Source organism: Peromyscus maniculatus, chromosome 3 (assembly GCF_049852395.1).
Source record: "Peromyscus maniculatus bairdii isolate BWxNUB_F1_BW_parent chromosome 3, HU_Pman_BW_mat_3.1, whole genome shotgun sequence".
Taxonomy (NCBI): Eukaryota; Metazoa; Chordata; class Mammalia; order Rodentia; family Cricetidae; genus Peromyscus; species Peromyscus maniculatus.
The window spans coordinates 71399226-71465409 of record NC_134854.1 but is presented as its reverse complement, the minus strand read 5'-3'; the positions used below and the strand labels follow the sequence as shown (position 1 = coordinate 71465409).

At 45.2% G+C, this 66184-nt stretch overlaps 2 protein-coding genes, 1 long non-coding RNA gene and 1 other non-coding gene across 4 annotated transcripts in view; 2 read left to right on the top strand and 2 right to left on the bottom strand.

Annotated features, from left to right (window-relative positions):
- Positions 1-6000: 6000 nt before the first annotated feature.
- On the top strand, positions 6001-22440 carry LOC102914066 (ferroportin-like). Its single transcript, XM_076566096.1, has 7 exons — positions 6001-6130; positions 9980-10047; positions 15068-15227; positions 16913-17025; positions 17446-17587; positions 19220-19459; positions 21173-22440. Exons 1-7 carry the CDS (start codon positions 6001-6003, stop codon positions 21541-21543), a joined length of 1224 nt encoding a protein of 407 aa, XP_076422211.1. The 3' UTR covers positions 21544-22440.
- Positions 22441-37995: 15555 nt separating this feature from the next.
- LOC102913845 (uncharacterized) lies at positions 37996-41623 on the bottom strand. The gene is made up of 4 exons (XR_443037.4): positions 41547-41623; positions 39916-39954; positions 39368-39410; positions 37996-38321 (listed from the first exon to the last, which is right to left on the bottom strand). It is a non-coding gene; the product is annotated as an uncharacterized LOC102913845 (long non-coding RNA).
- Positions 39798-39868, bottom strand: LOC121828432 (small nucleolar RNA SNORD93). The gene has a single exon (XR_006070902.2). It is a non-coding gene; the product is annotated as a small nucleolar RNA SNORD93 (small nucleolar RNA).
- Positions 41624-65636: 24013 nt separating the features above from the next.
- The window catches only part of Tomm7 (translocase of outer mitochondrial membrane 7), a 6343-nt gene continuing 5795 nt past the window's right edge, over positions 65637-66184 (top strand). Inside the window, exon 1 of the mRNA XM_006988925.4 lies at positions 65637-65827. Within this exon, the coding sequence (XP_006988987.1) occupies positions 65725-65827 (103 nt within the window). The 5' untranslated portion in view covers positions 65637-65724. The remainder of the gene's footprint in view (positions 65828-66184) is intronic.

The following is a 66184-nucleotide window of genomic DNA, read 5'->3' as shown; positions in this document are numbered from 1 at the left end:
ACTGTTGTCAACACAGCTGAGGGATGTTATCCAAATACCCCAATAGTACAGGGGAAGTTGTGCCCAGTGAATCATCAGCCACACTGTTAGAAGTTCTTGGGAAAAGAATCAAATGGGAAAGCTACAACAGCACACAAGAAATTCACTGCAGGAAACAGCTAAGACATTCAGAAGCCAATATCACCAATGCTCCTTGAGTCTTGGCTTTATCCTCTACAAGAGCCCTGGCTCTTCCAGGTATTAGCTTTGCTGATATCAGCTGAATCCTACTTCATATTTCTGTGGCTCACAGCAAGAAAACAGAATGCGATGCAAACTGGAAAGTATAGGACTTTGGTTCCCCCACAGTCTAATCCGAATCCCACTGCTTCCTCCTTGAGCTCCATCAAGCCTTTTAATTCAGTTTCCACTAGCCCTGGGTTTCTCAGTCAACTGCATCATTCTATCAGTCAATGTGTAGAGGGAGGGGAATCTTAACTGGAGAGTAAAAGCCTGTCTACTGTCACATACAAGCCTCACATTTTTAGCTTTCTGAGAAACCTCCTCACTGATTTCCACAGTGGATGCACTAATTTACACTCTCACTAACAGCAGAAAAGGATTTCCCTTTTCCCACATTTTCCCCAGTATTTTGTTGTCATTTTTCTTTTGTAAAACTAGATTGATTGATTGATTGATTGATTGATTGATTTTTTGAGACAGGGTTTCTCTGTGTAGCTTTTGTGCCTGTCCTGGATCTCACTCTGTAGACCAGGCTGGCCTCAACTCATAGAGATCCACCTGCCTCTGCCTCCCGAGTGCTGGGATTAAAGGCGTGTGTCACCACCACCCGGCCAGATTTATTTATTTTTAATTCAAATATAATTAGACCAGTTCCCCATTTCCCTTTCCTGCCTCCAGCCCCTTCCATGTCTCCCCCCCAAACCCTCCCATGCCCCCACTCTTAAATTGATAGCCTTTTCTTTATTATTGTTATACATGTATATCTATGCATATGTGTGTATATATACATACATATTCAGAATTTTTTTTTTCTTTTGGTTTTTCGAGACAGGGTTTCTCTGTGTAGCTTTGCGCCTTTCCTGGGACTCACTTGGTAGCCCAGGCTCGCCTTGAACTCGCAGAGATCCGCCTGGCTTTGCCTCCCTAGTGCTGGGATTAAAGGCGTGTGCCACCACTACCCGGCCATATTCAGAATTTTATTTTATTTTTTTTACAACTGAATAAATTTCATTGTGTACACGTGGCACATTTTCATTATCCAATAATCTGTTGGCAGGTATCTAGGCTAGACCCATTTCCTAGATGTTATAAACATGGATGTGCTGTAATAGAATATGGAATCCATTGGGTATATGCCCAGACATGAACATTCTGTTTTTAGCTTTCTGAGAAACCTCCTCACTGATTTACATATTTACATACGTGTGTGTGTGTGTGTGTGTGTGTGTGTACATATACCTGATGTTGATAATAGGAGAGGTGGATTCTCAAAGCAGTTTTAATTTGTATTTTTCTGATGGCTAATTATGTTAAACCCATTTTAAAATGTTTATTGGCCAGCCAGGCAGTGGTGGCACACATTTTTAATTCCAGCACTCAGGAGACAGAGGCAGGTGGGTTCCTGTGAGTTCAAGACTAGCCTGGTCTATAGAGCGAGTTCTGGGACAGCCAGGGCTACACAGAGAGACCCTGTCTTAAAAAACAAAAACAAACAAACAAAAAATGTTTATTGGCCATTTGTACTTTTTTTCTTTTATAAACTGTTTTTTTTTTTTTTCCTGACTTCTGCCTAATTCTGCATGGGAAACCCCTGTCACCCCAATGTTACTCTATTATCTCCATATTCTTTGACAGTGTTTTCCTGGATGGAGCAATTCTACTCCCTTTTTCCTTCCGTGTGATGGAACATATGTGTTCCTCAAAGATGAAACTGGGACATGTTCTATTCCTTCTTAGTTACTCCCCCAAGTCACTCTTAAGAAACACAACAAACGGGGACCCTTGCACTAATGTCTGTTCTATGACCACCTTTGGCTGAGGCCCAAGTCGGGAAGATGACCTAGTGACTAAGAGCACCACCCTGGTGGGAGTTGTGCAGCCCCCCGGGGCACCCCCCCCCCCCCGCGCCCCCCATGCCAGCCTGCAAGACTCTCCGCTCCATTCCGCTGAGCTCCCTCCCAGTCACCTGGACCGCAGCCTTCTAATCATGCTACCTGCTTCTAAAAATAAAACCATCTATGTTAGACAGAAATGTTTGCAGCAACAGTAAAATACTTTTGCAAATCTTATTTATTTGTAAAAACATTTATGATCTGAAGACTTGGTTATTTTAGATTTCTCGGCTAACTCTCCATTAACTGCAAACAAGACGTACAGAGCAAGCCCTCCTGAGGCCGTCTTGGGAATGTGCACTTGCATGAAGGGAGTATCTTAGGCAGTGATTGAAGATGGTCAAAGCGTTCTGTTACTCGGCACTGAATGTCTGGGACAGTAAAGACATGTTCACTGGGCCACAGCTGCCGCTCAGTACTACCCATTGTCTTAGGACCCAAAGACCTGCAGACAGCGCTGTGGTTTGGATCTAAAATGCCCCCAGGCCTGGGTTTGGACTGCTTTTCCCTGCTGGTGGTGCTCTTTTGGAAGCCCAGGCAGGGAACCTTCAGGAGGCACAGATGGTGGGAAGAGGTACAAAAGGCAGGCCTCTGAAGGGTCTGCCACCCCCGCTTCAGGTCTCCTCCTCTGCTTCCTGACTCCCTGTGCTGTGAACAGCCTCTGCCACACACTCTGATACCCTTGTCTGCGTCTTCCCACCCACTTCCTCGCCGTGTTGGACTAAAACCCCCTGAAACTATGACCCAAACAAATGTCCTCCCTAAGTCGTTTTTGTCAGGTCACAGCAATGTTATACAGTAATGTATCAGAGAACTAATATGTTCTCTAGTCCTGCTGTTTTCCCAAAATACTGTGATTTTTTTTTAAAGGGCTCCTGAAATTCCAACTTGACACAGCAAGTCTTTAGGTTAGGTGGGACTACTCTTGAAGGCCACTCCTCATGGAGGATCAGCTAGCCTGTGACTAGTACTGACTTGTAGAGGAATTCCTTTGCCCAGGCCTGGTCCGTGTAGTTGACTTAGGGATGTGTCACAGCATTTGAGAGTCTGCCTTTTCAGAAGGGGGTGAGGGAGAGGGCGCTGGGTGACCTCGTTCTGGGAAGCTGTAGCCCTTGGAGGGGTGCGGCCGTCACTAAGCATGTAGAGATCTTGTGACATGTTGCCCTCTTGACTCTAAGGACCAGCTATTTGCTTCTAAGCCATTTCTGATGTATTTCAAAGTACCACAGACTTTTTTTTTTTCCCTTTAAGAATCTTAATGGATGTTACAGAATGTGTTGGGCTTTTGTATGACAAGAACGTTTGAGCATATCCTTGTCCGGGTCTGCAGGAATGGCTGAGCTCCACGCACCCCCCTAGTGCACTATAGGCCCAGAAGGGCCCCTGCCAGAGCATATTGTGCTGGTCGGTGCGCGGTAGCAAGACCCGTGTGTGGTCCAGAAGCTGTTGGACTGGGCTGCTCTGTCCTTGCACTTGGCCTTCCGGCGAGAGACCCCAACCCTATTGCTGTCTGTGTTTGGTAAGCAAAATGATTAAGTTTGGGAGAATGCATCAGTTTCCACCCTACTTAGAAATAAAATAGTCATTAGCTGAAATAAGAATTTTCTTCTTGTGGATAAATGTTAAGGGAAAAGAAGCTTTATTTATACCTTCCATTAGTTATGCCTTGCCAGCCTTAATAAATTGACCCTACTGGAAATTCAAAGTTGGGAAAAATAACATGTTGAAGAAGGATAAATTGCATCCACTGTGAATCCTGAGTTGAATGGTAACAGAGAGGACTTGGTCAGAACCTATATTTAACCTTCGTTGTGTGTGTATGATTAATCTCTCGAGACTCTCATTACAGCTGGATGAATGTTTCCCCAAATAATTGGTTTTGAGCATTAATAATAGGCCTGTATATGTTGATGACTACTGTTATGACTTTGTTCGTGTGCAATAAAGCCCTTATAATGGATCACACAGTTAACTCGCTACAGTGACATGAGGGTGATATTAATTAGTGTAACAGAATCCAGTCGGAATGAAGTTGATTAAGCATGTTGGAATGTACTTCTTGTTTGAAACCTGTTTCCTCTTAGCATCTAATTATGGTGGGGAAATTGACTGATGTGGAAAATTCTGGAAAGGAGGAGAAACAGACTAAAGCCTCAGACAACAGGCACATAAAGAGAGAAGTGAGTGCTGTGGGTAAGTTCTGGCTAGCTGTGACTTCCATAAATTCTTCCTGAGAAGGTGGAGTGCCTTCATTCCTCTGAGAACATTGCTTCATTCACATCGGTCCAGGTTACAGTTGCTCTGAACACAGGAGCTGTGATTATGCAAAATGGAAGGCTAACGGAATAAGCAAAGACAATCAAATAACATTTGTTCTTTTAATACTGTTTTTGCAATACTTTGTAACACTGTTCTAGATAAGTCATAATTGATTTCACTAATTTAAATGTCATAACACAATTAGCTTTGTTTTCCCATCTCTTTCTTCCAAAGTTTGAGCTAAGTCTACATTTTAATTATACTCATAAACAGTGTTGACTAGTAGACACAATTAGCAGTATAATTACCCCAACACTGCATTAAAAACATCATCTCCTGGGACTTTTCTCATGTCCCTGTGTCAACTGTGGAGTGTGATCCCGTAGTCATCAGGAGGAAAGCCTGCCCTAGCTCTGCATTAGACATTCAAGATGCTTCCTACAGCTGTCTGGTGTGTCCTTCTGAGAAGAGCAGACATTTCCCAGGAGATCCGCTCCGCACACACACTTTCCCAAGTGAGAACTTCTTTTCACAGTGTGCGGAGGTGGTCAGTTACAGCCTTCACTCCCAGACTTTCTCATATTGTTGCGGGGGCTCTGTGGCCCTCATAAGTCATCCTGCACTGGAAGTGACTTTAACCTCAAGAGGGAGGAGTAGTGAACCTTCCTTTTTTGTTAAAAGAAAAAGTGAAAAATCCCAAGTCCTATGAGTCTCATTTAAATGACAACTCTCTCCAACCACAAAAACACAACAGAGGAAAGTGAATATGAGCAGGTTCTCTAATGGCAGCAAAGAACAAATATTATTTTAGGAAGAGATACACGCATTGTGGGTATGGAGGAAAGTGTTCTTTGTAGGAGACGAGTACTGAAGGAATAAAGCACCTACAACTTATTCCCCACCTTAAAATGCAAATGCAGTGTGTGAGAGGGCCCTTGTTGCCCAGGCCTTATAGCCTGAGTCCAATTGCCCACACCCGAGTAAAGACAGAGGGAAAGAGCTGGTCCTCCAGAGTTGTCCTCTGGCTTCCATATGCACTATAGGCACATAATATCCCTCCTGACATCTCTCTCTCCCTCCCTCCACAAATAATAATAATGATAATGATAATAATAATAATAATAATAGCTAAAATGCATACATACACCCAAACAAAGCAAATATAGAAAATATTAGCAATAGTTATATCTAGATGTTGGTTATATGGGCAGTCACTGAAATGGTAATTAAAGATCTGCACAGCAGTTGGGAGTGTTGTGGCTGCACATAGCACACAGCTGACAGTGGCTGAAACTGGAAGAACCCTTGTTCTTTGCAAACCAAGAATTTCAATAGTCAATTTGGGCATAGTGGTGCATGCATGTCTGTAATCCCAGCACACAGTGAGTTTAAATCCATCCGGGTTTACAAGGTGAGATCCTGACTCAGAAACAGAGAAGGAAGGCGGGAGGGAGGGAGGGAGGGAGGGAGGGAGGGAGGGAGGGAGGGAGGGAGAGAGGGAGGGAGGGAGGGACAGAGAGGCGGGAGGTTTGGTTGGTTCAGCAGCTCAGGGGTGCCATCCAGATCCCCAGCTGGTTCTGCCCATCTGTCTGGGTACCCTCAGCAGACTGGCTCTTGACTGTTAGTCATGACTGAATGGCAGCTGGTGCAGCTAGAGGCATTGGCCACAGTCAAGGACAGGGTGCGGGAGAAAGCAAAGAAAGCACTCCTCTTATATCTGAAAGCAAAACCTTCCCCCGGAATGCCCAGTCTGCCGGGTACTCAGTGACTAGAGCATTTGTCCGGCGCATCTCAGCTCAGCGGCAGACTGAAATCAGACACCCCCGTCATCATGGAGGAGGACTGACATCCATGGGGATTCAGTGCCTCCGCAGGGCTGCATTGCCAGTGCGGCACATACCCGGCCTCTGTTACACAGAACAAAAGGGAAAAGATGGCAATTTGTCGCTTCCCGGACTGAACAGGTGCCCCTTTCTTAGAAAGGAAATGGGGCTTGTTTCATTCGACACTGAGGTGGTGTTGTTAAATGAAACGAAAACCCAGACTCATTGTGCTCAGTGATCTGCTGATGTCTGATTGCAGACAACTGTCTCTCCAAAGGAGACTTTGGGTTTGCTAACTGCATGGTCTTTCGAACCCAACGAAATGGGAACTCACCCTCCACCAAAACTACCTTTATATCACTTCAGTTGGCTATGCATTTCAGTAGACGGTGAACTTTTAAAGGCTGTCAATCTGCTCATTCAGAATGGCCACCATTCCTGGTCTCATCTTTAGCCACAGTGGGCCAAGTGTCCTCTAAGTGCAAGGCACTGTAATAGATGGGAGCATGCGCCTTCATTTGTGCAAGAAGGGTGTTCCCGGCTGTTCCACAAAGCCCTAAACTAAATCCCAGTCACTTCTTTTCAAAGGAAAGAGAAAAGTGAAAGTTTCGATCATCATCCTAATCTCCCTTCCCCTCCGGCCCAAGTGAGCTTACAACTGGAAACTCGCCACCTGGACTCTTTTTAAAATGAATGATGTGTGTGTGTGTGTGTGTGTGTGTGTGTGTGTGTGTGTGTGTGTGCGCGCGCGTGCCCTTGGAAGCCCAAAGAGGATGTTGGATCCTCTGGAACTGGAGTTGCAGGCAGTTGTGAGCTGCCATGTGGGTGCTGGGAATTAAACCTAGGTCTTCTGCAAGAGAAGTCAGTACTCTTAACAGCTGAGCCAGCTCTCCCACCCCATTTGGGCTCTATTATTGACCATAACAAGAGTCACAACTAGGCTTTTCTGGAGCTGCTCAATGTCCCCTTCCCTTGACTTCCTTTGACAAAAGGTGCAATACACTCATTGTGCGGGTGTTGGGATGAAGTAATAAGCAGTAATGGCGCAGAACCATCGGGGAGGAGGCATGGCTCTGGATCTTGGGAGGGTGCAGTAGAGACATCTTGAGTGTGTAGATGGCTTTTGTCACCCAGCTTCTGTCTGATGATCTAGCAGGTGGGGCTCGCCCGAGGTCTGCCCTTGTCCACAGCTGAGCACTACTGTGAAGTGCTGCTCTCTCCTCTGGAAGCAGCACAGAGAAGCAGTAGTTGACAGGACTCCGGGATGCACATGCCTAGTGGCCATTTGTTGTCTGGGTTACATGTAAGAAACTTGGTAAACTGAGCCTGGTTGCATGAGTCTCGAGCCCACAAGGCCAGAGTAGTGTGTTAAAGTGCAGGCAAGTGAGTTCATCACGGAGAAACTAGAAAGGAGGGGCACATCCCAGCAAGGGACCAGAAGAAAGTGAGAACAGCCATGGAGGAGATGAGTTCAGAGCTAACCAGCTGAGAGCAGACTTAGGTCAGCACAGAGCATATAGGTTCTGTCCTAGTTTGTTCAAATTCCCCCTGAAGCATTCATTGGCCATGCACCAGAAGCTGTCCTGGGTGCTGGGGACGTGGCTGGGACCTCTTTTCCTTGTGGAGTTTACCTTCTAGCAGGAAGAACAAATTATAAATAAGACACAGAATTAAATTACATAGTATAGTATAGCATAGTATATAATATATATAGCATAGTATAGCATAGCATAGTATATATAGAATTATGTAGTATATTAGTGACAGATGGTAAGGAAATACTAACAAAGGAGGTGGGTAAGTGTGTAGGTGCTACAGTTAGAACATAAAAGTTACTAAACATCTGTGGCTGTATTTGAATCTGTTAAAATGAAAAATTCACGATGGTGGCGCATGCCTTTAATCTCAACACTTGAGAGGCAGGGGCAGGCGGATCTCTGAGTTCGAGGCCAGCCTGGTCTACAGATGAGTTCCAGGACAGCCAGGGATACACAGAGAAACCTTGTCTCAGGAAAAAAAGAAAAAAGAAAGAAAGAAATGAAAGAAAGGGAAGTATGAGACTGGTGAGGTCTCTGGTGGTGCAAAGGCACTTGCCCCGGAAGCCTGATGACCCGAGTTGGGTCTCTGGAATCCACAGAAAGTGGAAGGACAGAACTGACTCCACAGATTGACCTCTGGTCCCAACGTGAGCTCCGTGGCAAGTTCTCCCTTCAACAATGTAAAGTGAAAAGTTCAGGTCCTTATCACAAGTGCCTCATTTCCTGTTCTCAGTAGTCATGCACACTTTCCCAGCAGTCAGTGAGGCTACATTCCCACCATTCCAGAAAGTTCCACTGGTTGGTATTGATCTAGAAAATACTCTCCCTTCTTTTTCCTTCCCATGTTCCTTTCTCCCTTCCTCCCATCTTTCCTTCCTTCCTCCCCGCCTCTCCCCCCACCCCCTTTTTTTCTTTCTTGGGTCAGGTGTCCTTATTGCTCAGGCTGGTCTCAAACCGGTAGACTCAAATGATTCCTCTTGCTTTGGGCTCCCAAGTAGTCAGAAGCACAGCTGGGCCGCTCTGCCCAGCTCCAGCATACATTTTTCAGACTGGGTGGGTGGAGATGACCTACTGAGAAGAGGACTTTCAGGTAAGGAGACGAAGAGGTGAGAGGATGGTGCAGTCATGTACGTGGCCTGAAGAAGAACATTCCAGACAGAGGGAGCAGAAAGCAGAAGAGGCAAAGGCAAGAAAGAGCTTCCTGAAGCGGGGAGTCATCAAAGGGAGCAGTGTAGTGAACGATGAGGGAAGAGTCAGAAATGGCACATTTTGAGCTATTGGAAGGACTTGGGGTTTTCCTCTGAATAAGACGCGAATGTTAGAGGCGTTGAGCAGAGCTCTGTGCCCTGGCTTTCCACCGCCCTGGCTGCAATGCTGAAGAGAGACCAAAAGTGTGTTGAGATGAAGTGGGGATGAGTCAGGACCACTGTTCACATCCAAGAGAGAGACACGCTGCCCCCTTCTTCTCTCCATGTGTCTTTCTTCCTCATGGCAACCCTCCTGCCTCAGCCTCCTGGGTGAGGGAATTACAGAGCGAGTACCACACCAGTTCCTCATCACCCATAGTTTGCACTCCACGTCCTAACCTCTAGATTCTCTGTGCCTTCTCTCTTCCCCAGACCTTTGCACCGCTGTTCTCCGAACCCCAAAGGACGTTCCTAGCTCATGTCCTTCTGTGCTCCCTGATTTTGTCCAGGGGTAACGTCCGCGGAAGGTGCCTGTCCTACCCCTCCAGTCTGGGCTGGCTGAGACGGCTAGGTTTTCCCCGATCCAATGGGCCATTCCCTTTGAGTATGGAGTGCAGCGTCAGGCCTCGCTGTCTTCTCTCTGCACTTGAGGAAAGGAACATAGCTGAATATTCCCTCAGTGTCACTCAGAACAGTGAGAAACGACGACTTTAAGCCAATGCGGGGTGGTGGGTGGTGGGTGGGAGAATTCTGGGAATTCCCTAATTCGGATATATTCTATATAATTTTCTTTGGCCTGCATCTTTATTTAGCCTAGGCTATTTCCTGAATGCATATTCATGCTAAGCAACAGTTTACTTTCTCAAAGTTACTGGCAAATTTGCTTTGAATGTATGCTCACTTTGGAGCCTGTCCTGGAACTCACTTTGTAAACCAAGCTGGACTCGAACTCACAGAGATCCTCCTGGCTCTGTCTCCCGAGTGTTGGGATTAAAGGGGCAGACCACCACCGCCCAGTGGATTTAATAATCTTAATGATTTTTATATCTACGTTTTAGGACCAACTCTGATCTACCTCATGAGTCCAAGATTTTTGATTTATGTAAGCTGTGCCTTGTCAATATGGGTAAGACGAAATGTGAAATTAATGTTTTCACACTGTTAAGAAAACTTATACTAAAGATGTTGGAATGTCTCAAAATAATGGGTGCAAAATATATATTTGTTTAAAAGTGTTTTAAATAACCAACTGCAGAATGAATAGAGGAAATGCACAAAACATATGGATAAAGCCTGACTGTAAAAAAAAAAAATCATAAAGTGAGTAATGTGAAACCCCAGGGAACAGCTGGGGGGCAGCCAGCTCCAGAGCCATCTCCAGGGACCATTCCCAGCCACTCCCCTTCTCACCAGTGAGAAGCAGCTGCGAGTCTCATTTTATGGCATTGCTCTCTTGTTTTTTGTTTTGTTTTTTCCTTTTTTCCAGGGTAACTCTGGCGTAGACAACCCTCAATGATGTAGCTGTCTAGTCTTCAAAGTTTGCATAAATGAGATCCTACTGTGTGTATTCTATCTTCTCTTGTTTATTATCATGTTTCTGATACTTACATTGTCATAAGCAGCCCGGAAACTTCTCATTACTGAGTATATTTCCTTGCATATGGTAGCATAATTTACTTTATTAGTGTTAGTTATTTGGTGGCACTCTTACCCTGCGAGGAAACATCATGAAACACGACAGAATCCACTAACAAGAGTTTTATTAAGATAAGAGAGAGAGACAGGTGTGCTCAGGTCTGTTGGAAGGACTCGTGCATAAAGAGAGAAGCCGGGAATATGGCGCCGGCTTATAAAGGCTGGGCTGTGCCTGCGCACAGGCTCACGTGGCTACTCCATGCATGCACAGCATGCACGTAGATCACATGGTTGCACTGCGCTTTACACAACCATGCAAAGCCACGGGGTCCTGGTCACACGAGACGTTTTGACCCGGAAATGGCTATTTTGACCCAGAAATGGCTAGGCGGAAGTGTCTAGGTCCACCAGGCATGCCCAACCATGGGGGCATGTTGTGAATCTATCAATTAGTCTTTTCCAAAAGCCAACTTGGGGCTCTGTTGGTTTTTAAAATTAACTTATTTTTAATATTTTATTAATTCTTTGAGAATGTCACGTAGTGTTTTGATAATATTTGCCCTTAACTCCTTCTGGATCCTCTCCCCTCCCCCAGCTCCATATCCTCTCTTACGTGTGTTTTCCCTTTCTTTGGATTTGATCTCCCTCCTTCCCTCACCCCCTCTTCCCTTTCCTCTCCCCCTTTCTCTCCCCCCTTTCTCTCCTCCCCTTCCCCTCCCTCTTTCTTGCTGGATTGCTCTCTGTGTCTGAGACAGAAGCCAGTGTCCTGCTCTCTTAGGCAGCCTTTCTGCCACTGAGCAAGAGTCTCGTCCTCTACTCTGTTTCTTACCTTTATTTTAACCTTTCTTTTTCTTCCTTTGAGTTCATTTGTTGTTTATTTTCTCACTTTTTTTCCCCTTGTGGCAGGCTCTCAGCTCCCTCTGTGTAACTTAAGCCTCGGCCTCTTTAAAAAAAAAAAATGAGATTACAGGCATGGGACATCATGTCCTACCCATTTCTTTCTTTCTTTTTCTTTTTCTTTTTTTTTTTTGTTTTTGTTTTTTGTTTTTCGAGACAGGGTTTCTCTGGAGCTCACTTGGTAGCCCAGGCTGGCCTCGAACTCACAGAGATCTGCCTGGCTTTACCTCCCCAGTGCTGGGATGAAAGGCGTGCGCCACCACCGCCCAGATTGTCCCACCCATTTCTAACTTCTTTTTTTTTGAGCTGAGGATCGAACCCAGGGCCTTGCGCTTGTTAGGCAAGTGCTCTACCACTGAGCTAAATCTCCAACCCATTTCTAACTTCTAAACACACATAATTCACTTATTAAATTTTGCCTGTCCTTTCTAATAGAAACATGGAAGATCACAAATTTCTCTGATCATGGATGTGACAAGTTTTAATACCGTTTGTTAGAATATTTTATTATTTATTATTGGTTTGACCTATGGACTTATTAGAAACCAATCCATAAGCCTCTGAGAGTTTTCTGGCTTCTGTGAGTAATAGTTTTTTTCTTAATTGCTTCAAGGTCAGGGAACATCAAGATACACAGCCCCTCCCCCCATCATATGGCTAATTTCACAATATGCTGTGTGTGCTTTAGATGATGTGTATTCTGAATTTGTTGCAACATTCATGATATGACTTTCAGGCTGACCACACACAGACACACACTACACACATGTAATACATATTTATCTATTTTCTTATTCTATCAATTATGAAGAGCTAGATAGGGACTTAACAACACCAGCCATTGTCATTTTTCACTTTAATTTGGTATATCCTCAAGCCCTGTTCATAGATAACAGGGGAAACGGGCATTTGTATAGCTTTCTAATGAATCAAACTTTCATCAGTATAAAGCGATTCCTTTTGTTTCAGGTAAAGCTTTAAACTCTGGAGTAGGCTTTGCCTGATGTGAATTTAATGATGTGAGTTTCTGTGGGATAACATTTACATGCTAAGTCATTACTCATCCTTTACTTCTGTGGTTTCTTATTCTTCTTCTTCTTTTTTTTTTTTTTTAGAAATGCTTATCTTTAAACAGAATATAGTTATATTGTAAAGTTCCATTTGTCAACCTTAGCCTTTAACTGGCATTGTTAGTTCACCTTTACTAGTCAGTATGCTTACCCCAAAGATAGGAGAAAGATTACTGACCCAAATCATCATGGCCAAATTAATTAATGCAAGCAATTAATTAAAGCAAGATTTTTAAATTCATTTTTAAATTCACAGGGTGCCTTCCTCTAAGGTGGGATACAAGAGGTCAACATTGGATATGGAGATGATAAGGCTTTTATAGCTCAGGAATAGCAGTTTCCAAATGGGGATTTGACAGGCAAAATAGGCAGGGTTACAGGAGCAGAACATCATGACAAGTTAGTCCTAATGACCTCCTGAGACAAAGACATGGTTGCAAAGTAGACATAACAACAGGTAGTCATAACAAGGTAGTCATAAGTGATCATATAATCTTTTGAAACAGAGGTAGGGTTGCAAGATGTTTATAAACAACTTTTTGAAACAAAAACATGATTGCTATTTCTGGAACATGTAGTATAGAACCATTGGTAGTTAAGGTTATAGGTGAGGCATAGCCCAATCCTTAAGAAACAGAGATTTAATCATAATCAGGAACAAATCTAGTTTGTCTTTGCTATAAGATGGCTTTTAAGCCTAAAATGGAGGCAGGCTGGTTCTTCAGATAACTAAATGAGAGAGAGAGAGAGAGAGAGAGAGAGAGAGAGAGAGAGAGAGAGAGAGAGAGAATGACTGCTCCTAGGTGTGATGGAGAAGGTTTATTGTAGAAATGAGAGAAAGCATAGGCAGAGGCAGACATCTGGGCGAGACCAGAGTGAACATGCAACCCTAAGCCTTGTGAGACTGAGAGGGGGAGGGGAGAGGGGAAAGCCAGGAGACCAGGAGCTCAAGAGGCCAGGGGGGTAAAGGGTAAAAAGGTCTGCATTGCCATAATGGCTGGATTATATAGGGAAGAGCAGCTGGGGAAAGGAAGGGCAGCCCAGCCCCTGGGCAGGGGAGTTCATACCTTCCTAGGGGGTGTGTATTTTAGCCAAGAGTACTCTGTAACAGGCAGGGACTGAGGGATGCTGGGAGGACCTGGCAGCCAGGGTCTGCTTTGATATGTTAATATTATCTCAACCATTTGTCCCAGGTTTGAGACCTAACAGTAACTAATGCTCTATTTAAGTCTGTTATGTACTGTGTTTTCTTTCTACCTGGCCTTACTGTGTTCTCGTCTCCTTATCATTTTATCTTTCTGGGCTTCATTCTAAGTTGCTTCTTCAGATATATTAACAGTTAAACTGACTTGAATTCTATCTAATCTACTACCTTCCATCCTCCTGCCTCAGCCTCCTAAGAGCTAGGATTTGCAGCAGGTATACAGCACCGTATCCAGCTGCTAACAGTTGAGCTTTTAAGTTTAGCTTCTATTGTTCTATGACCAGCTCTAGAAGTTTTGTTTATTTATTTATTTGTTTGTTTGTTTTAAATGCTTTCTGACTCCCTGCTCAGATTGCCAGAGTTGGCATTGCTTTTGGTAGAATAACCACAATTTTACAGCCTGTGGCTGATCACCCAGCTCTGTGCGGCCTCCGTGGGCCTGTCTCTGCTATTACTCATTGTGGATTTCGTTTGCAGTGTTTCCCTTGCCTTCCCTGACTGGGTGTCTTTGACCACGTGCTAGACAGTCTGTTTAAAAATGACTGTAAGAGTGCTTTGGGGGCTGGAGACATGGCTCCGGGGTTAAGAGCACTGGCTGCTCCTCTAGAGGTCCTGAGTTCAATCCCTGGCACCTACATGGTGGCTTACAACCATCAGTAATGAGATCTGATGCCCTCTTCTGGTGTGCAGGTATGCATGCAGAACACTCATACATAAAATATAAATTTAAAAAAAAAAAAAAGAATACTTTGGAGCCTAAGGTATTTTCAAAAAGCCTACAGTTGTCTCTTCTCAGATGCATGGAGGGTGCTAACTGTTTATCCCTGACCTCAGGCCAAAATTGCTGATGGGAATGATAATGCTGGTGAGCGCTGATTAATTCAGGTCTAAGGAGAGATCTCCTGGACCCTGCAGATAAGGGACAGCTGGACTGAGAGCCCACATAAGGATTGCCTTGCTTTTCCTTCACCTGCCTTGCCCTGAGGGTGTGCTTCCAAGTGCTTCTTGCGGCTGATATTCTGAAGCAAACAGGCCTCCAGGGCTGGTTCACCTGTTGCTTTTGATCCACAGATGTTCTCAGGGTGTCCTGGTGGTGGTGATTTCCTGTTCTTCTAAGTGTTTGATATTTTCTCATTAGCTTATTTGTTCTTTTATTCTTTTGATTTAAAAAAAAATTTAAGGTCATAAATACAGTGCATAAATAAAGTCATAGTTGCTCTCCATCAAAGTATGCTTTTGCTATTCTGTTTTTAAGGTTGGCGTGCCCAACCTTATCTTCCTGGAGTTACTTTTCCTCCACCGTTCTCAGTGATTAAAGCTTTGCCTTTTCTGTCTTCCAGGGAGATGGAATGTGGCACTCTGCTAAGTCTGTGTTCCTGATAGAGCCCTACGGACACAATCTTCTCCTTACTGCAGTGTTTGGCTTAGGGGTGGCCGGCTCTGTGTTAATATTTGGGGTTTTAATTGGTGACTGGATTGACAGGAAACCAAGAAATAAAGGTAATACTTTTCTTTGGGATGCAGGTGACATGTGACAGGTTATGACCTCACCAGCTTCAGGACTTTACATCATGAAATAAAATCACCAAACTGTGCTGAACAGCAATGGGGCTTAACTGAAAAACTCCATGGAAAGAGTTGTTCAGCTTTGGGTCACATCTCAATGTCTCCATTTTAAACACATCGGTGTGATTTAGTTGGTGATTATTGTGCAGTGCTATGCATCAGGCTCAGAGCATCACACATGCTGGGCAAGCACTCTGTCACATACCTGAGTCCTTAAATGGGGATATATATATATATATTTGTTTATTTGCTTGCTTGTTTGTTTTGTTTGTTTCAGTTTCCTAGACAAGATTTCTCCGTGTAGCCCTGACTGTCCTGAAACCTGCTCTGTAGACCAGAGATCCACCTGCCTCTGCCTCCCTAGTGCTGGGATTAAAGGCGTGTGCCACTGCTGTGGGATGTCTTTCTGTATGCTGTGAATGTGTTGCTGTGATTGGTTAATAAAGAAGCTGCTCTGGCCTACGGTGAGTCAGGTTATAGCCAGGCAGGAAATCCAAGAGAGAGACAGGAAGAAGAAAGGCAGAGGCAGAAGAGATGCCAGCCTGCTGTCCAAGGAACAACATGCCAGCAGACCAGTAAGCCATGGAACACGGGGCAACACACAGATTAAGTTAAGATACAAGAGCTAGCTAGCAAGAGACCTGCCACAGACCATATAGTTTGTGAGTAATGTAAGCCTCTGCATGTTTACTTGGGTCCGAACAGCTGCGGGACTGGAGAGACCTTCTGACTACATGTCACCACCACCAGACTTAGGGTTTTAGTTCTTACCAAGTACAAGTTCTTAGTACTGAATTACTGGAAAGCATGTTTTCTCTCAATATTCTAGCGTTACCTATGCAGTCAGTACATATGTTTATTTTCAGTCAAGACGGTTGCTATGTGTAAAAGATCTCCCCTGTACCAGATACCTAGCCTCAGCATCAGGAGACTTATTTGCTCAAATTGAGATCTCCTTTAATGTTTAGTGATAGTATGTTCATAAAATCTCCCTTGTCCAGTAAAAACCTAGGCCTTGCTAAACTGTGCAGTTTTTTTTTTTTTTTTTTTTTTTTTTTTTTTTTTGATGACTAGTCAGCAAGGCTGTTTTTATCACACCCAGCAGATTTGGAGAGACAGATCATAGAAAAGCCAACTGCTTTAAGACCCGAGCATTACTCCTTAGGCCCCATTGATAAGCCTCCATTAGAGATTAAGTCCAGGCAAGTCCGAGGTAGCCATAGAATTTGGAGTTATTTAAATCAGCTGGAACTTGGTTTTGTGTTTTGTTGTCTTGTTTGGTTGGTTTTGCCTTTGACTGTTGTTTGTGCGTTTTGTTTTGTTTTTGTTTGGATCGTCTTTCTTGCCCAGCATGTCCCTTCCTTCACTTGCAAAGTTCAGCTCTGGTTTGTCCAGATTGTGTTGCAAAGGCTTTGGCGATCGATCGATGGCGGAGCCTGCCTTTTGAGTCCTACCTAAGCCTGGAGCCGCTGATGGAAATAATGAGCCTGGTGGGCACGAGCACGTGCTCAGACACAATGCTCTGCGTTGCGTGGTGACTATGGTGACTAGGTAGCCGTGATCGGCCTCTTAAAACCACCAGTAAATGGCCGGCCCTGTGTGTTTCCGTTTGCAGTCGCTCACGCCTCGCTCGCTCTTCATTCAGAATGCTTCCGTCGCTGCCTGCTGTGTGGTCCTGATGCTGGTGTTCTCCTACAGGAGGGAGATGGAGCACCTCCGGCATGGCTGGCTGGCTGGCTGTGAGTGTCTCCCCTCTGACACCTGCCTCACGAGAGTGCATGTTATCAACACCCCCAAGTGTCTGCTGGGAGGCGCTCTCTGCCGAGCTGCCCCACTGTGCCCCTTCATCAGTGCCCTCGTGGCCCCTGGTTTCTGAGTTGGAGCCCAAACCCCACAGCGAGCGAGAGTGCGTGGCAGTAGAGCCGCAGCGTCTGTCTGCAAGGTACAAATTAGCATCGCATCTGGTGCTGACGGGAGAGAGGAAGAACGTGCACTTGGCTTAGACTTAACACAGAGCCTTTTCCCCTCAAAGGTTTCATTTCCTCTCAGAGGGTTCATTTCTATGCTCCTCTCTCTGGCTGTCAGACAAATGACCGTCTTCCACCCTGGGCCGGAAGGTCTAGTCCTGGCCTCTTCTTCCCTCCTCTGGTAGGTGGTCTGCTATGCTGTGGTGATTACCCTAGCGGCTGTGGCAAACCTGGCTGGCACTGCACTTACTATCGCCATTCAGAGGGACTGGATTGTGAGCCTCACGGGGGACAACAGAGGCCAGCTGGCTTGTGAGCAGTGCCACCGTCACCAGCCCTCCGATGAGCAGAGAAGTAGAGTAGCGAGCCATTCAGGGCTCCAGGAGAGGCCATATCATAGCCTATAGAAGACAGGAATTTGGAACCAACCAGAGCTGGGATTGACTTCAGCTGAAACCCGCTATCTCTCTTACCAGCTGCGTGTCCTGGGGCAAGTTACTTAACCTCTCTGAACTCGACTTTCCTCATCTGCAGCATGGGGCAAATACACACACACACACACACACACACACACACACACACACACACACACACCACACACACACACACTTACATGCATGCATGTCCACATACACATTCATTCTCTCTGAGCTCACTTTGGGGAAGGAAGGAGTTCATGAAATCAGGATTTTGTAAGTGCTTAGCACAAATCTGCACAGAAGGAACACCCAAGAAATGACCATCACTGTTCTCACCTTACGCACAGGTAGATGGTGGGTCGGGAGGGCAGCTTCTCATTTACAGATGCTCTGGAGCCATTTTAGACCTAGACAGTAAGTGAATGAAAAGATCTCTAAATTCACATCAGTAATAACCTTCTGCCCCACCCCCAAATTATCCCAAGTGGGAACATTGATTACTGCTGATAGCGGAAGCCGGAATTCGTCTTCTAGTAAAGTAGTGGGAAGGAGCGGCCTGACATCTTGTCTTTTCCTCCCATTTACAAAGCATGCACAGCTCTCATTGCAGCGTGTTCTAATTGCCCACTTAGAGCTGAAGATCTCACAATACCCTATACTTGAGCAGTTGTAGTGCCTGAGTGTTGATGGCCAAGATAAAGGGCACTATTAAGGAGTCTAAAATACACTCCTTGAAGAGTCAAAGCCCTTATCATCATGTTTTCTTTTAAACTGCACTCACTTGGATGTACTGTGGCTTCTGTAACATCACCCAGAATAAGAGCTGTGTGAATAAAGGCCAGGTGATAGTTCAGTGCGTCCTCTGTCTTGGTGTCAGGAAAACTTTCCTGTTCTCTGTGCATTCATTTTAAAAGACATCAAGGCAAAGCAGACTTGGACTCAAGTCTATTACAAGTTTGAAGATGAACTTGTGAATATTTTCTTCAATGGTGGTAGAATCCATGAGCTTTGGAGTCAGACTGGCTGGATTTTGAGTCTCGGCTCCATAATGTTCTTTCTCTGCAATCCCGAGAAAAGAGTTTCCCCTCTGCGTGCCTCAGTTTTGTAACTTGTAAAATGGAAGTACCATTGCCTTCTTAGAACTGTGAGGACTCACAGAGATGAGTGTAGGTATAAGGTTTGAGACTGTATGGCGGGTACAACGTAAGAATTCAAGCCATTCTCCTCTACCCTCCTGTTACCTCCCTTCCCCCACCACTGTGCTGGTTATTAATTAGTGGTCATTACTATGATTAGCATAGTCAAGACCATGGGTAGCCTGGTCATTTTACTAATCTGTTCACATTCCACTACAGCTGGTCTTGCAGTTGTTTTCCAGGTTGAAAAGGCCATCGCTAATCTGCAGACAACCTGCCGTCATTGACTCTGGGTTGGCTGTCAAGAACAGCTGTCAAGTTCAGCAGAAGGAAGGAGGCATCCATCCACCGAGTCTCAGTGTCTCCTCCTCTCCCTTGCAGGGATGAATGCGCACTCCCAGCAGTGCAGTGGCTGGACCAGGTCATCAGTATATTCGCACCCCTGTCCGTGGGCCAGGTGATGATGTGGGCATCTCATGTGATTGGTTGTGGTTTCATTCTTGGATGGAACTTGGTTTCACTTCTTGTAGAGTTTCTATTTCTGTCCAGGGTTTATCAACTAGTTCCCCAGTTGGCTGTGAAACCCCAGCGGCACACAGCGGGCTGCTTCCTAGAGAGGCAGCAGGAAGCTGTGCACATCCAAGGTAAGGCGAACTCAGAGGGAGCTCTTGTTAGTGTTTCAATTATTCTTTCCAGACCATGTGTCTAACCACAGTCTTAATATTTTGTTTGCAGTTGTACCTAAGAACAGTAATAAACGAGAGGTCATGAAGTTCATATGACTTGACCACATTGGTGGGGCAGGGGCAGGGTTACTTTGTACAGCTAACTGGATTGTGTTTAACTTCAGGGACTCCACTGAGAGAAGGTCCAGTATAAGTAGCACCCCCCGTGGGAATTCAGGATACAACCTGCACAGTCTGTCCCAGCATCTTGGGAGACAAATAACTCCTTTCCATCTTGCTGATGAACACCTTTCCCAATGCTCCTAAACTTAAGAGATGCAAATGTGTCAAGGAGTATGGGCTACCCTTTGATCAAGATAATAGAGTGTATTACTGCAGTGTTTGTTTAAAATTAGAAATTTCTAAGTATATGGGGATGAACAGGAGCAGAGGCATGTCAGTAGATACGACCTCACTCTCCTCAAGTAAGAGCCATCTTCACCTACGACAAAGTCACCCATCTGCCTGGTTGACTCAGTTCTCTTACAGGTTTATGATTAGCACTCATTTTTCTCAAGTTAGCTTTTAGATAAAGACCACTAAATCAGATTCATGAATGAAATGCATGCATTTGGAGAGATAAATATATAGAGGTGATATTTAGATGATGAATGGATGGGTGGGTAGATACATAAGCGGTAGATCAATAGATGGGGTGCGTCCTTCCCATCTCCTCTGAGATGCCTGTCTGAGCTTTCAAGGTTACTTCATTTCATATTCTCTGCCTCTCTGCAAAGTAAGAACAATTACCAGAACTAATTTCACCAGGACACTGTGAGGATTAAGTAGGGTTGTCTATGCAAAGCCTAGTTTTATCCCCTCCCACACAGGAAGACTGAAGTCAGTGTCGGCTGTATTTCCATAGCTGTTGGTTTATTATCACCTTTGTTTCTAGTTACCTGGCAGTAAGTTCTCTTGTATGATGGAAAGCTCCCACCTCTTGTCCTGTTATTTGTTCCCCCAGCCCTCTCCTTCCTTCAGAGCCCTACGTGACTCCTCTAGACCTTTATAGGACTTGACTTCATTGTGCTGAATACTTCTCAAATAGTTGTGTATTTCTGATCTACCTCCTCAAGTATCTACCTCTTTAGAAAGAGTAACCAAGTAAGCACCCACAACAGCTTCCAGGAGCTCGTCCCCACACTTCCAGCATGTGACAGTCTGTCTTCCACTCCCTGAAGCAGCCTTTCACTTCCCCTGCCTGCCCTCTGGGTCTTAGCTTCGTTCTCTCCTGAGCACATCTCGAGACAAGACTCCAGGGTGACAAGTACTCTGTTTAGAATGTGATCCAGGAAGGAGGGAGAGTGAAGGGAAGTGAGACAGGAAAGGGCAGGGAGAAAAGCTCATACAGAGATGCTATGTAGGATGTACCTCAGGATCGTCCCACTAAAGGCCAAGAAGATGGGAGTGTTGGTCCAGCAACTTCTGTCACTCCTTGGTGAGATTTGTTCTCTAGAGAACTTAGAGAATACCACTCACATTCCAGCACCTGCAGCAAGTCCCAGGTGCCTGAGGAAGGGAAGCTGGGGGTATGCATAGGAAATGTCCAACGTGGAAGCAGAGGAGTCTGGGATGGACAACTAAGGGAGATTGTTGTGTATTGAGTTTAAGCTTGTCTGAATTTTATTTTAGGTGAAACAGAGTTTTTGGAAACAACGAACAGATCCATCAACACATCCAGAACTCTGGAAAAACCAAAGGACCACAATTTCATCCTTAAAGAACAAGCAGCCACAACCAAAGGGCTTCTTCACTGCCTGCAGGACACCCGCAGGCTGCTCCACACATGCCTGGAGGGATGGAAAATGTACTGCCGACAAACTGTCTTCCTGGCTGGCTTAGGTTTGGCTTTCCTCTACATGACAGTTCTGGGCATTGACTGCATCACCACAGGCTATGCCTACACCCAGGGCATTGGAGGCTCCCTCCTCAGCATCCTCACAGCCCTTTCAGCTGTCTGGCCTCATGGGAACAATTCTCTTTACCCGGCTCCGGAAGCATGATGGCTTGGTCACCACAGGGATCATTTCCAGTTGGCTCCATTTAGGTAGCCTAACACTCTGTGTGTTTTCTGTCTTTGCTCCTGGAAGTCCTTTTGATATGGCTACCTTCTCCCTCCCATTAAGCAAGAATTCTTCTTCAAATCATGAGATGCTAAAAGATGACCAGGCACATGTTTACACCTTTGAAAGAAATCTAAATCAACCCATCTTCCCCGACTGCTCTCCTATCCACTGGACCAATAGTACAGTCTTGTTTGATGGCCAGCAGGACCCTGAGCAGCCTGACTCTTACATCTCTATCATCTTGCTCTCCTCAGGTGTGATCCTGGCAAGAATCGGTGAGCACTGGGTCACATGGGGATGTGGGGTTCTAGAGCCCGTGGTATTGATAAGTAATCTTAGGAACATTAGTCTCCCCATTAACCCACTGTATATATCTTCAGCATCATTCATCAAAAACTTGTTATGTGTCAAGAACTGCCCTGGAGGGTGGGGATACAAGAGTGACTTGATCGGACAAAAGCCTTAGTCCCATGGTGTGATAGCCTGAGTGGAAGGCAGTAAGTAAACGGTAACAAATAGGGTGGCCAAGGGATCCAAATAGAGGAAGACAGGCTTGAGAACACAGAGGGAGATTCAGGTTGTGTCTCGGGAGCTAGGGAAACCTTCCTCTGGGAAGGCACGGCCAGAGATCTCCCAAGGACAAGCTAGACACATGTCATGGAGAGGGATGACTGCTTCAGACCGTAGACAGTGTGGGGAAGATGAGTTTGAAGATTTGGGGAAGTGGAAATGCTGCAGTTATGTCCTGGGAGTCTGGCATGGGCATGCTGCAGACAGTATCTGTGGGAAAGCTGAGCTTTCACTGAACCCCTTCTCTGTAGAACAGGGACGAAGTAGGAGGAGAGGTGGTCACTTCTTGGGGAAATGGGAGCAGAGCTACTCAGGAACCGACAACCTTCTTGTCCCTACACGGAAGTTAGCTGCACTTTGTCATCACACATGTCACTCATACCTCACCCTGAGAACATACCTGTTTTTGTTAGGGTGTTTCTTAAAATGAAAACAACTAAACGTTGGCCCTTTGATGCCTGACAACCTGAAAATGTCATCTTAGAACGATGACGGTGACAGAAACCAATGAGCAACACCCTGGCTCTCGTGATTAGACCTACAGCTTCCTAGCTGGAAAGAGTCTGGGCCATGGGTTCCTGAGGATGGCTTTCCAAGCAGGCAGCTTCATTTCTTTGACAAATTCAAAAGTTCCCAAATTTGGAGTCATTGTGTTCAAAGCCCAGACCAGCCCCTGTCAGGTCAGAAACTAGAGGGACAGGACGGATGCCAGTGAGTGGAAGATGTGAATCCAAACCAAGCTCCCCGTTCCTTTGCAGAGACCTCCCTGGGTACCACGTTTTTCAGTGGCTGGACTAAAAGCAAAGTCTCTGCCCTCTCGGGCCTCAGATCATCACATCATCTCTAGGGCCTTGGTATGGTAGGACCAGAGGGCTGGGATGTTTGCTGCTGACTTCTGTCTCCAATTCCAGGAACCTTTGCTCTAATACAGCTTGGGAACATTGAAAGAGAAGAAATGAGTTTTGCAGGTTGCTTCAAGAGGCTATACATTGGCTAGCTTTGGAATCTCATTTCTCTGATGTAATATATACGCAGGAGAAGGAAAGTATGCTTCTGCTTCTAAACAACTGATTTAGAAATCGGCTCTTGCCGGGCGGTGGTGGCGCACACCTTTAATCCCAGAACTCAGGAGGCAGAGGCAGGCAGATCTCTGTGAGTTCGAGGCCAGCCTGGTCTACAAAGCGAGTTCCAGGAAAGGCACAAAGTTACACAGAGAAACCCTGTCTCGAAAAACAACAACAACAAAAACAAAAAAGAAAAAAAAAATCAGCTCTTGCCGGGTATGGTGGTGTACACCTTTAACCCCAGCACTTGCATGGCAAAGACAGGCAGATTTTTGTGAGTTCAATGTCAGCCTGCTCTACATAGCAAGATTCAGGAGAGTTGGGGTTACACAGAGACTGTGTCTAAAACAATAACAATAAACCAGTTCTTCCATCCAGAGATTATCTGACCCTCAAGTATTTTGAGTGAGGTACCTGACAAGTGAATTATATTCGATTTAACTTCCATTTCTACCCATTCATCACACAGACTGAGATAAGACTGGCCAGGAAAGACTTATGTAATTCATAATATATTATGATAAGTATTTAGTTGAAAATAGAAAAACAAAAGCAAACAAACAAACAAAAAACATTGCCAGTGACTCTTGCGCACCAGGGATGACAGGGCTTAGCTGATGAAGAGGAAATGCTCACATGTATCTGGAAAGCACGAGAGCAGCACCTGCCATCTGGGAATGTGTTCAGTACTCCAGAACTTGACCCCCTCCCCTTCCTCTCTCCCCTCCCCTCCCCTCTCTTCTTCTTCCTCCTCTCTCTCTCTGTCTTCCTCCTCTCTCCTATTTCTCTCTTTCCTCTCTCCTCTTCTCTCTCTCTCTCTCTCTCTCTCTCTCTCTCTCTCTCTCTCTCTCTCTCTCTTCTCCCTCTCTCTGAGGCAAGGACATCTCTCTCACTGTATCTCAGATGAGGATTCCAGAGCTGTCTTGACTCTCGGGGGTGGGGTGGGGTTCCTAGACCTGGTTGTCCGGTGATGTTAGCAAGGCCCCTTAGTTACTGTTTGCCGATGTGTAGGTGGGACAGTGACAATGGTACTTCCCCATCAGGGAGGTCTTGAGGTAACTCCTGTAGACAATGTGGCCAGCACAGCATTTTCAATACTAGTTAACTGTCGGTTAACGCTTGTCTTGGTCGCCATCGTCATGACTGAATTTTAGCTATGACTTTAGTGTTTTCCCGAGTGCTGTGATATGAGGGTGGAGTGTGAGGTGGGCAGCAAGACAGAAGAACCGCAGGGCTGTGTGGTGACATCGAGGCTTCCTGACTCCTGCCCACCCAATACCATCAAGTACCATTTACATTCATTGCTGTTAGGGTGGCAGATAACCTTGGTGTTGATGGGTGGTGTGGTATTGGAACTATAGAATTAAAAAACCACTGTCCAGAAGATATATAGGCCTCTGTTAGTGTGGTCACTATGGTCAAACCTGGTAGCCAGGATGAGTGGTTCCCTTGCTGGGAGCACCACAAGGCCCATTTTAGGCATTTATTCAATAAGTGTTTCCACTCCAAAAGAAGTCAACTTACAAAATTATGCATATAGCCAGATTCAGTACATTTCTTTGCAGTGGTATATTAACTTGGTTTCTATTGCTGCAGTAAAGACCATGACTAAACATAGCTTAGAGGGGGAAAGGTTCATCTCACCTTACAGCTCACAGCCCATCACTGAAGGAAGCCAATGCAAGGAGTCAAGGCGGGAACCCGGATGCAGGAACCCGCATGCGGGGAACGGGAGCAGAGAACATGGAGGGAGGGGCACTGCTTACTGGCTTGCTCTCGTGACCTGCTTGCTCACTTTGCCTTACATAACCCAGGACCACCTGCCTAGCAAGGCCCTCCACTTCAGCCAGGAAATTACCCCACAGATTTAAAAGCCAATCTGATGGAGGCAGTTCCTCAATTGAGGCTTCCTTTTCCCAGATAACTCCAGCTTATGTCAAGTTGACAGAGAGAGATAGAGATAGAGAGAGAGAGAGAGAGAGAGAGAGAGAGAGAGAGAGAGAGAGAAAGGAAGGAAGGAAGGAAGGAAGGAAGGAAGGAAGGAAGGAAGGAAGGAAGGAAGGAAGAAAGAAAGAAAGAAAGAAAAAGAAAGAAAGAAAGAGAAAAAGGGGGAAAACCAGCATAAGTAGCTTCCCTTTTTAAAATCTAAGAACTGTGACTCTTTACGCCCTTGATTTAGAACGAATTCTCAGTGTATAATCAGCCCACACTTCACATTGTACCGCTGCAGCATCTTACAAATCCTTTCTATCTTTGTGAGCATTTCTGGCTGAGGGCCAGGGCAGGGGAATGGAGCTCTGGGCCGTAGCCCAGCACTGGGTGATGTCCTTGCCCAGCAAGCTGGGAGGGACCTACAGACCATGTGGTGTGATCAGGACAGCCCAAAGGGATGGGAAGAACATCAGAGCCTGTGGTGGGTGCCATAGCAACGTGACTAGGGCAGCCCAGCCCGGGAACACCTGCACGAGCAAAGGTCTGCAAAGGTAGACAACAGAAAGCATGTGGCATTGTGCCCATGTAATTTTTGAGTCCAGAGCTAAGTCTGGCAGTTGGAATAGAGGCAAATAGGAAGCCTCTGCAGAGTCAGTGTTGACTCTGAGTGTTGGGGAAGAATCCAGACGGTAGGTAGCTGTCTGGGAAACCCACCAGGCTGGCAGAAGCTGGATGTCGATTGATCTCCAAGGGGGAAGGGACCAGAACCCCTAGCAGGGCTGTGGCCGTTCAGGGACAGCAGCAGCCGCAGCACAGCACAGCTGGAGGCTTTGACTCTATTTGATGACTGAACATTGGGTCCCCAGGTTGCCTCTGAAGGATATTAAAATCTCTTGCTGGGCGGTGGTGGCGCACGCCTTCAGTCCCAGCATTTAGGAGGTGGAGGCAGAGCAATCTCTGTGAGTTGGAGGCCAGCCTGGTCTATAGAGCGAGTTCCAGGACAGCCAGGGATGTTACAGAGAGAAGCCCTGTCTCGGGGAGGTGTGTGTGTGTGTGTGTGTGTGTGTGTGTGTGTGTGAGAGAGAGAGAGAGAGAGAGAGAGAGAGAGAGAGAGAGAGAGAGAGAGAGAGAGATCCTTGTGGGGTTAAAATTGGGGAAGAGAAGCCCGACCGACCTTCTACCTCGGGGGAGAACAGGAAACGCTGCTCTCTGCTGTACAGGCCTTGCAATGCATCCGGGACGTAGAGAAACACATGCACCGCGAAGCTGCGGTGCATCTGATAGTGTTAGTTAGGAAGGTAAACCGAAAAGAAACTTTTGTGTAAAAGCCATTTTATTCTTTGAAAAATAATTGCGGATTAGGCATGGCAGTTCCTGTGTCCTGGCATGGGTAAACAACTATTTTGAAGGTGGGCCCCGGGCTCCAGGTCTATTAAGTCTAGCACTCGGGAGGCTGAGGCAGGCTTGTGAGTCTGAGGCCCTTCTGGCTACACAGTGAGACCCTGTCTGAAAACACTACCACCTGTAACTAATAACGATAACACCCCGGACTCTGACAGCACCTTCCAAGCACAGAAGGCAGGCAGTATGCCACACTTGACGATCTCATGGACCCCTCCAGTGGGTATTGTTTGAAATAGCTCCATCCCACAGATAAGGAAACCGAGCAGCAGAAAGCCCCATTTACGGGATGCAACAAGCCACAATCTTACTGAGGTCCTCTGACATCTCTTCACGTTTATTCTCTCCCTGTGTGACCGCCCTGTAGGCCTCTGGTCCTTCGACCTCACTGTGACTCAGCTTCTCCAGGAGAACATTCTGGAAGCGGAGCGAGGGGCTGTGAACCGCATGCAGAGCTCTCTGAACTACCTCATGGACCTCATTCACTTCGTCCTGGTCATGCTGGCCCCGAGGCCGCAGCAGTTTGGCATGTTGGTTTTCCTCTTCATGCTCTTTGTGACCACTGGGCACGTGCTCTATTTCTTTTATGCAAGAAGGAGTAAGACTAAGAAGGCCCACGTGATCAAGACATCCGGGAAGGGCTCGTGGACGCCCCCGACGTGAGTGGTAGGTGGCCCTCCTTAGCGGTCTGGGCAGCCGTGGGCGCATCTTCCCACCGAGTGAGTGTTCCAGCTGTTTTGTGTACCTCTTGCGTCTTGGTTCCAGCTGAGAGCAAACGTGTCACTTCCTGCCGACAGCATCCCCTTCTTCTGGCTCCTTTCCTGGTACTATCCTGAGGGTCAAGGGGGACAACCGGAAGGGCGCCCACTTAGCGGAATTCAGGAAGCTCTTCCTCTCAGCTCCTTCACGGGACTGGTTTTAGTTCCGCCAATACAAGAAAAAAATCCAGTGCCAGGGCTGGGGGTGTAGCTCCGTTAGCCGGGTGCTTGCCTAGCATTACATGGAACCCTGGGTTCAATCCCCAGCACCACTTAAAAGTTGGTGTGGCTGAGTGTGGTGGCACATGCCTTGAGGGAGGCAGAGGCAGGTGGATCTCTGTGAGTTCCACAACAGTCAGAGGTATGTAGAGTGACCCTGTCTCAATAAAAATTAAATAAAGATTGAGTGTGGTGGCACTTGCCTGCAATCCCAGTTCTTGGGAAGTAGAGGCAGGAGGACCAGAAATTCAAGGTCATCCTCAGCCACACATGAGCTCGGAGTCATATGAGGCTACTCGAGTCCTGCTTTAGTGGGGGTAGGGGGGTAAGGGGAGTAGGAGGTAGGGTGGGGGGTGGCTCGAGGTTTTCATATTTTATTATTCTTTGAAAGCTAAAATCAATCAGAATATTCTGTCCCACGTTCTAGCCAGACAAGGCACAGTCAGTGATGTTTGGCCTTGGCTGTTTGGATAAGAGTTTGCTGTTCCTGTTGGCTGGTGTGTCCTCTGTGGGGTGTTTACCCACCAACCCCACAGCTTCCCAGAGTTTTCTTGAGTGCGAGCAGCAGGAAATATTAGATAGAAGGATTTATAGCGGAGAATCTTGTGGAGATAAACAGATAGAAAATAAAGGATAGCCTCAAGAGGGCCTGGAACCTATTCCAATGGACCCCCCCCCCCCCCCGACTGTCTCTGCCCCAGGGTTTTTATAGAGACGCCAAGGGGTGGAGCAAAAGACCTCCTCCCCCAGCACAGCCAAGTACAGACCATCTCAGACACCTGCACTCAGGCCTGTGGTCCTGATCATCCTCTATTCAGACCTTCTGGGTAAAGCCACGAGGAACCCGAGAATGGGCTCCCACAGTCCTCTGGTTAAGTGGCCTCATGAAGTGACACTATTTGCTGAAGACAAACCAATCTTCACCTGGCTTATAGACCTTGGGCCAAGCCAGAGGTTGTGGTCTTGTTAGGGCCCAAGAATCTGAAATCACCCAAGCAGGCACCACAGTCCACACAAAACAAGATTTTTATTGAATTAGGCAGCAGGAAAATGAGGGAAAAGGAAAGACACTGAATGGTCAGGGGCAATAATAGCACAGACCAGGGATCTAACACATCCCCAAACATTCATTTCAGCAAGTTTTTAAGCACAAAACCCACAACCTTCTATGCCAAGTTATAGTTACAATTTTCCACCAAACAAAATTCAGGGATTAAGGACTTTCCTTACGTGGTTGATCTATGTCAAATGTACAACCAATCAAATTCATTTGTTCTTTGTGATTAGAAACAGCTATTATTTGTGGGGAATGGCAGAAAAACAACATTTTGCAGGCTATTTTTATTGTTTAATGAGGAAGCTGATCAGCTACTAGAAAGTCCCCAGCTCCCCCAGGGCCTGGGAACTTGAACTTGAACTTCACCTTGTGATGAAAATGGAGCCTGAAGCAAAATGGCAGTACTTAGGCTACGTTTCTTTTGTCTGTTCTCAACATCTCCGCCTTGTCTTGTGACTAATGAGATGAATTCCTCATCTTGGGTCTCAAACAAGGGGTTGTTGTAATGGGTTCTTAAAATCGTGAGCTTGACAGTTCCTGTGAGGTCCTGAACTAAGTGTGCAGAGGCAGATGTAACTCAGGGGCAAACAGCAGAACAAGGAGGAGGATCAGGGGACCTGTTAGACTGTGACGAGGGTTGTCAACCAGTTGAAAAGGGATTCAGACCCAGTTCTTTGTTTTCCTTCCTCCTCCCTAGTGCAGAGATCTTCTTTAACTTTCGTTAGAGCCTCTCTAATGATACCTGAATGGTTGGCATAAAAGCAATGTGTCTCTCTCCCCAAGCCACCCATAAACCTCCCTCCTCAAAGAACAGTGGGTCCAGCCCCTGGCGGTTCTGCAGGACCCCCTCAGCCAGGGAGTCAACTTGATTCTTCAGGAATGGAGGTGACATCTCCGTCAGTTTATTCACTCAGGATCTGTAGGTTGCGGTCCCCGGTGACTAAGACTGCCGTCCCAATGGCCGTTGACCCTGTGAGGGGGACAAGAATGGGAGGTGCTCTCTGGTGTGCAGCAAGCCTATGGTTCCCATGTGCGTCCTTCCCACTTCCCCCTCATAAAACAGGAAGGACCTGAGGCACAATATGAAGGAACACACAAAGCTTGGGTTGTTTTTTTTTTCTTTTCCGTGAAATGCCCTAGAGAGAGGCAGGGTGTTAAGCCAAAGGTCCAAGAAAACCAAGTTAGTGTAGGAGCAGCCCAAAGGGTGCTTTCATTTAGAGCGGCCCACTTGGTGCTAGGGAGAACATAGGTGTCTGAGTTGTTGCCAACCGACGGGTAGGGTGATGTTGCTGGAGGGTAGTTGGAAGAGTGAAAACAGGTTCCTTCTCCCCGGAGGTCCCCAGAGTCAGGGTGGAGGTCCAAGGACAAAAAGTTTGTGAGGATGCAAGAGAGACTGCTTATATGGTGGATGGGGGTGGTCAGAACTTTCCTTGAGGGCGATCCTGATGTAGTAGGGAGGTGTGGGGTCTAGACAAAGCCAGCAATCACCTGTGAGGTTAGGACGAGTGGCGTTCAAATAGGCATCAGTAACACTGACTATCCCAAATAAGGGCGGACCTGCAATTGAGAGGATCTGAAGGCAGAAAGGGGGTGTTCTTTGGCCTCCCCAGTTGGGGCTGACAGTGGTGGAGACCCCATCTGCCTGGTTTTTTTCTGTGGGGAGAGATGGTGGTTGATCCTTTATTTTGACCAGAGGTCCCAGGAGTCTAGGAGGACTAAGCAAAGATAGTTTCTGGATAGTGAACTCCATCCCTGTGTCTTTGCCTATCTGGTATACCCTGAGTCCCCTGGTTAGCTCTGTATCCCATCTAAAAGGGAGAAGCAAGACCTGTTGTTTAAGGTTTAGGCAATGGATTTAAGGATTGCACATCCTGGGGATGGCACAAGAAGATTTTTTTCCATCTGGCTATCTGTGTATTCATCCTATTATTTCCTCATCCTAGGGCCCAGGTCTCACACCCCCAGTGGTCACAATGGAATTAGCCTTCAGTGCTACAGGTGGACCCCTTTTCTGCTGGACAGACATAATACTGTTTGTCCCAGCGCTTTTTTCTTGCTTCTGTCTAATGGGCCTGCTACTCTCTCTGTTCTTGCGGGGTACATAGAGGATGACCCCTCCAGTAGGCCATAGGGTACAAAGGTCTAACTTAAATTTAGGGCCTGAGATGTATGTCTCCTGATGCATCTCTGAAATGATCTGTCCTGTTCAAGTATTTGACAGCCTCCAGATAAATATAGCTTGGGCTGATAGAGCCCTGGGTATTGCCCCCCTCCCAAATTGGATAGCAAAAGAGTTATTAGGAGGTCTAGGAGCTAAGTCTTAGCTTTAGAGGGTCCTCAGGATATCAGAAGACTTTTCCTGGTCAATTGTTGACCTCTCAGGCTCTTGATTGGAGGTGGATTTGACCTGGGAATGATGAATTCAGGGCTTGACACCATTGACCTTGACTGCAGTTGGGGTAGTCAGAATCACAATGTGAAGACCTTTCCAGTGAGGACCCAGAGGTTTTTTTTTTTTTATGATGTTTCACCCAGACTCCATGTCCTGGTTGGTAGTCATGTGGTTTGACAGGCGACAGGTCATACAGATGGCAGAGCAATGAGTAATCTGTCCTGAGTTCTTTGTAGTGCCTGTACTGACTAGAGTTAGGCAAAATTAGATATTTCAGCAATTAGATCAGACCAGAGTTTTGGGCAAATTGGAGGGAGCCTTCCAAATATTATCTCATAGACCCTCCCCTCCGTATAAGGGGTGTTTCTAGCCCAGAGTGGGGGGGGGTGGCAAAGGGAAGTAGTGCCATCTAGTCCTTGCCAGTCTCTGAGGATAATTTACTTAAAGGCTCTTTTTTGGGTCCAATTCATCCTTTCTATCTATCCTGAACTTTGGGGGTGATAAACACCACAAAGTTTCCAATTTACCCCCCAGGGCCTCAGTGACCCCTTGGACCACCTGAGATATAAAGGCAGGTCCATTGTCTGATCCTATGGCAGTTGGAACTCTGAATCTAGGAATAATTTCTTCAAGCAATTTCTTGACAACAACCTGAGCTGTTTCTCTTTTAATTGGGAAAGCCTCAGTCCATCCATAATGGTATCCACAAACACAAGTAAGTATTTGTACCCATAACATCCTGATCTTACCTCAGTGAAGTCAACCTCCCCCAAACCTCCAGGTGCCATACCTCTTTCCCTTTTTCCTTATTTCCAATCAGTCTGAGGTGCAGAATTTACAGCCAGGCAGGATACTTGGAAACAGTATCTTGGAGGATTGAGTTTAGGGAAGGAATAAGGTATTGCCTGCTTAAAGGAGAGGCTCACTTAGTCTTACCCAGGTGTGTACTTTCATGAAGTTGTTTAGCTAAAGTTTTTCCGAGGACTTGGGGAAGAATGATTCTGTCATCTGACATATCCCTCCCATCCTTTCTTGTGGGAGGTATTGGGAAGTTTTTGGAAAAAGTCATCGTCTTCAGCAGAGTATGTGGGGAACTCTGGTGGCTCTGGTGCTGAGAGGGCCACCAGTGCAATGGCTGGCAGACAACAGTCACTTCTTTGGCTGTCTCTGGTCAGCCTTCTGGTTGCCTTCTGCCTCTTACGAGTTTCCCTTCTGATATCCAAAGCAGTGAATCATGGAGGCCTGCTTGGCGTCCCATAGGGTTGACAGCAAGTCCAAACTCTCTGTTTTTAATGGTCTTACTCTCTGCTGTTGGGAGTCCCCTTTCCTTGTAAACAGCCCCATGCACGTGTATGGTTGCAAAGACATATTGGCTGTCAGTGTAAATGTTAACAGTCATTCCTTTCCCTAATCTGAGAGCCTGGGCCAGAGATATCAGTTCTGCTCTCGGAGTGGACATCCCAGCACCATGCCTGCCTGCACACGCTGTGTCTGGCCATGATGATAATGGACTGAACCTCTGCACTTTAAGCCACCCAATTAACTGTTTTCCTTTATAAGAGTTGCCAGGGTCATGATGTCTATTCACAGCAATATAAACCCTAAGTAAGACAGCTGGTTTAGCAAGAGAGTTTGGTAATGTTAACCTGGCATTTGTTGTCCATTGATCAGTGGACTTTTTAATAGGCTCTCTATTACATGGGGGGGGGGGGGGTGGTAATAATCAATTTCTGTCCCAGAGTCAGTTTGCCAGAGTCTTTAGTGAGTAGGGCAGTGGCTGCAATAATTCTCAAGCAGGCTGGCTACCCACCAGCCACTGGATCTCATTTCTTTGATAAGTAGACCACAAGACAATGTTGAGGCCCAAGTTTCTGGGTTAATACCCTTTTGTCTGTGGCCTTTTTCTCTTTCTTTCTTTCTTTCTTTCTTTCTTTCTTTCTTTCTTTCTTTCTTTCTTTCTTTCTTCTCTCTCTCTCTCTCTCTCTCTCTCTCTCTCTCTCTCTCTCTCTCTCTCTTTCTTTCTTTCTTTCCTTTTTTTAAATCTACACACTGGTGGAAAGACTTGGCAATATCGGGCAAGGTCAATGCCGGTGCCGGTGCAGAGCTTTATCTTCCGACTCAGTCTCTAGGGATTTACCCTCCAATCCTTTGTCACCTCATGCAGAGGTTTGGCAATTTCAGCAAATTCAGGAATCCAAAGTCTGCAGTACCCTGCTATCCCCAGGAACTCTTATTTGTCTCTGTTATTGGTATTGATAGAACCAAAATAGCCTGTTCCCGAGGCAGGGACAGAGACCTCTTACCTTCTTGGAGGTCAAACCCCAGGTCTCCAGCTTTCTAGGTGCAGAGTTATACCTTCTTTGCAGACACACAACATCCCAGTGTCTGCAGAGTTCTTAGCAGTCCCTCTGTAGAGTCTTTGTAGTTTGTTTCGTTTATGCTGCAATCCCCAAGTTACCCACATATTGCAGAAGTGTAGCCTGGGGAAACTGAGGCAGTACTCATCCAAATATGCATGTAAAGCCTTGTCATAAAGACTGGGAGAGTTTTTGAATCCTTGGGGTAAGCGAGTCCATGTCAATTGTCCATTGAAACCAGTCTCTAGGTCAGTCCATTCAAAGGCAAACAGAGGTTGGCTCTGAGGGACCAGGGGGATCCTGAAGAAGACATCCGTTAAGTCCATAACTGTATACACTCGTGTTTCTGATGAAAACATGCTGAGAAGGGTGTACCAAGAGATTGGTTATTATGGGGTGGATATCCTCTACCTTCCTGTTGACCTCCTTCAGGTCTTGGACTGTTCTAAAGTCTTTAGTCCCTGGCTTCTGTACAGGTAACAAGGAGTCATTCCATGGGGAACAGCTAGGAATTAGGATTCTCTCATCCCGTAGGTGGTTGGTGTGCACACTGATACCTGCCTGTACCTCTGAAGACATTGGATATTGCTTAACTCGGATGGGATCCACCCATGGTTTCAACTGGACAAGTACTAGGGTCTGGTGTTTGACCCACCCTGGTGTATTGCTCTCAGCCCATACCTGGAGAAACTTTCACTGAAATTCCAATAGTATAGGGGAGTTGGACACTAGGTCCTTTTCTGTAGGGTGAGGAGGTATTCTCCCAGGGACAGGGTCACAAATATGCCATGTGTTTGAATTTCAAATTCTTCTTCCTTAGGCAGCTTGACAGATATCCTCTTTACTTGTATGATAACCTGGGCCCGTAGTTTGTGTAACAAGTCACGACCAAGGAGAGGGTATGGGCATTCAGGGATGACCATAAAGGAGTGAGTTACACTACCTTTTCCTAGGTCCTGTTGTCATGCTGTAGTCCAGGGAGAAGGCTTGGTCCCGGTAGTTCCCTGAACAAAGGCTTGTCAGTCAGAGATCTTTCTGGAAGTGGCAAGACCGACAACTGAGCCCCAGTAACGACCAAGCAGTCAATTGGCTTTCCCTCTCCTTTGAAGTTATCCTGGGCTCTGAGAGGGACTCCATGTCCTCAACGCCCTCACTCCTCTACAAAGTGAAAGGCTCTTTTCTTGGCTTGGGCTTATCGTGTTTCCAATGGCCCACCTCTTTGCAACACACACATTGGTCTCTGAGGTGGTGGAAGGTCTTTCTTAAGTCCTAGAGGGCGTCTTAGATGAGGGAATTGGGGGCCCCCCCCCGAGGCCAGGATCTCTGTTCCTCTTAGAAAGTGGCCATTTTCATCCTTGCCTGTTTATCTTCCTGATTTTCTGTTATTATAGACCTTACTGGCCATTTCTATCAATTTGGAGAGGTTTTCTCCCTCAAATCCCTCCAGCCTCTAGTTCCTTTCTAATGTTGGGAGCCGATAGGGACACAAAGGCAGTGTTTGTGGCTCTCCTGTTTTCTCCGGCCTCAGAGTCAGGGGAAGAAGAAGTGCAGCAGGCCTCCATTAGCTCTTCTTAGAGGTTCATTCGCTCCCTGCAAACGTGACTCATTTTAGACAAATGGGTAGGGCACCTGGCGTCTGCCCGGACACCTCCCGTTAGAGTCTGGCGGCAGACTTTCAGGGACTCCTTACCTCCATCAGCGTTGGGATTCCAGTTGAGGCAGTGATGGGAAAACAGCCCCAATGACCACCAGAGTAGTGTTGGGCTGCCCGTCCTCATCAGAAACTAACTTCCCAGCTTCCCACAGAATTCATTCCCTCTCCTCCTCGTAAGTAGAGTAGGTAGATGGGTGGGGAGCGGCATTTTCTAAGACAGCATTTATCAACTTCTGCACTGTGACATTTTGGGTCAGACCATCCTTTGTGGTAGGGGCTGCCCTGGTAGGATGTCTTGTAGCACCTAGGGTTAAACTAGGTGCTCATCCCTCATCCAGTTATGAAAAATCCAGTGTCTCCAGATATTACCCAGTGTTTCCACAGTTAAGACCCCTTTTAATTAAATGTAAAAACCCAAGGAAGAATTCCCTCACTGTTAAGAGAATAACAAGCTGGGGCTGTAGCCCCATGGGAAATCACTTTGGGGCGGGGTCGGCAGTTTGAGACAGGGTTTCTCTGTGTAGCCCTGGCTGTCCTAAAACGAAAACTCTTTGTAGACTAGGCTGGCCTTAAACTCACAGATTCACCTGCCTCTTCCTCCAAGTGCTAGGATTAGAGATGTACCACCATGCCCAGCTAGAAAAGCATGCCTGAGGCCCTGGGGTTTAATCCCTACCATCTTGCAGAAGATAACAAAATGTCATTAGCAGCAAGAAAACTACAAAAGGGAATCTTCACAGGACTGCTTTTTGGAGTAGTTAAGTGAAAATGAGGGAAAGAGAATTTTGTGAAACATTTTGCTTAACATAAGGCCTCCCCCTCCCCCATAAGGCCTTTAAAAAAACAAAAACTTTCTACAAGTCCAGGTGATATTTATGCACCACCACCTCCCCCAATTTCTCTTCTGTAGAAATGCCTGGAAGGCATTACTACACACACACACACACACACACACACACACACACACACACACACACACACAGAAATGAAATGCCTGGAAGGCATTACTACACACACACACACACACACACACACACACACACACACACACAGGCATTACTACACACACACACACACACGCACACGCACACGCACACGCACAGAAATGAAGGAACCAGAATGGTTCTGCATCTGTTTCTCACTAGGAAAGCTTATTCTTTCATGCAGCATCATGCATTAAATGTTGATTTCCCTAGTGAGCACACAAATGTTTATGCAGACTGCGTGAGGACAAAAGACTGTTTAGCAAATACACTCAGGTCTTTTATTTCACACCTCCAGGACTACAAGCTGCAGGAGAGGATTTGTGCCAAGCAGCACTGGCTCCCTCGCCTCTCAAATTCTACCCTTGGAAAAGATAGCTGCTTCCCGGCAAATCCTGCATCTTAAGTGCTAATTACCATCTCGCCAGGTTCTGCACGGTAGAAGAGCAACATTAGTCTATTACACTGTGGGCCACCACTTATTTCCATGGCTTCCTCTTCTTTTGCTTTGTATCTTAGACCAGTGGTGTCCAATAGAAACACAATACATGTCATATTGACATAATTTCAAACTATGTTTCATTCAACCTAATGACAATCACTGTAAAACTGAAATCTTTCCTTTCCACACTCTTCACATCTGACTTCTAAAACACAGCACACACCAAATGTTCCAGCCATATTTCAGGTATTGAATAGTCACATGTGCACGGTAGCTGCCATGTCAGAATAGTTTCGAACTATGATTTCCCAAGTGCCATCGTGGGAGGCCAATAAATCATACCGTGGTGCTACTCTGCTATAGACTGTGGGAAACAGGCCAGGGGACTTGCTCACTATTAATGGTGTTATGCTTCATTCTGGTCCCAGAAACAAATCAAGGTGACATACACCCCAAACATTTCTGAGTTTGATCTCTTTGTTTCCAAAACAGACTGGAGTCCTGGAGATGTCAATCTCGGAGGGCCAGGACCTTTGGCTCCTTGAGGTTACAGTGAGCACCATCAGGAGGCTGTTGAACCCTGGTTGTATGATCTTTGAAAAAGCACAATCTATCAGGGTCCCGGGATCAGAACTCTTCGTATTATAAATACAAGGCCAATCCTGCAAAGGCAATCTTTCTGAAGACAGAATAAAACCCTTTAAGCACTGTGGGGCGTTTACCCACCACCCCCATAGCTTCCCAGAGTTTTCTTGAGTGCGATCAGCAGGAAATATTAGATAGAAGGATTTATAACGGAGAATCTTGTGGAGATAAACAGATAGAAAATAAAGGATAGCCTCGAGAGGGCCTGGAACCTATTCCAACGGGCCCCGACTGTCTCTGGCCCAGGGTTTTTATAGAGACGCCAAGGGGTGGAGCAAAAGACCTCCTCCCTCAGCACAGCCAAGTGCAGACCATCTCAGACACCTGCACTCAGGCCCATGGTCCTAATCATCCTCTATGCGGACCTGCTTGGTAAAGCCACGAGGAACCCGAGAACGGGCTTCCACAGGACATACAGAACATTCCATAGCACAATATAGTTGGAGAGATGGCTCAGCAGACAGGATCTCTTTGTTCTTCCAGAAGGCCCAGATTTGTTTCCTGGCAACCACCTGGTAACTACCAGCCTCTAACTCCAGTTCCAGGGTATCAATACCTTCTCTGACCTCTGAAGGTACTAGGCATATATATGCAGGCAAAATAGTCATACACGTTAAATCTCAATATGTATGTGTGTGCATCAATGTTTTATCTTTACATATGTGCACCCTGAGTATGCCTGGGCCCCCCACATCCAATCCCTTGGAACTTTTAAGTTGGCATAATGAAACCACAGAACAAGACCACACCAGAGACAGGAAAAGTTTATTGGAAATAAACTGCAGGGCTGCTAAGCATCTTGGCCAGGGAGAGCAGTAGATTAGGTTTTCTAGGGCCTTTGAAAGGTTAGGGCGGATTTCTCCCTTGTGGGCAGTGTTTTGTTTTGTTTTCTTTTACAGGCAAAACAGAAGCTCCAGCCAGGCCCCCAGGAGGGGGTCTGTGCCTGATGTAACCAGGCCACATTTATGATGTTCCCTTTCCAATGACAGTTGGCCATTTAGGCAGGAATAAGAAACAAAGTCTCCAAGTCTCAAGATTCTGGAGAAATCTATTTCCTAATGGCTATTTGCCCAGGTTAAGTTCAGGCAGCCATGTGACCATATCAGAGGGCTCCTTTGCAACAGTACATGATAAGAGAGAGAGTCTTTTCTAACTGAGCAGGGTTGGTGAGGGGTCAAAGCAGGTTAGGCTGGCAGCTGACGGTAGACTTACTCACCATCAGGTAATTTCACGGCCATTTCCTTGGGAAAAACAAAGAAACAAACCTTAGAAACAAGAACATTTATTATGAGATTAGAGACCAGCAGTGAGGAGGGGTAGGAACCAGGGCCCCAGATACAGATCCCTGCTCTGGAGTTGGCTAGTGTGGGGGCCTCTTTAAGTTCTTTTATACTCTTCTACTTGGCCAGACTCGTTTCTATAGTAACAGCATCTTTAAGAGGCACGTGTTTCTCTGTACTGCTGTCAGTAAATTGGGAGCCCTTTGGTTCTGGCCTATGATACTCAAGATACCTTGAGATAGGGGCAGACTGTGACCACCCCACCTCACCAGGCCCATAGGAGCCATTGAGGTTGCCACATTTATTCCAGTTATGTCTGGGAGAGCCAGCCACAGTGCTTTACACTGCATATGAGTGTAAAGTTCTCTGTGCATCTGTATCCAAGACTCTTAAAATTACGGGGTTTTCTGAAAAAATTTAACTCCCAATTTGCTTTTCCCTACAGGGTATTTGAGCATAATGTGGTATCTACCTGGTAGTGTAAATCACATAGGCTGTCTGCTCATTTCCACTATAGCTAATAAGAACACACATGGCAGGTACGAAGGCAGGACGCCAAATGGATCCCATCCAACACCTCACTCTCCTGGGGACACAATTCTGAGTCGCCAAAGTTTAGGGCTAGAGAGATGTTCAGCAGTTAAAGACCTAGCGGGCTGCTCTCCTAGAGAACCTAGTTTCAATTCCCAGCACCCACATAGCAGCTCACAAGTCTTAACTCCAGTATCAGAGTATCTGATGCCCTCCTCTGGTCTCTATGGGTACTGCAAGCACATGGTACGGACACATGTAGGCAAAATTAAAAAAAAATTTATAGATTAAAAATTACAAAGATCTTTTGTGTCAACATTGTGGCAATTTTCAGGCTAGGGCAGACACAATAAACTAAATAATGGAAATGAATTCTATAGGCACAATATTCTCATGTTTCTATATATGCAATTGGGCTGCCTCAAATTCATGTTTCCACTATGAAGGGGACCTTGATTCTATATACAATTGCATACCTTTTCTTCTTGAAGTTGTACCAGTTCATCTCAAGCCACCAAGCTGCAGGAGAAATAGCAGAGGCAATTAGTAAGGAACACACTGATGTCCAGACTATGCTGGCAATAACATCTTTTTGCATAAAGAATCCTCAATGTACTACCCCCGTACATTTGGTACATCTACTCAGTAATGTCTCAACACAATTTTAAATGCAAAGCCGTATCTTTCTCTTTAAGCATGAATTCACTTACCAACACTCCATTTATTAGTTTGTGTGTGCACATAGGCACCACAGCACATAATGAAGGTCCAAGGCTGTCTCCACCACAGAGGGCCCAGTAATCAAACTCAGAGGTAATCAGGCTTGGTACTAAGCCATCTCTCTACACACTCCCCCTCTCCCCTTCTACAAAGAGGAAGTGTGATCACATTAAATTCCTAGTAACTTGGCCTCAGGTAAATCCTTTAACCCATCAGAGCAGCGTATCCAATCAGGCTAGAGTTCTCATCCTTGGCCAAGAATTCTGTTGCGACAAGTCAATTTTTTTTTTCATTTAACCCATACCTTGTGTTCATTAACACCTTGGGCATAGCATCACAGCACCTGTTTTAAAAAAAGAAAAAAATGTCAACAATGTCACAAGTACCAGTCCATAGCATTTTTTTCCCCTTAAAAACACGTAAAAAGGAGCTGGAGAGATGGCTCAGTGGTTAAGAGCACTGACTGCTCTTCCAGAGGTCCTGAGTTCAATTCCCAGCAACCACATGGTGGCTCACAACCATCTGTAATGAGATCTGGTGCCCTCTTCTGGCCTGCTATCATACATGCTGTGTACATAATAAATCAAATCTTTAAAAAAAAAAAAAAACACGTAAAAAACCCTTTCTTGGGGCTACTAGGTGAAGTTCTGCCTCTGAACTGCACTCCTACACAAAGCTGTGATCTTCAAATTTCTGACAGCTGGGAGTTTATTTTATTCCATCTGTGCCACCATTACAACTGAATCCACCACATAATCACAAAATTTATCAAGTTTAGAAACAAAATGACTCGCTGCAGTATTTCTTTAGGGCAAGTTGAAGCACTTTCATTGATTTCAAAATCAGAAGCAGCATCACTCATGCTTGCTGAAGCTGAACAGGGAGAGGAAAGAAACCGTGGTCCTGGATCCTGCTGTGTCCAGTCCTCAGGCTGTGGCTCATCCTGCCTCAGACCTGTGGCAAACCGAATGGCTCAACAGAAACGTAACCCCTAAAAAAAACACATGGCTTGTTCCTTTGTTGCAGTACAAGGATCACTGGATAGTTGTTTACAACAGCCCACAAGATTTTCCCTCTAAAATGGACTTCACCAGGCAGTGGCTTCCTGTACTGCAGTACCCATAAATCCCAGCACTTAGGGTACCGGGGCAGAAAGATTCCCTAGGCCAGCATGAGAACCTGTCTAACACAAAGTTCGCCTCCCAGTGGAAAACTAAAAGACGCCTTCCATCGTTCACTCATGTCTAAATTTAGATCTTCACAAATGTTAAAGCAGTAGTGAGCAGGGCGACATTCCCGAGTGCTCCAAAGACACCTATGCCCGGTCTTAGGAACTCTTGGGCAAACAGTGTTTCTACATCATGGAGCACAGAAGTCAGGCATCTAATGCCCTGTACAAGTGTGGAACCAGCGGCTCAGATTTTTTTTCCCAGAACACAAAACCCAGGGAGGCCGGGTTTGTGTCCGAGGAAAGCTGGGCAGCATAAAGGGCTAGCTAGTCCAGGCACTGTGGCATCGGCTCAGGGAAGACAATCTCAAACCTTAAAAAAAAGTCTCTGTGCAAAGTGGCATTTGAAGGGCACTTATAGCGAGCACGCAGCTGCATGGGCGAAATTACCTGCGTTCCTTGCTAACACTGGAATTATCCTGCTACTCTCGGATCTCTGATCTCATCCGCTTCCTAAATAGGCAATGTCCCCGTCACCAGACTACTGGGTAAGCTGGAGCCCCGATTGTGCCAAGAACCCGGGAGCCGTCCTGACCCGGCGCCTCCACCCGGGAGGAGACAAATCCGGGCTGCGCGGAGGCCGAAGAGCCCCAGTGCCACACCGAAGGGACCGGCACCCGGCAGGGCCGGCGCGCGGGGCTAGCACCGTGGGCATCCCCGAGGCCACGTGGCAGGATCATGCCTTCCGCAGCACCGGCAGGACTTACCAGGAGCGCGCCGCGGCGGAAAAGGGAGGACGTCCGGTGGGACCAAGTTTAAAATGGGCGGGACAGCGAGCTCTTGTCGCAGCCAACCAGAGTGGCTCTCCCTGGAACAAGCAGCCCTCCCTGCCCGCCCCGTACCGGGTTCCCGCCCTATAGCAGCTCCCGGGCCCTCGCGCGCCCCCTGGCGGCCTCAGCGCCTCCTGGCCTGCCCCCAACCCAGGGTAGTTCCACTCACCGCCCTGATGGCAGAGTCGTTCAGCTGGCTGAAGGTTAGGGGAGGATCGTGGCGCCACTGCAGTGTAAGGATCTCCGCCTCCTTCTCAATCCCCCAACCCCAACCCGCCTTCTTAAAGCCATACATTGGATTTGGTACTATCCCACACCCGTTTATGCTTATTTTCATTTAAAGCCCCATGCCTAATTATGTAACAGAATTTGCTCCTGTTTACGAAGCTGCGACATCATGTGCACAGTGTGAATCCCAGGGCATTGGCAGTATTTGGCACTGCAACACGATCAGGGAGAGCCTATCCCCAGCTCCGGACTCAGCTAGATCATGCTCTGGAACTCTTGGTTAGCTGTTCCTCATCCCTTTTCGGAGGAAAGAATGTCAGTAAGATCCTGTGTTGATGTAAATGTTGAGGGGAATCTGAGGTAGTCCACAGCCCTCCGTTCTCTGTCTACCACGCTCTGAGTAGGAACCCGGTAAAGGTTCTCTTTTATGGGGGAGGCAGAAGGAGGGGTCTCTGAAAGCCACTGAAGAAGCAGTCAATCAGAAACAGGTATCAACTTTAAACTTTCATGCTTCTTTTGCTAGTACTAGCTGAAAGGAAGCTAGAGTTCCTAATTGATCATGTGCAATACCATAATCCTGCACTTAACTCGGTGTAAATGTTCAGTCCTCTCTCATAAAATGGCAGTTGACACCCATTGGTTCATCCTTCTTGAAGAAGATCCGAAATCAGTTTGGAGGCATGTGAGACCTCTCCCCGCCACTGCCCAGTGCAGTATTAAGTACTTGTAACCCTAACCCAGGTATGGGTGGGGCTGGGTGGGAGAGTCTCAGTTCTCAAGTCACAAGCTGAGCAGGTTCTGAATGAGAAACGGGAAGGGATTGTATTATTACCACCTTCCTGGATCCTACCAGTCTTGATCTTTGTCTCCAGGAGAATCTAAGAATCTCATGTCCTCAATGAACAAGCAGACACATGTGGGAATCTGCTTTTATAGATTAATGAACCCATTCATGTTATTGGGCAGTTTGCCATGTCAGGTCTGTTCCCAGACAGCTTGCCTGTTCTGAGCACCTGGAGGCTTGTTGGTGAGCCGAGAGAATGTCTGTCCTTGATGAGGCAGAACGGTTCCATCTGCCTAAGTCAGCCTGGATGACGGCCTTGGGCAGCTGGGGGATGCACAGGTGTGTGCATTGGGCACCTTGGGATATGATGCTCTTGTTTATGATCCCAGCAGGGCTACCAAAAGAATAAAGAATCCCCCCAGGTTTTTGCCTTACACATGGCAGCCTTGTTGTCCACAGTTCTTTAGGAAGTATGTGAAGAACTTCATAAAAATGAAGCTGCATATTTAATGCACAGATCCCCAGTGTAGATAAGAACGATCCAGACTGTGTTATTCAGACTGGAAGTCTTGACTGTGTCTGATTTTCTCTGTGTATGCTTGTGCCTGAAGAGGCCTGAATAGGGTGTCAACTTCCCAGGAGCTGTGAGCAACTGGAAGCAGATGCTGGGAACCAAATTCTGTAAGAGCACTACACTCTTTCAACTGTTGAGCCATCTTTCCAGCCATGGAAAAACAAAACCAACCAACCAAACCCCAAACCCCGCCATTTTAACTCCACATCCTGCCACAACTGATCTGCCTTTTATTTCTTTTTATAGCAACACCCCTCAAAAGAGTTGTCAACTATTCCTGCTCTTGGTGTGTTAAGCATCATAAGCCATCAAGGAACTGAAAACTGGAACACCACCATGATGTCAATTACACACTCAACAAAATGGCTAGGACCTAGAACTGACAATTCAAATGTGTGTGAGGATAAGGAGACCCATTCATTGCTTGTGGGAGTGCAACATGGAAGTATGCAGAAGACAGTGGGTAGCTCCTTACAATACTAACCACGCTTTCATAGTGAGATCCAACATGTCTGCTTCCTGGTATTTACCCAAGGGAGCTAAAAAAAAGTATGTGCACACAGAAAGCTATGCAGAAATGTTTATATCAGGTTTATTCATCATTGCAAAATCTGAGAACAGCCAAGCTGCTCCTCGGTTGGTGAATAAACTGTCCAGACAATGGAATATTATTAGCAGTAACCAGAAATGAGCTCTCAAGTCACTGAAGCTCGGTATATTACTAAGTGAAGGAAGTCCATCTAAAGAGGCTACATTTTATGTGAGCAAACAGGAACATTTAGAAAAGGGGAAAACTCATAGCAGAGGGAGGGTGAGTGAATAGAACAGTATTTTTTAGCACACAATAACTATTCTGCATATAAGGGTAGCCACGTGCCATTATGTCGTTGTCAAAATCCATACAGCACATGACGCAGTGAACTCTCAGTGTTGGTTTACTAATGGTACAAATGCACTCCTCGGGGCTGGAGAGGTGGCTCAGAGGTTAAGAGCATTGGCTGCTCTTCCAGAGGTCCTGAGTTCAATTCCCAGCAAACACATGGTGGCTCACAACCATCTGCAATGAGATCTGGTGCCCTCTTCTGGCCTGCAGGGATATGTGCAGAACACTGTATACATAATAAATAAAATCTTTAAAAAGGGGGGGGGGGGGCTGGGGATTCAGCTCAGTGGTAGAGGGCTTGCCTAGCAAGCACAAGGCCCTGGGTTCGGTCCTCAGCTCTGAGAAAAAAAAAGAAAGAAAGAAAGAAAAAACAAACAAACAAAAACAAAAAAAAATGCACTCCTCTCGTGTGGGCTGTTGATAACATGGAAGGCTGTGTGTACAGGGAAGGACTGATGTGAGAACTCCCTATCTCTGCTAAGTTTCACTGTGAATTTAAAACTGCTCGAAGGGGCTGGGCAGTGGTGGTGCACACCTTTAATCCTAGCACTTGGGAGGCAGAGGCAGGCGGATCATTGTGAGTTTGAGGCTAGCCTGGTCTACATAGTGAGACCCTATCTTTAAAAAAAAAAAAGTTCAGGCCAGGCAACGTCAGTGATGGAACCCTTTCTTCTTTAAGCTGCTCTTCCCAAAGCCTCCTTTGGTGATTCTATTTATATCTCTTTGGCTAGAACTGTGTCATATGCCTGCTTGTAGCTGCAAGTGATACTGTGGTGGAAGATGTTTACATGATTTGTTTATGTTGCAGAATATTACTTAACTATGTGAAGGTGTGTTACATTTGTCATGCTGCATTTGTTTAATGATGTAAGGATGCGTGTTTAATCATGCAAAGATGTGTTACATTTGTTTCACCTTGCCTACCTAAGGCCCTGATTGGTCTAAAAAAGAACGGAATGGCCAATAGCCAGGCAGGAGAGGGGTAGATGAGGTTGGTGGACAGAGAGAATATGTAGGAGGAGAGATGTAGGCTCTAAAGGAAGAGAAGAGGAGGAGAAAGAGAGGGACACACGTGAGGCCAGAAACCAGGCAGCTGCCAGACAGACAGATAGACAGACTCTGGAGGAAGCAGGAAAGTAACACATGCAGAAAAAATGATTAAAAGCCCCGAGGCAAAAATGTAGCTAAAGAGAAACAGATTAAAATAAGAGCTAAGATAAGGCTGAGCATTCATAACTAATAAAAAGTCTTTAGCCGGGCGGTGGTGGTGCACGCCTTTAATCCCAGCACTCGGGAAGCAGAGCCAGGCTGATCTCTGTGAGTTCGAGGCCAGCCTGGGCTACCAAGTGAGTTCCAGGAAAGGCGCAAAGCTACACAGAGAAACCCTATCTCGAAAAACCAAAAACCAAAAACCAAAAAAAAAAAAAAAAAAAAAAAAAAAAAAAAAAAAAAAGTCTCCGTGTCATGATTTGGGAGCTGGTTGGTGGCCCGAAAGAAAAATGTCCTCTCTATTCTGAATCGTTGGCTCCAATTTTCTCTAGTTCCAGATCTCTTTGGTTCCGTTTCTCTCTCATCTCTCAGGTCAGGAAGATCGAGCTGACTGGCCAGTGAGTAACGTTTGGCTGTACACGTAGCTCTGAGTTGGTCAGGGTCCCAGACAGAAAGTGACATTGAAATTCAGGACGTACCAATGAACAATTAGTTGGCTGAACCTTGGGGTTGGGAGTACAGGCAGAAGTCCATTACTGCAGAGGGTGTGTCTTAGTGATGTCAGCCTGGCTTTGGTTTAACAGACTTGGGAATTTGTCCTTGAATATTCTCTGCAGGGGCAGCTAGCTTGTTTTAAATTTGTTCTGAAGTCTAAAATTAGCTGTCTTTGTGACTGAAAATATTGTTACTTTCCTATGTCAGTTATGAAAAATATTCTAATACTATAAGAATTATACAGCTTAAGAAAGCCGGGAGTAGTGGCGCCGCCTTTAGTTCGAGGCCAGCCTGGTCTACAGAGCAAGATCCAGGACAGCCAAGTTTACACTGAGAAGAAACCCTGTCTCGAAAAACCAAAAACAAACAACAACAACAACAAAAATACTACCAATGGGCTATGGAAGGAACCCCACAGCTGTTCATTTTAGGGAGATATTGTGGTGGCACCTGAGAAAATTACAGACAGGAAACAACTGGTTTCCACAGCCAGTGGCCCCACAGCCTAACGGGCTCCCCATCAGAGCGTTATTCATCGGGCAGGTCGACTGCTGAACACTAGTTGTCACCTGCTGTGTACTCCCGCGGTCCTCCGCAGTTCTTTTTTTTTTTTTTTTTTCTTTTCACTCTTACTCTCTTGGGGGGCCCACCACCCAACTCCCAAATAAATCACACAGAGTCTTAATTCTTACTTGCCAGATTTTCTTCAATTATCCTATTTACCTTTTGCCTCTGGGCTTTTCCCTTATCTTGCTTTTACTCTTATTCCATGGCTGGCTGTGTGGCTGTGTGGCTGTGTGGCTGTGTGGCTGTGTGGCTGTGTGGCTGTGTGGCTGTGTGGCTGGCCCCTGAAGTCCTCCTCCTTCTTTTCCTGCTCCCCTCATCCTTCTTTTTCTCTTTCCATTTATCCTTTCTGCCTGCCAGCCCCTCCTATCCTTTCCCCTGCCTTGCTATTGGCCATTCCGCTCTTTATTAGACCAATCAGGTGTTTTAGACAGGCACAGTAACACAGCTTCACAGAGTTAAACAATTGCAACAAAACAAGACACACACACAACCATCCACTAACAAGTTGGCTAATAAGCTAGATGGACAGTCCTTAAGAGAATACGGGGCTGGAAGGAGGGCTACATTGGTACTCAGTGTCTGTTGCAGAAGCATTGGAACCTGAGTTCAGATCTTCAGCACCCATGTGAAAAGCTGGACTCGGCGACAGGCAAGAACACGAGGGAGAAGATGAAGGGGAGAAGGAGCAGGAAGAGGAAGATACACAGCTAATAAGTACTTAGCGTTTTTTTTAGCATTCTTAGTCATCAGGGAAATGAAAATTAAAGCTATTTTGAGATTCCATTTTACCCAAGTTAGAATAGCTATTACCAAGAAAACAAACAGTGAATGTTGGTGAGTGTGGGGAAAGAGGGGCCCTTATATAAGATATTGTTGGTGGTAATGTAAAATCATGTAGTCACTATAGCAGTTGTTATGGAAATGGAACTATGACATAACCCAGCTCTACCACTCTTGAGTATGTACCAGAAGGACTCTAAGTCAGTATCCCACAGAGACACTCCTTACATACTCACGGTATTGTGGCACTAGTCATAATATCTAGGAAATAGAGTCAACTTAGATATATATCAACAGATGAGTGAGCAAAGGGAATGGGGTATAGTTACACAATGATATTGTATTTAGCTATAACAAAAATGAAATTATGTTTACAGGAAAACAGACATACGTGGAAGCCATTATTGTTGGGAGCATAGCACAAAGGTCATTGTGTCCATAGATCTCCAGAGAAATGAGGAATGTTACACACAGAATTGTCTTTCTACTGGGGAAGATGTAAACAAACAAACAAAACAAAAACAAAAACAAACACAAAAACCCAAAAGTCAAAACCTGTCCTTCCATCCAGAGAGCTGAGACTTGGAAGTGATTGGCAGCCTGGTGACCTGTGTTATCTGCTGGGCTGGGCCATATCAAGCTTCTACAACCAGGACTGGAAGTGGCTAGTAATCTAAATGACCCTTACAGCCAGAGATTTCCCCAAGATCCCACAACCAGGACCAAAGTGATCTCTACACTATCCGTATGATGAGCCCAGGCCAGCGCCTTCCCTAGGACATGAAGCTGTACAGGCAGTCTATCTCTAGAACCCTCCTTCTTGGAAGAAATGACATGTACCTCAGTTGAGTTTTGATGTAATTACATTTCCTTGTGCATCAGGGATTGTATTACACTAGAAATTTTTTTTTCATAATTATTATAGTGGACTTAAATATACTGGTAATAAACTGCCTGATATTGGACTCTTTAGAAGTCTTAATCCAGGATGCTGAAGTCAGTCTGAACAGAGTTCTCATTCTCACCTCAAGGTTCGCTTTTCTGTCTGACACCTGCAGAGACCCTCACATTATGCTGAATGGAATAAACCAGAGTCAGAAAGATCAATACTGTTTCTCTCACATATGGAACCTGGAATATATATAGTGTGTGTATGTAGATCATAAAACTAGAAAAGGGATCTTGAGAGGTGAGGAAGAGATCTTTTTAAAAAGATTTATTTATTTTATTTATTTATCTATTTATTTATCTATCTATCTATCTATCTATCTATCTATCTACCTATTTATTATGTACACTGTTCTGCGTGCATACATGCCTACACACCAGAAGAGGGCACCAGATTTCATTACAGATGGTTGTGAGCCACCTTGTGGTTGCCAGAAATTGAACTCAGGACCTCTGGGAGAGCAGCCAGTGCTCTTAAACTCTGAGCCATCTCTCCAGCCTGAGGAAGAGATCTTGAGGCAGTAGTTCTCAACCTTCCTAATGGCTGCAACCCTTTAATACAGTTCCTCATGTTGTGGTGATCATAAAATTATTTTGTTGCTACTTCATAAATGTAATTTTGATATTGTTATGAATCACAGTGTAATATCTGATATGTGATCTGTGATCTGAAGGAGTTGCGACCCACCGGTTGAGAACCGCTGTCATAAGGGAGGGTAAGGGTCATAAGAGGGGGGTAATGGAACGCATGTATCATGAAAGCAATTAGAGGGAGGGAGCATTTTCAGGGAAGAAAAGAAGCAGCAGGAGTTGGGGGGAGCTGTCAGTTACCTTTCTGTTGCTATGGTGAAATACCACAACCAAAAGCGACTTATGAAAGAAAGAGTTTATTTTGGCTTACAGTCCAGAGGGAGAGGAGTCCATTTCAGTGGGGAGGCATGGCAGCAGTCAGCAGGCATGGAGGCCGTAGTAGGAAGCTTAGAGATCACCTCTTCAACTGCAAGCAAGAACCAGGAAGAGGGAACCAGAGAGGAGCAAGCTACAAGCTCCCAAATGCCACCCCCAGTGAAGTACTTCCTCCAGCAAGGCCTTACCTCCTCATAACCTTCCCAAACATTGCCACCAATTGGGGGCCAAGGGCTCAAATAACTGAGCTTGTGGGGACATTCTCATTTAAAGTGCCACAGGGGCACAGAAGGCACGGAAGAGGGCAACTGGGAGGAGATGAATTAGAACAAAGTGTAATGGCACACGGGGTGAGAATGTCACAGTGAGACCCGTCACTCCGTACGGTGATTTACAAAGTAAAACAAGCAAAAAGGAATCCAATCGTCTTCCTTTTTGTTTGCTCATAACCTTCTTGGTTATTTAGGAGGTGATCCTTTCTCATCTTTGGAGGAAGAAGCCCCTGCAGAGCCAATGGATGACGACAAGGTAAAAAGCAGGTTTTCCTGTGCTTTTGTTTTTGTTTTTTAAGGTAGGTTCTGGGGCTCAAACTCGGGTCTCACACTTGTAAGGCAAGCACTTGACTGAACTGTCTCCTCAGCCTCTTTTCCACTTTTCTCTGCTGGCGTCCTAACCCTTTATGGAACCTTCTCTTGGCGTCCCAGTGTGAGCTTTTGCTCAGACTTCAGCTACTATGTCTACTCAACCCTCCTGCTTCTCCAGGGCCCGGTACCGCTTAGTGTACCCAAGAAGACTCTACTATGCGTGTTCCAAATATCCTTAAGCCTACTTCAAAGTCTTGGCCTGAAATCAGCAGTGATAGTGTGTAGTCCTACACGCTGGTTGGCCAATGATAAGGGCTAACACTTATAAGCATCTGTTATATCATCTGTTAATCCCGTCAATCAGGAATAAGACCACTACCAGTTTAAAGCCAAATTTGAAGCAAGCTTTAATTGAATACTGGCCAAGTGGATGGGCTCTGGATTCCTGGGAAATGGCCCTGAGACACGGTCTGCAGTGGCTTAAGAAGGAAAACCCATAATTCTTTGCATTTCCCATCAGGTCCAATCAGAGGCAAGCACACATCCTGAGGTACCTCCAGCCTACATCCAGTTGGGAACAAGTGTATATCCTGACATATTTCCAGCCTGTGAACCTCCCACCCACATGTGATCAAGCACATCTGGTGTAGTTGGGTCAAACAAACTTGTTTAGGGGAGTGAAAATATGTGCCTTGTTATCTCCCATAAACAATGACCTCCAGCATTTCAGGAACTATCTGTCCTTGGGGAAGGAGCTTGCAGATCAGAGGCATTTTTGTGTCATGAATCTCTAAGGCATAGTAACTAAAACTTAAAATGTAACTTTGTCTCTCATATACCAAGGCTACAGAGCCAGTGAGCTGTAAAAGCCAGGGAAGGAATTTACTTTGAGATGAGAGCTTAATAAATTAAGCAATAGGTCAATGGGAAAAGTTTTGTAAATTATGTTTTCACATTAACATTTAAATTTTTTTCTTTTCTGTAGCTCAATGGAGATATTCCATAATAAACAATAATATGCGAGTATAGAGTACACTGGATTTGAATTTTTAAGTCTAGGATCTACTAAAAGTTAGCTAAGAGATGTGGGTGGGTCGTTTTACCCCTGTGATTGTATTTTCTATTTGAGTGTGAAGATCGAAGCTCTATGCCTCTGCTAAGAACTTGATTCCACCTCCAACAAATGGTGGTAAGTTCTACACTATCAGAGTGCTTCCAGGGGCATTATTTTCCCGTTATCCATTGGACTTCCTGTCTCCTCCCTTCCTGTTTGTGTCAACAGCATCAAAACACCATCACCTACACTTCAAATACCATAGGCGTGCCGGAATCTTTGCCCCTGCATCAAGTGGGCCACCGGAGGGAAAGCGATAGACTGGAAAGGACTGGACTCACCAGCAGTCAAATGAACCACTTCTGTGTGTGCTTCATTTTTTATTGCATTGCTTCCTAGCTTTCTATGTTTCTTGAGGCCCGTGGTGGGAAGAGATGGCCTCTTCTGTTTCTCCATATTATATATTACATCTTTCATTCAAGAATCCATTCTTGACTGAAGTAGAATTTCTCTGTCCCATTTCCACATTTTTCTTTTCTTCTTTTGAGGAAGACTCTGGTTGGCTCTGTTTGAGTTGAGACTCTATGCTTTGTCAAGCGATGTATCCTGAAGGACAGAGGTGCTCAAGACCGTCCTTGTGGAGGAGGAGGGCAGCCAAAAGGATTGTAGCAGGCTGACAGCACGTTCAGAGTGTCCACAGTTGCCTTGCAGTCAATTCGGAGAACACTATCTGGTTACCCTCACCAGTGGTGTGCCCATAAATGGGATACTGGGAAGGTTTCCAACAATGAGCTGCCATCACCTGGGGAAGAGCGGTCCACTTTGGGTCCGCAGTGTGTAGGATGTGCCTGCAGGGGGCGCTCCAGTTCCCTTTATAAGAAGGCTTTGGGCTATTTCAAGTTCTGTCTAATGCCACAGATTATATCAAATGTTGAGCTTAGCTTGAAAACGTTTAAAGACAAGTGTTGGCAACAATTATCTTGAGCTTAGGGAAAGTTATTATATAGATCTCTTTGGGGGAAAACATAAAAAAATAAAATAAACAGAAACAAAAATAAAAGCTGCATTCCACTCTCCAGCCTATATGAACTGGACTGGAGTTTGTTAATCAGTGGGCCCTTTGGGTTGGTGGGTCCAATATTTTGAAAGTCAATGAGAACCCTTTGGACTGTTTAGCTTTTAAACAAAAGCTGCTTTTGTGTGTGTGTGTCCAAGAGAGTGATGTGTTCCTGTTCTACTGTCAAGAGGCCAACCTGTTGGGTAGCTATTAACTGTCCCTAATTATTTTGAGGGTAAGTTGATAGCTTTAAGGATATGTATTCAAGTTGAGTCCACTGTGCAAACGCAATATTTAATTTATCATTGTAACTATACATGGCACATCTTCTGATTGAATTTAAAAAGAAAAGCAAAACCAAAACAACCCAGAAGGACCCAAAAACTCATTTCAAAATTGTTATTTATTTGCTTATTTGTTTATTCATTTATTTATTTATTTGAGATGGGGTCTCCCTACACAGCCTAGACTAGCCTATAACTCAATGTGTAGTACAGGCTGGTCTCAAGTTTGCAATTCTGCCCTGCCAGACTCCTAAGTGCTTTAATAGGAACATATCTATAGCCACTTAAACAAGTTTTTCTATGTATTTGCCTATGCATATATGTGTATGTGTGTCTTTATATGTGTGGTCATGTTGTACATGTATGTGGAAGTCAGAGGCTAATGTTGGTGTTTTCCTCAATTATTCTCCACCTTATTTTTTGAGACAGGTTCTTTCACTGAACCTGGACCTCACTGGTTCAGCTAGACTCCTTGCCAGCAAGCCTCAGGAATCTTCCAGTTTTTCCCTCCCTGCGGGTGTCTGCGATCTTTAAGGGCAGCAGAGAGCCGTGGGAGGCAGGAGGCGGGAAGGCAGGCAGTTCAGCACAACAGGACGCAAACTTCAGGAGTCTGACCCTGAGTAGTTTATGTTAGGCATATTTAAACACAGCACAATCTGGTGAAAACTATTCTTGTGATGATTAACTCAATCCCACATGCACAACAAAACACACCTAAATCTCCCCCCACTCCCACTTTTGGTTTTTCTGAGACAGGGTTTCTCTGTATATCCCTGGCCGTCCTGGAACGCTCTCTGTAGGCCAGGCTAATCTCAAACTCACAGAGATCTGAGATCTGCCTACCTCTACCTCCTGAGAGCTGGGATTAAAGGGGTGCACCACCATACCTAAATCTCTTGGAGGAACAAAATAAGCTAAATACAGATCAGACATGACTGCGTTAAAACTTTCGTTGAGTACGTGGCATCTTCCATGAGGAGAGGTTCTGCAGACTGAGGGAAAACAAGCCTACAAGAACGAGTCTGGAGGAGGGTCTGGTCCTGGGGACTCTGCGGCCACATAGGTTGTGCGGAGATTACCAGGCTAGAAAATACGTCTGCGCCAGGCTTCTGGGAGGAAAACGGGTTTTCTATTCCTTCCCTTGGAGAACAACCCTGTGTGCTTAACATCTCAGGTTCCCCTAGTGTATGTCTGTGAGCACAAATACCTCAGTGCCCCCTCTGCCTCCCCAGCACTGGTATTAGGGGCAAGTGCCTCTGCTAAAAAAAAAAAAAAATAAATAAAAATTCTTTTATGTGGGTGCTAGGGATCAACCCAGGTCTTCTTTCTTTCTTTCTTTCTTTCTTTCTTTCTTTCTTTCTTTCTTTCTTTCTTTCTTTCTTTCTTTCTTTCTTTCCTTCCTTCCTTCCTTCCTTCCTTCCTTCCTTCCTTCCTTCCTTTCTTTCTTTAACCAGGTCCCCTTCCTTCCTTCCTTCCTTCTTTCCTTCCTTTCTTCCTTTTTTCCCTCCCTCCCCCCTTCCCTCTCTCCCTCCCCCTTCCCTCCCTCTCTCTCTTCCTCCCTCCCTCCCTCTCCCTCTCTCTCTCTCTCAGTGCTTTACTGGTGTCTCTGCAGCCCCTCATTTTAGTTTGAAAGATGACATGAACTAAGAGGCCGCTCTCTTTAACACTCCTTCAACGGAGACTGACCTTGACACAAAGTATCTCTTACTGCTTGTCTGTGAATAGAAGATTGAGATATGGGCCTGTAGGAGAGAATCATGCCTGCCAGTGGATTCAACTTGAATATGCATTGTTGCAATTACCAACTTACTGATTCCTCTGAATAACTGGGAAGTAACAGAGTTGATAATTCCATCCTTACAGATAAGGGAACGGAGATGGAAGAAGTGAAGAGAATTGGGCCCGTGGGATGGCTCTGTGGGTAAAAGCACTTGCCGAGTTCAATCCCCCGAACCCATGTAAAAGTGGAAGGAGAGAAATAGTCCTGAAAGTTTGCCTCTGATCTGAGCATGTGCACTGTGGCGTATGCTTGTCTGCACACACAACTAATAATAATAATGATGATGATTTAAAAAGAAGTGACGAGAGACCGCAAAGGTCAGAGCTGCACACTGCTGATTCTCTGGCCTTTGTGTTCCTGTTAGGATCTTTGCTGTGGATGTGAGTTTTTCTTGTTGTTGTTGTTGTTGTTGTTTGTTTATTTTCCCTATTGCTGTGTTCCTGTTAGGATCTTTGCTGTGGATGTGAGTTTTTCTTCTTGTTGTTGTTGTTGTTTGTTTATTTTCCCTATTGCTGTGTTCCTGTTAGAATCTTTGCCGTGGATGTGAGTTTGTCTTGTTGTTGTTGTTTGTTTATTTTCCCTATTGCTGTGTTAAAACACCGGGACCAAAAGCAACTTGAGAGAAAAGGGGTTACTGGGCTTACATGTCCCAATCACACTCTGTCACTGAGGGAAGTCAGGGCAGGAACCTGGGGGCAGAAACTGAAGCAGAGGCCATGGAGGAACACTTGCTCTCCATGGTTCAATTAGTTTGCGTTTTTTTATACAAACCAGAGCCACCTGACCAGGGGTGGCACGGCCCACAGTGGGCTGAGCCCTTTCATATCAATCACTAATCAAGAAAATGTCTCACAGGTTTGCCCGCAGGCAGTCTGATGGAGGCAATCCCTCCACTGAGACTCTAGCTTGCCTCACGCTGATGCAGAACTAACCAGCACATTGTGGTTTTTTAACTGGATGACTTCCGACAATAAAATCAAAGATTGGACATACACAGAAATAGTTGATGGACACAGAAATAGTTGGTCTTCCTTGGGTGCAAGTTAAATAAATAAATTATCTGAAGTAATCCTGGGCTTCTGTAAGAAGGAAACCATATATGGTTTTTGAATAATCATCAAGAAATACTTATTTTTTTTATTTTGACATGCTTCACAAGAAACTCCAAAATAGCAGAGTCCTATGTGTCTTTTACTCAGTTCTCCCTTAATGAGACAACCACACGTAACTGTAACACACTGTCACAATTAGAAAGCTGACATTTGTGCAATACTATTAATTCAGAGACTTCATTTGCATTTCTAAAAATATTTTTAAATGAAGAGAGAGAAGATAATGTATATATAGTATGTATCTTATTTGTCTATTTTAAAAGCAAGGGAGAAATAGAGAGAGAGAGAGAGAGAGAGAGAGAGAGAGAGAGAGAGAGATTGATCTTTTATTCATTTTCATATGCCCAGACTACCTCTAGAAAGAAATATGAGAAGGTAGACACAAGGTTTCCCCCAGCGAGAATTGGGCAACAAGGTGCAGAAGAGATAGATTTTAAATACATGTTATTATGATCCAATTCATTTATGTATTTAAAAGATAAATAAGGCTGTTTTTATATATTCAGACAAACGAATTCTCGATATATTTTTTTGAGTTAGAATGTGAGATGAATAAGTGTATAACTCACCCCATTTAAAAAGAGGATGGGTTGAAATTTATGTGTGTCTTTTCTTTCAAGTGCAAATGTCTCTAGAAGAATATGTAAGAACACTGCCCCCAAGACAGAAGTGGGGAGGAGAAAGTCCGCTATGTGCCTTTCATACCTTCTAAACTTAGATCACGTGATCTTATTTCTCTTAGGTTCGGTGCCCCCTCCCCATTGAAAAAATAATCAGCGCTGGTGACATTGTCCTAAACAAAAGGACTTTGGTCATGTGAGCAGAAAGATGGTTTGGTCCCCAACAAATCTTTTCTTCAGTCCAGGGAGCAGTCTAGTTTGGTAGTTTTTCTGCCCTGCTTTATAATTTCTGTTGTGACAAAGAAAAGAAAATTGGAGGGGGGTGGAATCCACCTAAGCTCTAAAATGCTTTCACTTTTCATGTTTTTTTTTCCTCCTAAAATATTGGGCAGGTTTGCAACTGCTCACTGGCTAGAGCCCAAGTCTTTTTTTAACTCAACAGTTTTGTTGTTTGTCGAATTTCTTATAACTTGTCTCATGGTTTCCTGCCTGGAGTTTTCTGTTCTACTCAAGTGCTCTCTCTCCTGTGATCTCTCTCTCTCTCTCTCTCTCTCTCTCTCTCTCTCTCTCTCTCTCTCTCTCTCTCTCTCCCTCCCTCCTCCCCCCTCCCCCAATAATATGCATGCTCTGACATTTCTGTCTTCTGTTTTCCAAGCCTTCAAAAAAAAAAAAAAAAAAAATCAGGGACCTGGAAGAAGAGAGAGAAGTTGGGGCATTGCTCAGTGGTGAACTTACTTAGCATGGGGGAGAAATCAGCTCTCAGATCAGCGCAGGTCTGTGAAGTTTGCCCTCAACTCTCAGCCCTCTATGACTGTTTTATTTTATTATTTTATTTTATTCTGAGACAAGGTTTCTCTGTGTAGCCTTGGCTGTCCTGGAACTCCCTCTGTAAACCAGGCTGGCCTCGAACTCACAGAGACCCACCTGCCTCTGCCTCCTGAGTGCTGGGATTAAAGGTGTGCACCACCACTGCCCGGCTTTCTATGACTCTTCTTTTAGATTCCTATAACAATACATAGTCTGTCCTATACCTGGGCCTGTTCTCTTTAGTGTTATTAGGAATAGGTATATTTGTCCCCAAACAAATGACCAAATTCTTTCCAACAATGGCTGGGTATGAGAGTTTTCTGAAACTCCTTTTTTTCTAATGTAGTCATATATTTGGCTGGTGTCCCGGTGATTCTTTGTTTTATTGAGACAGGGTCTCAAGTAGCCCAGGCTGGCCTTGAATCTGCTGTGTAGTATAGCCAAAGATAAACTTGACTCCTGATCCTACTACCTCAGCCTCTTGAGTGGTGGATTACAAGTGTGTGCAGCTGCAATAAAGCTTGGTGTTTGGTTGGTTTTTTTCTGTTTTGTTTTGAGTCAGGGTCTCTCTATGTAGCACTGGGTAGTCTATAATTTGATATGTAGAACAGGCTGGCCTTAAATTCACAGAGCTCTGTCTGCCTCTTGAATGCTATGTAGGATTAAAGGTGTGAGCCACCAGGCCTGGCTGCAATGAAGAGATTAATCAGTCTCTTCTTTGTTAAAGTTTTATTTCATGCACATGCTTACTTGATGTGCTTAACAATTCTAAGCTGCATCCTGGCAGCAAGAAATTGCCACTCAAAAGCACCCTAGCAGAACAAGAGAGATCAACATCAGAATTAAAACCCAGGAAAGCACATGGTATTGTACTACTGTATATTTTTAAGCAGAATATTTTTATTTATTCATTTTACATACCAACCACAGATCCCCCTCTCACCCCTCCTCCCACTCCCCCCCCCTTAAGCAGAATATTTTTGAAAGAAGATGCATAAAAAATTTTCCCTTTCTCATTTGGCTCATCTACTTGGCTGCATTTTAGAAACAGGGCACTGTTTTCTTGGTAACCATGGTGAACTAATTAGTTTCTCTGGTGCGTTATCAACGAATTCTCAAGGACCTTATTTTGAGTCAATTGTAGAATTCTATTCAAATCTTGGCACTTCTGATCTTAAGAGTTTTGTTTTCTAAAGCTACGTTCTTTTCTCATTGCATTGTACTAACAACAGAATGGGGTCTTTGAGGATAATGCAGCAGGGTAGGAGAGGAAGACAGGGAAAGTCAGGGGGACATGAGAAGGGAAAGGAGCTCCTCACTCTGGAGTCCGGCTCCCCCAGGTGAGCAAAGAATTCCATCACAGTGGAACTAGAAAAAATCATCCTGAGTGAGGTAACCCAAACCCAGAAAGACAGTCATGGTATGTACTCACTCATAGGTGGATTCTAGATATAAAATAAAGAACAATCAGACCACAACCCATAGAACCATAGAGGCTATATATATAGCATGGAGGTCCCTAGGACGACTGTGGCTTATAATAAATTTCAGTTTTACTCAATTATTGAAAAAAAAATAGCCAAATGAATGGAAACACATGAACTATGAACCAAAGGTTGAGGGCCCCCCAGCTGGATCAGGCCCCCTGAATAGGTGAGACAGTTGATTGGCTTGATCAGTTTGGGAGGCAACTAGGCAGTGGGACCAAGTCCTATGCTTATTGCATGAGATGGCTGTTTGAAACCTGGAGCTTATGCAGGGACACTTGGCTCAGTCTGGGAGGAAGGGACTGGACCTGCCTGGACTGAGTCTACCAGGTTGATGGCAGTCCTCAGGGGAGGACTTGTCGTGGAGGAGGTGGGAATGGGGGGTAGGCTTGGGGTAAGGGGAGGGGGTGGGAGGGGGGAGAATAGGGGAACCCATGCTGATATGTAGAACTGAATGGTATTGTAAAATAATATATATATTATATATAATATATATTATATATTTTCTCTCTGTCTCTGTCTCTCTCTGTCTCTGTCTCTCTCTCTGTCTCTGTCTCTCTCTCTCTCTCTCTCTCTCTCTCTCTCTCTCTCTATATATATATATATATATATATATATATATATATATATATATATATAAAAGAATTCCATCACAGTTAACAGGGTTTGCTATGAAGGCTGCCTACCCTGAGACCCTGAGACAATATTCCTTTTTTTTTTTTTAAAGATTTATTTATTTATTATGTATACAGAAGAGGGCGCCAGATCTCATTACAGATGGTTGTGAGCCACCATATGGGTGCTGGGAATTGAACTCAGGACCTCTGGAAGAACAGTCAGTGTTCTTAACCTCTGAGCCACCTCTCCAGCCCAATATTCCTTTTTTGTAGAACTATTTTCAAATAAGAATGTGGAAACAATGGCCATGCTTAAGGCTGAAGCATATATGGCCCTCCTCCTTTCCCAGATGTGAACCTGAAGTTTTCTGGGAATCTCACAAAAGCCTACAACTTTGTTGACAGTAAGAATGTATCTTAACTCCCTGTGACACCCTTGTGACCCAGAGCCTTACCTTATCACCTGCAGTCCTAGCCAGCGCACCTTGGGAAACGCCCTGTGAGCTCACTGAATTCCTTAGCAACCCTTGAGATGTAACTCCAGAAGCCAGCAAAAGTGTCTGTATGGCTACCGTAAGGACACTGAAGTGAACGCTCTTGGGAATTCTACATCTATGCGTTGAGTGTGTCATACGCCATTATTCGTATATTGCATATTCCTTTTTCTTCCCCACTTATGGGGTGTGTGTAACAGGTGGGTCTAGTGCCCAGAAACTTTCCATAGAAGTTTTAGAATTGGAGAGAAAAAAAAAGTCTAGAAAACTTTGATCCTTGAAACTAGTCAAAGTAAAAAGGCCAACTACAAAGAACGACAGCTATATGACGTTTGTTACATGTGTGAATCACTGTTAGGTGATGCTACCTAACTTACCACTTTGTGGAGGTCAAGGACGGAGAGACTTAGCTCAGTGAACTGCACTCAGGTAGTCACAGTTTCAGGCTCAGGAGCTGTGTTTACAGTAAATGATGGAGGCAGGTATTGTTCTCTTCTGCACATGAGGTTAAGTGACTTGACCGTGACCACACAGCTAAGTGAGAGAATCAGGAATGTGCAACCCTTCTGACCTAGTCTCTGTGCCTCATCTTATCTTTATCTTATTATTTCCCCAAAAGTTAGTCATATGGAGCATAATTTATTTGTATGCTTCAACTCTAACTAGATGGTAAAACCTTTAAGTGGGTGGGAGCTGTACCTTAGTGACCCAGAGCACAAGTTGCCGAAAAGCCTCCATACTCAATCCTCCAAAATAAATAATAAATAAAAAATATGGCTAACAAGAGCAATGTTAAAATTAGTTAGGTACCTTCCTTGTTCTTTGTGAAGTTTCTCCTGATTATTCATCTTACAATGCTAGCTCTCTTTTGATTCAGTCAATTTTCTTCATTGATTCTGAAAAGAAACAAAGGAAAACTATTTTTTACTTAATCACTATTGTCTATTGTCTTTCAGGGTGTCATTTCTCATCTATCATTGACTATGAGATTACAACATGTTCAACATGCTCATATTTGTGAAAACCTTTCATAAACAGTAACTACTTTCATCCCTCACAGTAATTCTGAAAATGATGCTTATTTTCAGAAGACAGATTTAGTGTGATCTATAGCCAGCCCAGCGGTACAGGCCTGCTACTTGGGAATCTAAGGAATATGATTGCAAATTCAAGGCCAGCTGAGACAGTTTAATACTTTTTTTTTTTTTTTTTGTCAAAATAAAGAAGGACAAGGGAAGCTGGGCAGTAGTGACCCACACCTTTAATTCCAGCACCCTGGAGGCAGAGGCAGGTGGATCTCTGTGAGTCTGAGACCAGCCTGGTCTACAGAGCAAGTTCCAAGACAGCCAGGGCTACACAGAGAAACTCTGTCTCAAAAAAAAAAAAAACCCAAAAAACGAACAAACAAAACAACAACAATGACAAAAAAAAGGGACTAGGGCTACAGCTCAGTCACAGCACATTCTTAGCATTCTTGAGGCCACGAGTTCAATCCCCCATGTTTCAGTTGCTTTGCTCATTGCTCTGACCAGGGCACACTCGGGACAGAAAGGGTTAATTGGGGATCAGTTTGAGTGTATAGTCTCTCCTGGTCTGGAAATGACAGTGGGAGGAGCAGGACAGCTCCTCCTACCCCCCCCCCCAGACAGAGAGCAGAGGTTAATGCTGGTGCTTACCTCTCTTCTTTCTACATAGTCTGGGACCCCAGCCCATGAGATGGTGCCGCCAGGTTCAGGTGAGTCTTAAATCCTCAGTTTCTGGAAACATTCTCCTAGACTCACCCAGAGGTGTTTGTCATAGTGATTCTACATCTAGTCCGGTTGACAACAAAGATTAACCATCACACAAACCAAACAGATTACAGAGTAATCCTTGGCAGCTGCCTGGAGGCATTTGAAAAGAGGAGGGGCAAGGGTAGGACTCTATCAGAAGACTAAGGCTGTCTAGTGTGTTGATTAGATAGTATGGGTGGAGACCACAGGGAAGACCCCTTAGCTTCTGGCTATCATAATCCTGTCCGCTATGAGACCTGAACCTGGAGGACACATCAAGGACAATCGCATTCTAAACCTTCCTCCTTTAGCAGAAATATCTAAGGGACATAAATGACAAGCTTCAGCCACTCCAGTATTGGCCCCATTCCCAACCTTTTAGTAGAAATCACTGTTGAGGGACAGTAACATCACTTTACAGTTGTCAAGGAGCAAAACTCTTCACTGGGTAAATGGAACAAACTCAGAACTGGGCCATCACGCTTGCCTACCTCTTTCTATTGATTTTTCCTTCTCACGTTTACTCTTCTTTCTGGTTTGATTGACACTTTCTTCAAAGTTTCTTGACTTTCTTAGGCAATGTTATGTTTCTTCCATTGTCTATCATATTTGTGTGTAATTTTTTTTTTTTCAAGATAGGGTTTCTCTGTGTAGCTTTGCGCCTTTCCTGGAACTCACTTGGTAGCCCAGGCTGGCCTCGAACTCACAGAGATCCGCCTGGCTCTGCCTTCCGAGTGCTGGGATTAAAGGTGTGCACCACCACCGCCCGGCCTATTGTCAGATTTTGTATATATATATATATATATATATATATATATATATATATATATATATATATATATATACATACACATATAAATATATATATTCACATTTGATTTGAATAAGCTATTTAGTCCCTTCTTAACCACTCAATAATGAAAGAAAAGCACCTCTTTAGAAAGTAATCTTGGGCTGGCTGGGGTTGTAGCTCAATGGTACAGTCCATGCTTAACAAGTGCAAGGCTCCAGATTCCATTTCTGCACTAAAACTAATGAATGAACAAGCAAATAAACACAAAGATAGTCTACCATACAGTAAGGCTCAATGAAGGTTTGAGAAAAGATTACCTCAGTTCTATTGGACCTGAGGGGCCACATGCCAATTCATGGCATTATCAACCAAGCATTTGAATAGAGAGATGAGAAAGTGTCTGTTGAGCTCAGTTAACGAGGAGCTATATAAAGATTTAAAACACTCGGGCTAAATAGTGGCACTCAGATCTTGGCAGTAACTAACAGCTATCTAGCAGTACTTAAGGCCTTCGCAACAGGAGGGAAACAGGGCCTAGTTCCAGAAACCTAGGGGCTAGTGAGGTCAAGGATTTTAATGAGAACCTACTGCCGACACTCTACTAAACTCACATAATCCTATCTGCATAGCCACAGATAAGTGCAGCTCCCAACCCTCACTAAAGAGGCTTGTCTTTGCAACAGACAGGGATATTACAGAAAAGCAGGACTGGTCAAAGTGCAGAGAGTCACTGGTATGGGGGGCCAGCCTCAGTGGACACATTCACAACACAGCTTCTGCACCTAAGGCTCAGGAAACATTGCAGAAGAGATGGCAAGACAAAGAGACAGAAGTCAAGAAGTCTGCTGTGAGCATGTACCTCACAGGAATGACAGTAAAGCTACAGCTATGATATCTCAACAATATGGCTGCCTAAATAAAAGCTGAACAATGATAATACCAGTAGACATGCAGATGTAGAGTGAGGAATCTCATGGGGCCCCACTTCTAGACAAAGAACTACAAGCAGTTAAGGGATGTAGAGAGTGGGAGAAATAGTCTTCCCTCAGGGATGAGGCCTCTAGTTGATTATCCCAAGTGGTATGTATGTGCAAGCAACACTGAAAAGACTCAGCAGGTTATATTTATATATTTATGTGCGTGCGAGCGCGCGCGCGCGCGTGTGTGTGTGTGTGTGTGTGTGTGTGTGTGTGTGTGTGTGTGTGTTTGAGTAACAGTAACAATTGAAGAGATCAAACATTTTGGAGGGCATGGGGGAGTACTGAAGGAGATGGAAGAAGGAAGGGGAATGGAAGAAAATCATGAAATTATAAAATGTATGGTGACTCCATTTCATCTTATTTTTTTTTTTTTTTTTTTTTTTTTTTTTTTTTGGTTTTTCGAGACAAGGTTTCTCTGTGTAGCTTTGCGCCTTTCCTGGGACTCACTTGGTAGCCCAGGCTGGCCTCGAACTCACAGAGATCCGCCTGCCTCTGCCTCCCGAGTGCTGGGATTAAAGGCGTGCGCCACCACCGCCCGGCTTCCATCTTATTTTTTTAATGAAAATAATATTTGCAATTGTAACCATGAATTACATTCAAGATATGAATTACATTCATGATATTCATTAACTTTTTTTTTGCCATTCCCTGATGACTAAGTATTCAAATATATCAGCCTATGGGGGCCATTTTTATCCAAACCACCACATTCTACTCCCTAGCCCCCACAGGCTTACAGTCATATCATAATGCAAAATGCATTTAGTCTAACTTCAAAGTCCCCAGAGTCCTTCACAGTCTTCACACTGTTTAAAAGTCCAAAGTCTGGTCTGAGACTTATCTAACAGTAGCCCCTGTAAAATCAAAATCAAAAAGCAGATCACATGCTTCCAACATACAATGGCACAGGATATACATGACCACAGGGAGGAAAGGGGGCATAGTGAGGAAATGCTGGAGCAAAAGAAGAATGAAAACAGCAGGACAGACGCCACGTCTGATGTCGAAGAGCTCTTCGGATCTCCAACTTCCTCCAGCCTTGTTGACTGCAGTACACTTCTCTCTCTTCACTTCCTTGTTAGCAGCTTTCCTTGGTTCATCGCCCTGGCATCTCCAACATCTTGGGGTCTCCAAGGCAATCCAGGCTTCATCTTCACAGCTTTTTTTTTTTTTTTTTTTTTTGGTTTTCGAGACAGGGTTTCTCTGTGTAGCTTTGGAGCCTGTCCTGGAACTTACTCTGTAACCCAGGCTGGCCTCGAACTCACAGAGATCCGCCTACCTCTGCCTCCCGAGTGCTGGGATCAAAGGCGTGTGTCACCACCGCCCGGCCACCTTCACAGCTCTATGCAATGGCCTCTCTAGGTTTCCATTCAGGGACACCCCTGACACATGCCTGGCTTTAGCAGCTTTCCTTAGCTGTGGAGGGAAAATCTCCAACCCCTTTCTTGTATCTTTGATTCTAAATCAGGAACCATATGGCTGAGGCTGCCAAATTCTGCTGCTTGCTAGGGCTAGAACATGGCTTTCACTTTCAATCAGATCTGCATCTGATCTGATTAATTATTTAAAATTAATTATTTAATTATTTATTTTAATTATACTCATGATATTCATTAATTACACTCATGATATTAATAACATTTGTGGTATTCATTGATTACATTCACAGTATTCATTCAATAACTATATTTATAATATGATTTTAATTTTAAAAAGTTAAAAAATAAATAGAATACTGGGGCTGCAGAAATGACTCAGTGGCTGAGTGTGTACTGCTCTTGCAGAAGACTTGAGTTTGGTTCCTATCACCCAAAACAGGTGGCAGACATGCACCTGTGACTCTGACACCAGGGGAATCCTATACCTCTGGCCTGAGTAAGCATCAGGACAAGAGTTCATAGCCACATACCCACACACCCGTACACCCCCCCACACATAGCATGTCACGTCGTACACAGTACACAGGCATACACATAGGCACAAAAAAAAGAGGCTGTCTTAGAGCTTGAGAAATCGAATTCTAGACCTGAAATCAAACACTAAAATGTGACTGCATCCAGACAGCTACTTTGGAATTCTTGCTAAACATTAGAACCACTCGAGGAACTTCAAATACAAACCAATGGCCTCATCCATAACTAACCAAGTTTTCTAGGTGTGGATCCCCACCATGAGGTATATAGCTTTAAATCTCTTCAAAATGTAATGGCCAGCCAGAGAGGACAACCGCAGACCTTCTATATTAAGGAGGACAAGATGTGAGCCTGCGGTGAGCCAGAATATTATGGCTTGTTGAACGCTGGAACTTACAGTAGAGGAGGAAGCCCCTCTCACATACAACCAAAAGGAGTCACATCTTATAAACTCTTGCTTGATTGTTGCAATGGAATCTGTTAGGCCAAAGGTCAGGCATGGTAGTACAGCCTTTAATCCTAGCACCAGGGAGGCAGATCTCTGTGACTTCGAGGCCAGCCTGGACTACATAGACGGGTTCTAGAATAGCCAAGGCTACACAGTAAGACCCTGTCACAACAGACAAATCTGGAATTTCATGTGCAACTTGCCAAATTTGAAAATGTTGGGAAGTAAAAAACAGACCACAGGCCAGGCAGTGGTACTGCACGCCTTTAATCCCAACGCTCTTGGGAGGTAGAGGCAGGATGATCTCAGAATTCAAGGCCAGCCTGGTCTAGAGTTCCAAGACAGCCAGGGCTACACAGAGAAATCCTGTCTCGAAAAACTAACAAAACAAAACAGAGCATGGGTGCAAAGGTGGAAAAAAACCTGGAGATTGCCCTATTGAGGGTCCATTCTTAACCTTTCAGGCAGTCATACCTCTGGCTTTAAGAAACTGGTTCTGGGATGGTAAAGAACTTATCCAAGGTAACCCAAAATAGGAGACCAATCAGACTTAAACTCTGTCGTCTGGAATTTAATTAAAATTCCTTCTATCCCAAGTAAGTGCCTAGTGCATCCTATAGCAACCGGGGAAGCCGCGTTCTAAACAGCGAGACGTTGTCTTTAAAAACAAAACTATCCCCTTTTCCCCAAGAAAAAGCCCAATTCATAACCCAAACTAACAAAAGAACGTGGAAGACAATAGGAGCGCACCGGACCAACAGCGCACGCGCCTCCTATGGGCGACAAGGTGAAGGGCGACGAATTACGGCCTCTGCCGGCGATGCCTCACGACTCCTGCCGTAAAGGTCGCAGGTGGCGCATGCGCAGCTCCTCTCCCTTTCGGAACCTGGACGCGGTTGTCGTTGTGGGGTCTCCTGGTTCCACGGGTCCGTCGTCGCCATGGTGAAGCTGAGCAAAGAAGCCAAACAGAGGCTGCAGCAGCTCTTCAAGGGCGGCCAGTTTGCCATCCGCTGGGGCTTTATTCCTCTTGTGATTTACCTGGGTCAGTGGGAGAAACACCTGGAGGAGCCGCAGGGCAGGGTTAGGGGTCGGTGCGTCTGGGAGTCTCATTTTGGTCTTTGTGGCCGGGGAGAACAAACCGGGTCATCGTGTTCTCCACGTTTTCTAAAGCTGTCTGGCCAGGCTCGAGAACCCAGCTTCGAGTTCCTTCCTTTATATGGGCAGTATCTAACTAGTCACACCCCCTCATATTCCGTACTTACATCTGTAAACTAAAAGCATGACCTTTCAAGATTGGTCTTAGGGTTAGATGACTCTCTAAAGAAAAATACGCTAGTATGGCTTTCAGAGCGTTTCTCCTCCTCCTGTAGGTTGGCCTAAGTGGAAAGAAGCTAGATCG

Excerpts from the sequence above, each read along its gene's own strand:
- LOC102914066 (XM_076566096.1), top strand. The coding sequence starts at position 6,001 with ATGACTGAATGGCAGCTGGTGCAGCTAGAGGCATTGGCCACAGTCAAG. Across the intron at positions 10,048-15,067 it reads GCTGTGCCTTGTCAATATGG|GGAGATGGAATGTGGCACTC; the intron begins GTAAGACGAAAT and ends TCTGTCTTCCAG. Across the intron at positions 15,228-16,912 it reads CAGGAAACCAAGAAATAAAG|TCACGCCTCGCTCGCTCTTC; the intron begins GTAATACTTTTC and ends GTTTGCAGTCGC.